This window comes from Megalops cyprinoides, chromosome 25 (assembly GCF_013368585.1).
Source record: "Megalops cyprinoides isolate fMegCyp1 chromosome 25, fMegCyp1.pri, whole genome shotgun sequence".
Taxonomy (NCBI): domain Eukaryota; kingdom Metazoa; phylum Chordata; class Actinopteri; order Elopiformes; family Megalopidae; genus Megalops; species Megalops cyprinoides.
Genome location: NC_050607.1, coordinates 1,279,028 through 1,347,070, shown reverse-complemented (window position 1 = coordinate 1,347,070; position 68,043 = coordinate 1,279,028). Strand labels below are relative to the sequence as shown.

Genomic DNA, 68,043 nt, shown 5'->3' with positions numbered 1-68,043 from the left:
TGCTGGGAGTATGGAACACTGCTGGGAGTATGGAGCACTGCTGGGGTGCAGGGTGAAACACAGTCAGCTGTCTGGCTGAGTTTCTCACAGAGCAGCTGTGACTACTTTGCCATCATGTACATGCATAGCATGCTTTCACTGTGGGTGAGTTCGTCTGCAGTTCTACAATTAATCATGCTTATCTTGTTAATCATGTTTAATACATTTGAATACATTTCTTTATACAGCTCCATGCAACTGAAAAAAAATGACTGAAGGATAACGAACAAATTTTTATTTTAAATACATTCATTGGTGGAATATAGCATTCTGAGCCTGCTCTAACTGTTTTATTAATCCTTGAGCTGCCCTTGTAACAGACCATTCAGTCATGCCAAAGGTATTGGCAGGTTTTTGGACTTCAGATATAAACAGTATCGCTCATCGGAGCAGTGGCTGAAAATCAGACATTGTCAGAACTTCAGTGTGTCCTTGTATGATTGATCTGTTTTCAGCCTCTGCCTACAACGTCTGTGAGTCTGTCTCAGAATATCGGGTCCAGTCCTGGGCCATAGATCAGATTTTCTTGGTTCTGCTGGTGGGTAGGTCTGCCAGGGTGTGTCCATCTCATTACTCACTTGCAACTCCTGCTGGTCAGTCAGGTCTCCACAGTCTGCCTGTATGAAGCTGTATGAAGTGTCTTGCACTCTCTGCAGTCTCAGCAGGCTTGGCATGGGGACTGGGGGCTGTAAAGAAGCAGGGCTTGGCAGCATGTGTTTCAGAGGAGAGAACATGTTTGCCTGTTAGTGGAGACTGTAGTGATGAGCAGCATCTCTATGAGTCATCCAAACTGGGAGGAAAAGGGGAGATCATGGGGCATTACAATAAAAAAGTCTGGATGAAGTGTCCTCTGGCCACCTCTTCATGAGACTCAGTCTGTGCAGTGCAAGATCAGCTACATGGACTGCAGCAATTGGGAGTATTTCCCATGGATTTGGCCATTTTGACAGATTCACTGGGGCAAAATACATGAATGGGAAATAAATACATGTTGTTGTGTTTGTCAGTTATATATATTTTGTTTCTAAGTTGTTTTTCCTTTTTATCCTTCTTACACACACACACACATATATATATATATATATATATACATATAATACAATTACATTACATGCAGTACATTATAAAAATCAGGTACTTCAAAGTATGTGTTTTGTTTTTGCTGAAGCACAGAAATGAAAGTCATTGTAATGCTTTGCTTCCAGCAGTTGTTTTGGTACACAGCTTTAGAGATGCGCATTGTATGGAAATGCAACCAAAGCTAAAGCAAAGCTAGAGCTAAAGAAGACAGACATGTTGCTTGCCAGGGGGTTTCATGGGGTTTAAAGTACCATTCCCCCAGGCCCGTGAAAAATTGGTTCTTAAAATAATTTCTTATTATCTCCACACTTATGTACATTTATTCTTCCTTAAGTGATGGAATCACTTTCAATCACAGTCACTTCAATTGGATTTGTTCATTCAAAATCTTTAAACCTTAAGCCTAAGGATTGCTAGCTTTTTATGTTCTTTTGATAAATTTTAGTGACAAGGGAGAGTCTTACAAAAACCTCTGAATAGTGTGATATTAGTCCATAATGCTTCCTTAGTTTTTACAGGCAGAAATTTAAATTGCATTGTTATGAGCTGCAGTTAGAAATTTAGTCTTTCCAAAGGTAATTGCACCTTTGTAGGAAAGCTCTAATTTTGCTTTGTGAACCACTGTGAGGGTTTATTATTTGTCTGTGCCTTTGTGTGCTGCTGCAAAATTAAAGCTGGTGTTAAAATTGGTGTTGAACAGAGTGAGCGGATCTGTTGGTTCCTGTATTACCCCAGTCTTTTCTAAATGTGCAAGCACAGTGATCTCCTCCTCTCTGAATTCGCTTCAGCCCTGCTTTAGCGTCTGGATGAAAGAGATGTTTGAATGTGTCTGTGCCGGGGAGGCTGGGTCCCCACCGATCACACCTATCCATTGAGCAGAGGAGTGACAGTGAACTCGGGGTTATTGTCATTATCAGTGCTAGTAGCAGAATTTGTTAGGGGACGGTCTGCAGCATAAGCCTCATTGAGTCAAGCCACAACTGCGCAAGGAGTAGAGGTCATGTTGTCATCAGAAATTTATTTTTACTTGTCTTAGTGTAGCATAGTTTAATAATCTCAGCGAACAAACCCCTCTGGACAATATTCGTAGCTGGGTCTTGCTCCGTGATTGCAGACAGACAACAGGAGTGATACAAGATATAAGGCAACTGGGTGATACAGAGTTTTTTAGCGCAGACAGTGGAATCTCAACAGCATCTTCTTGTGTGAGTGACAGTGGCAGGAAATTGCTCACAGCTGTTTTCCTTTGTGAGGATCTTTCCACACATTAATAAGTCACAGCATCTTAGACTGATCAGTTTGTCAGATCAGAATCTCTTCTGGCTCTCTGGAAAACAATAGCAGAAACAAACACAGGCATATTTTCTTTGAATCTCAGCTCAAAGATGAGCAGGAGCTAAGAGAACCAGATGAAAGAGGGTTCATTGTATCTCTCAGTTCACATCTGCCATAGTCGCAGTTTTACAAGAAAAAGACATACTGGCATATCAAGGAACATGGCCGTGTACAGAGTGCCAGAGCATCTTCAGTCTGATAACACAGGGTTTTAGCATGCATGCTTTCACAGTGAAAATGCATGTGAATGGAAGTGTTGGCTAAAGATCCTCTTACTGACTTTAAGGAAGAGTGCCCCCTGTGGCTGTGGAGGACTGACGATGCCCAGCTTGCGTTCTGCTTTGAGATCTGAGTCAATGGAAGTGTAGTTGTCTTTGGAATTCTTCCCTCAGCCAGTTCAAGGGTAGCATCCCTGATCTGACCTCACATGAAACATGTTAAGTTAGCTGTGGAGTGCAGGGATGGAAGATGGAGAGGGGGAGAAGAGCAGTGAAGGGGCACTTCTCATGACATTCTTCTTCAAACACTCTGGCAGACCAGTCAGCAAAAGAAAAGCTGAAGCCTCTCTCAGGAAGAGAGGTTTAGCCGAGTAGGTTGGAGACTGACAAGGCGAATTTAGGGCCTTCGTGAAATGCTTTTATACAGTAGTGAATGTCAGACTACATGTCAGAGAAGCATCTGAGGTGAACTATAGGCTGCTTTGATTTTCAAAATAACCCATAATTTTGCCATACATACCATAGCATCTCTTGAAATATACATCATTGTATTTTTTGAAGTATTTGTACTCTGAATAGAATCACCCCCTGCCAGTGTTTAGGCCAAAATATTATTTAAATGTAATATTATGTTTTGTTGTGCATTCTTCATAGCAATGAATAGCATGAATAGTAAGAAGCCATGGGCAAAGGTGGCTGCTGAATAGCAAAATAATAATGATAATATGTATTTCTGGCATCAGAAATCTTCCACTTATGTTTTACAACAGATGCCATGTTTTGCCTCTCAGCTGCTTACAATAAGTCTTTACACAGCTTCTGCATTCATGCACACCCTTCCTACAATTTTGCTCATTAAAATAATGACAATTATTTTCTGACAGAGAAAGTTTTTGTGCGTTTTGCACAATACAGGAAATAATTTCCATCCATTTGCACATTCAGACCTACAATTGTAATGATTATAATGACAGCAATCTTTCCTCCCGATAGTTATTGTACAACTCTTGCGTTACAAGAAATCTTTAAACACATCTTGCGTTTCTTACAATCACCATGATTGTAATAACAGTAATTATCATTTCTGTGGAGGTAGTGTCTCTGCCCCTGTGTCAGTGCAGGAATTCAGGACCATCTGTAAAAGGCAGCTAGGATTGTTCTTTGAGCAAATGAAACCTAGGAATGTGTCATTCCAGTGACTGACTCCTTAGCCTTGGTGTGTGCTCAGTATGTTCAACAGAACCTATTTCCTGGTACGTGTGTGAAATGTAAACTCTAGGCTTGTCAGAGATGAGTTTTGCCCTTTTCTTACTGTTGACCACATTGTGTGTCATGTTTCCCATTGCAGGCGATGTGTGCTTCTAAGCATGTCTCAGGTTTAACATCAGATCTCCTGCAGAATATCCATTGAATTGCATCCAATATGAAATTGTTTAAACATTTGTCATTTATGTGTTCTCAGTGATATAGTTATGTATCACTGAACTGTACTTTCAGTGAGCAGTAGTGAAGCTCAGTTCAGTGTTCAGTAGGTCGAATATGCGTTTTATAATGAGATGGCCTCGGGCTAAAGTAAAGGGGAAAGTGTGTAACCATGGCCTCCACCAGGCTTTTTTTCTGTCATAAATATTCATGATTTAATAGCTGCGTGAGCAGTGTCCATTGAATCCAAGGACAGGCAGCCAGTATAAATGTGACCTTATTCATTGTCCTTTTTATTATTGTACTAAATGTGGTCAGGATTGAAATAAATAATTTAAACTGTAGGCCTTAACAGATGTTTGTAGAAAATATTGTGGATGATTTACTGAGTTAGAGGTGTTATTGCAAATGCCTGAGAAAAATGTCTGACAGCAGTCATATTTGTGCTTGCTTTTATGTGCTTCGAAGATAGTAGGCATGTCAGTCTGGCCAACTCAAAATGTTACTTCCTGGTCTTTCTGAAATTATAATTGGTGGTCATACTTTGTGTCAGACTCATTCCTGAAGCCTAAACCAAGCTGTGTCACAGAATACCTGTTACTCTGAGCCAAGCCCTATAATGAATTTTGTGCTTGAGGAATAGGTTTGATTTCTTCTTAAAAAAAGATTTAAACGTTTAAAGCTTCAGTCTTCAAAAAAGAAAACTTTGGTCGCACCAAAAACTTTTTGCATTAGGAGGAAATGCTGTTTAACCTAGCAAGCAATGAAAATGGTAAAGTAGTCAAACTGAACTGTATCTAATCTGGAGCTGTTTCAGTACAGCTATGACATGCTGTTTCATTCAGGGAGGTTCTTCCATTTCATATGATACCTTACTTAATCAGCTCCCATATGTACTGTGCCTGCCTTTAGAACTGAAGGCTTTGCCCCTGCCACTAGGCTGTATGGACTGTGCATGGACTCCTTCTAGCTCTGTCCTCTGCATGTTTCAAGAGATAACATCAGTAAGCACTGCAGTCATCAGGTACACACACAATATACATCAATCACATCCTCCATCCTTTCACAGGCTGGGAAGTACGGGAGGAAGTGCTCTGTGTAGAGGATGTGCACTCCTGCTTAACTGTTGCAAAGGCTAAGCTGCGTCATGAAATGATTGTTATTGTTTCAATCAAGTGCCTCGTGAATGTGCTTTGGTTAATGAAGCTGAGTATGTCACACTTTTAATTTCTCATACAACACTATGAATTTGATAATGAAAATAAGGAGTGTATGCTCTAATTGTTTACTCAGAATAAAGGACAAAATTTGGGATTAGAGTGTAGAAGCTTCAGGCTTACTGTAATAACATTAGCTCTTTGAGCTCCATTCATCGTGTGACCCCGATTGGAAGTGCATGTTGAGATACAGTGGGAATGAGCCACCAACACTGAATTTCTCTTTTGATAATGCTTTCTCTCTTGATGATGCTTTAATGATGAGTAAACATATAGTTTAATCAGATTGCAAATGCAATGGCCATTGCCTTTTATGTTAGTGCCATTTAAACTGCATGTAAATTTATTCAGTTTTTCACTTACAAGTTGTATTCCCAAAACCAACTTTTTGGCGGCTTTTTAATCAGTGGAACTTTGTTGAATGTGTAATTCTTGCTTGCTGGGCTGTGATCGTATCAACACGTACTCATCAGCACTGTGTGGTCTGACTGATTACTGATTAATTAATGCACCATTCAGTTTTTTTAATTGAAAGACTTAGATTTCTTTTTTTTTATTTTTTCTGGAGGGTCGGTCATCATTTCACTTAATTTGCAATTAAATTTCGTGCCCTGCATGATCCATATTATGTATGCTGCATTTCTCAGTTCATCTTATTGATGTTTAAAAAAAGCAACTTTCCATTATGATACAACTCCTAATTAAGAATGAGAAGCAATCAATGGGGAGTGAGATGTAATAAGGATAGCGCAGTGAAGAACAATAGCTCATGGGCCAAAGCATGGGAGCAGTGCCCTTGCAGCAACCTGGCTTTGCGCATTGTGTCCCAGGCTGTCATTATCCAGGCAGCATTAGTGGAGATGAGGACCTCGCAGGCTTCACATCCACAGTGTGGCAGCCTGGAGGAAGGTGGCAGGCAGGCAGATAAAGCGCTAATAACACACTGCACATAATTGTGGTTTGCGCTTTGTAATCAAGCCAGAGCTCATTGTTATTTGTAATTGGTTAAAATGCCAGGCCTTCTGACTGGCCTGGTCATAATAAAAAACTAATTTCAAAGCACATAGGCTGTTTGAAATGACAAACCCTTATCTAATGCTTTTATTTATGAGCAGGAGAAAGGCCTGGAAAACATGGCCATTCGCTGTCGACAGTATGCTTTTCATTATGAGCACAAAGCATGGAAATTGGTCATTTTCCATGAGGAAGTAATTAGTGACCATTGGGTGTCACCTAGTAGTTACACCACAAATTTAGAAGCGCCTTTCCAGGGATTTTGACCACAATCAGTTGATAGATTTCACCATTATCAGTGGTGTGTTTTCAGTTTTGTGCACTTGTGGTGTGTGATGTGATACAGTGGACACACCCCCTTATACTTTACAATTTAGGAACTGGCTGGGCAGCACACGATTGTGGTATCTTTGTGATAAACACTCTGGTGGCGGTTTCCTTGGCAATAGTGTAAGATGATGTGAAAGCTACTGGAAGACAAGCAAACAATGAAATCCCAGCATGCTTTGCTGTATGTGAAAACTCTGCCAGCACTTCCTGGCTTTGCTCTAATGCAGCCAATGATCTGCAGATTATTGTTCAATATATAGATTTCTGTGGCTACAAAATGATTTGTAATCTCCTGTCAAAAATCAAATTGTACATGAACTGTTGGGGAAAATGGTTAGCTGGGTATATGAAGGTGTATGGCTCTTTAAGGTCAGATTCATAGCACACACACCATACACATGGCATACACTCACCACAGTGAATGGAGACTAATGGTTACACCGTGTACACTTTAACTACATCAGTATTGCACTGCACTGTTGTGTGCACTTTATCTTACTTATTCCATTTTTTATCTTATTTTACTCATTTTATTTTATTTTATTTATTATGTGAAGTTGAGTTGGCTCTGAGGCTAAGAATTTCATTACTGGTAATGATCTTGCATTGTTATCAAGTATATGACAATAAACTTGAAACTTGAAACTCATAGGTGCTTAGTATTTCCAAACCTTTTTTTCTTGTAGAACAGTGTTAAGTGCCTTTGGAATTGAAAGTCTCAGTTGAAGTGATGTGATGAAAGTGCTGCAGCAGCTGATATAACATGTGCATAAGGGAAAAACCCAAATGCTCTGCAGCTGGCATCTCCTCGACACCTGAGACATGCAGCCTCGATGGCTCCACATTGACCTTTTTCACAGCGGAGCAGTAATCGTGTCAGATGGCAGTAATATCCAGTAAACAGGTGCCAGGAGGTCTGTCTACCTGTAGCATGATGGTGAAATATTAGCGCATTAGGTAGGGGCTGTGTGCTGCCATTTAAGCCGATAAGGTCATGGTGATGAATACCCCCTTCCCATACGTTCCTCTCCCAAGATGCACACGCTCCCCCTCCCCTTTTCTACAACAATCCCTCACACATCTGAGTCTAGCAGCTGGAGCAGTAATTAAAACGGATTCTGTGCTTACTGTAATTAGCCTGAGATGAGCCTGAAGAGGCCACAAAGGAAGATGCAGTGATGTGCAAGCTGTGTAACATTACGTATTGCAGCTACGTTACATGTACCAGTGCTACTCCTGTAGAGGCAGTGTGGGGGACACGGAGAGTTTGATCGACAGCTTGAATGATCATATTTAGCCCCAAACTCCATCCCTTTGGGGTGGGTTGTGTGCATTATTTATCCTATACATTAATCACACAATGAGAAATCACTGGAGAAGTAATCAGCACAGCTTTGCTCAATTATTCTTCAGGGTTTCAGAAAGTTAGAATTTTATGTCGAGTAGCTTGCTCAAGGTTATACTTCGTCCCTTTTATGAAATGGGGAATGAAAGACATTCAGAATGATTACACAAAAAGTTGTCCAGTTCAAGTTCACAAGCAAGGGCAAATAAGAACAAAGCAATCAGACACAGGCTCTGTGCAGAAGCACTGCAATTATAGCAGGTGTGATGGTTCCTCCCCCAAACAAGAGAAATGTTGAAATCAGCACTCAGAGGATTTATTTTGTTTCACTGTCTTAATATCTTACTTGTTTCCTTCCCTCACACATTAGAGAGAATGAGCTGGGTTTGGACTGTGTGTTTGTCATGCTCACAGCTCATTGAGGAATTCTGTCTCACTCTGCCATCATTATGCATATTCAGTGATTAAGTACATATTCCTTTTCATTATATTTCTGTATAACTATCTTCACTATCTCCACCATGCCTACAAGTGGTATGTTGATGAAAACTGACACAAGATATGGTTAAAAGACTTCCAGGGACTGGAAGAACAGTAGGCAGAGGTTCAGGAATGGAGGCATGTTGGACTAGGCAGCTGCGAAGGAGGTAGCAGGATTAGTATTTAACATGGAGTCTTGTGGGACTGTCTGCTGACTTGCAGAAAGGTTAATCTGTCATTCTTTAGGACCCCAAGGTGCAAGGTGTCTCCAAACCAGTGTGCACAAATGAAGTTAGCGTTTTGGCTGCCAGAAAGGACTGAGGACTTGAATTAGAATATAGAATTGAAGGTCATCCACTTGTTCTCCGTAGGCAGTAAAGCCAGGGGAGTCCGAGTTGCTCAGTTATAGATGTGTTGTGACTGACTGTGGTCTTTAAGGTTGCGCTGTCTAGTCTTAATGTTGTACAGTCATACTTTAAGGTTGTATGTCCTTTGACAGCACTTTTCAGAGTGGCAGTGTTTGCCACAATGGCGCTACATTTCAAGGATGGCACTAATGTTCTGGTATCTGTGAAGCTAAATGCCTAAACAGTTGAATGCTCTGTTGTAAGTCTGTCTGGATAAGAACATCTGCCAAACAACTAAATGGAAATGTAAGGTGTTTCTTTAAGTAAAAATGTGTCTACAAGGATGAGACCTTCAGTTTTTGAAATGGCTCCTGTTTTTTTTTTTACCAATACATCAGTCGACTTGAAAATGTTTATTTTGACTATGTTTCTTCAGTGCTTTTTGTGGTGGTCATGGACTCTCATCACTAGTCTATATTGTAATTGTTCTTAACTGTGAAATGACATGACACTCAGTAAGAGATGGAGAGCCATTAGGATTGTGTGAGTGATCACAGCTGTACTGCTTTCCTCTTCCTTGTGGCTGACACCCAGCACAACACCTTGTGTGATCTAGCTGGCAGAGCTATATCAGTCATATCCGCAGAGCATGAGGTCTGCGTATTGATTTGACTCAGGTAGACTCCTAGATGCTGCGGAACAGGAGGTGGAAGCTCCATAGGCCACATGGGTGGGTTTTGGAGAGCGTCATGTAACTGCAGAGTGACAGGAGGCTCATGCTGAGAGACAGCTGGCAGATGAGTGTGGGAGGGTGGGACTACTGCAACTGTCTGCCGTCAGAAGAAAGAATGGGCTGTGAGAATGTGTTCTACAGAAATATTGATTTTTTTAACGAAGCCAAGGATATGGGAACATTGGATCAATGTGGATCAGTGCTTCGTGGTGCTCACAGAAGTGGCTACACACATGTACACACGCTTTTTCTTTCAACCTAACTGAAAGGTTTTGAGTGTAAAAGCTGCATATTTCTTAAGCTTTCAATTTTAAAGATTTACAGATGTTAAATGTGGATGGAATGTGTTGCATGTGATGTGCATCTGGCATTGGAATAAGTTCCACAGGAGAGCTGGTGAGGCACCACTGGACAGGAGAAGTGGTTGGCCTCCATGGGTCTTGCTGGTTTGACATCAGGCTGTAACACTTAAGTTTCCTGGCCAGAATTACATTACACTTCATGACTTGGGCAGCAATGATTGAGGCATCACATAATAAAAATAAGCCTTAGTAAAAAAAAGTACTTCACATAGAAGATGTAATGGTACTAATGGGATCAAAGTAATTAAAGAAGTCAGGGAAGTCAAATGAAGAGCTACTGTACGTTCAAAAATGAAGCATATAATTAACCATGTGTACCTTAAAATAAGCAGGAATTAGAGGCTGATATGTATGTTCTCCTTTGAAAAAGGAGGTAAAAATGGATGGCTGAATGACCTGACATGAAGCATTTTGTCTTCACCCTGTCTGCTTAAACTATTTACCATTTTGCATGCAACATTTAAGGTCTTTCCATCGTTGTGTTACAGATTTTTTACGATTCAGTTCAGGAACGTGAACAGCAATTAAGTCCATAATATAAAGCACTTCAGACAGCACAATGTCTGAATGGAACAGCCCTCCAGCAAGAGCCGCAGTGATTTCACAGTAACAGCCATTTGATTTTATTTCAGTAGCACAGTTGGAGTCAGTCCTTCATCATGTGGCGTTTAATTACAGTCACAGCTGCCTTCATGGTGGACACTTCACTCCAAACTGAGTGCGGGTCCTGTAGCCCTGTCAGTTCAGGTATGAGTAGAATATCCCTTCAAAAATATTCAGACCCCAGATGTCAAATGTGCTGTTAATGTTCCAAATGAAGAGTCAGGATCAGAATTTTTAGCCCATCCCTGCGCAGTTAACAAAGCCATCCCAGACTCAAATATAAAAACCCGCTCAGCACTTCCTTTGTGTGTCAGAAGTGCACAGCACTCCTCCGCCCCATCTCTCCTCTTATTTCTCTGTTCCTGTATATGATGCCCAAACAGCCCGCGGCAAGATGCGACCCCAGTACCCCATACCCTCAACAACAGCACTGCTTCTCATTGTATTAAAATTCATATCTAATGAAGATAAAGAAATGAAAATACAAAAAGCACCAGATTCTGACAGCCTGTAAAGCAAGAGTGTTGTCAGGTTTTATTAAAGTAGAAGCTTCATTTCGTTTCTTCTTCAGGGATTTAAAAATGTTAATTAGTGAAATATGAACAATGTGTGAAATATGAAAATGTGTGAAATTTCAGGGCATTGAGGGGTTAATTCTTTAGTTATTAACATATATTCTGCCCTTCATTAAAACTTATTTCACTTTTCAAGCAGTATTGATTTGTAGATTCTGCTGAAGTTCTCTGCCAGTTTGCCATACTCCGCTCTAAATTATTTTCAGGATAGGTTAATTTCCTGAATAAATTAATGAATAATAAATAGATGAATCTTAATAACCTTCTGAAAAGCATCTTGGGAGTTGTCCTCCTGTTCACATTAGGGTCATCTTCTCTCGGGTTAGTGGGTAACTTACACTTGTAGTCAGTTACACAAAATAATCAACATCCTTTGGAAAAGAGGTGCTTAAAATAGATTACAGAACCTCTGAATTCAGACCATTTGAAAATCTGAGCAGGGGAGCCCTGTGTGAGGAAGTAACAACTGCAGTATATGGGCTGTGTATGGGAAGCAAATGATACTCAGTTTTGAGTTTTGTTCTCTTGCCGTTCTTCACCAGTGTTACAGGCTTGGGTGGCACTATAAATAATCACAAGGCATATTTAGCCACAATGTCACCCTCAATTATTAACATACAGCTCAGTGGTCTACATTAAGACCATGACAGATGTCATGCAGTATAAATCTCATGTGATTGTTTATTGTTGGTTAGTTTTGTTAGGCCCTTTGATTCGCTAGACGACATTGTACAAAGACAAGGGAGTCTATCTGCGGGAGTCCATTGAGAGAGGCCCTGTCATATGACTGTTCCATATTGCAATTTTTAATTAAATACATGAACGGTGTGTATCTAGTCCCATCCATTATGTGTGGAGGTTTTACAGTGGTGAATGTGTTGGTGTTGCATTGAAAGGTACAGTCCCCCCCTCATGTGTTTGGAAGAAGCAAACTCAATGGCAATGCCATGATGTTTGATTTAATTGCAGTCACTTTAGACTAACTGATATCACAACCAGAGAAAAAAATCTGAACAAACCACATCAACCTGACAACAACAATAAGCACTTTGCATTAGAACATCTGCACCACTGGCCATTAATTGAATGTAAGTGATGCAAATTAGTAATGTTGAGGGGTTAGGTGGGAACAGAACAACTAGATCCTTTATGCTGGAGTACTGATTCTATACCTCCTCATTATCCCTGGTTACCTTGGTTACCTTCACGTCTCTGCATGCATCATTTGAGCATCTATTTTTGTATAACAAAGCCTGGGCACCTTTTGCAGCAAACCAAACTCTGGAAGGAGAGTTTCAACAGCTCCTGCTGTGATCCCTTGTCAAGTTTAAGATGTGCTGCTGTTAAAGGCTTCATCTGTGGGGCTGAAATTGTCCTGCGTGATTTATGTGCAGGTTAACCCCATAATGCAGCTGTAACTCCTCTGGGTGCCATAGGACTGGGGGAGCTGCAGCAGGGGCTCTTTGTCTGCTTGACTGATTTCAGTGTTTTCACTGTGTTCCTACACTGAGCCTCTGTGGCTTCAACACAGTACAGACTACAGTCACAGACACAGTACAGACAGCCCTCATGCACTATAGTCGACTGACGTCCTGTGAGATTGTCATCTCATTATGCTCAGTGTGGTATATTCAGAGCTACAGTAAATACCCGGTGTTTTGAATGAGTAGAATGTTATTCATGCCTTGTTGCCACCCAGGAAAAGTGAGCCGCTGTGCAAATAAATAGATAGAGTAAGACGATGATTCTACCGCCAGCTTGTTTTAGTGATTGATCAGTGCTGTGGACTGACCCTGTACAGGTCTGCATTGGAGATGAAGTAGCCTTTTGCCTTCCTGATGCAGGCATCTACTTTATTTATTTAGGTTTTTAGACTGTAAAAGGTATTAATAAAGTGGATTTGAGAAGCTATTTCACGTTGAGTTTTGACAGCTGAAGTAGAAGTGGATAGCAGTCAAAGGTTAAAATATTTGCTCTGACACTGGGAAGTATGTTTTCACACAAAGTTATTCATGAATGGCATATCTTAGCAGGATTCTTAATGGAAGCAGAGTCCCGTGGAATAGCTAAATCCAGGATTGGCACTAGCTGCGCTCTAGACCATTGGTAAAACTAGGCTGAATGGTCTTCTCTTGGCATTATACCTGCTTGATGTTTGTAAGTCTTCACTGCTCTGGGTTGTTATCTGTATTGCTGTCCTCTCTCAGGCCTGGCCGAACAAAGCTGTAGAACTGCTGGGTGCCAGTGGAACGTCTTCCATTTTATTGTTTTCCACCGTTGACAAAGATCACTGTTTACATGTCGCTCCATTGCACTGGTAACTCCTTTACAGAGATTCTGCAGCACTTCAACACAGCTTATTTAATGGAAGGAATTGAAACGTTACTCATATTCACACAATGTACACGACTCCTGAAACATGTTTGATCAGGCTGTGTTTCTTGCTCCTTATCAAAGTGTCTGTTGCCTCCTCAGACAGTTAGGATTATTCCTGCTGTGGGAAGCCATGTCCATTGATACTGTAAAACACAGCTCTTGTAATTATCTCTGAGCTGGCAGACACAGACATATCAAGGGAAGTCCTCAGCACTTCATCTTCTCCTGACTCCTCTGTCCTTTCGCCCTGGAGCTGAATCCATCGGTAGGCAGCACATGTTCTCCAGATCATAAGGAAGAACATGAGAAATTCCCATGTGTACGATTAACAGTCTGTTCCAGGGTAAGGAAAAATCTGGAGGGGATACATTTAGTTTTTAAACAAAACCTGCACAATGTCAACACAAACATACATATATTTGAATGTGCACATGTCCACAAGTTTTTATGCTTCTGGGCTAAGATCTCAGCATGATTTATAATCTACTGTATTCGAGCAGTATTTTACACAAGTGAACACGGTACAGTTGGAACAATGCCATAACGTAATCACCAGCAGCATTTGCCACTTTTTACTTCACAACCATGTCAACTAAGGCATTGAGGGTACTCTACCATGTGTACCAGAGTAAGTGTTTAAAAAATCATTTTAACACTTTAAACTATTCAACACTGGAACCGAACAAAATCTTTTAGGCCGTGCGGGTAGTAGATCATGTTTGACAGCACAGTAGTTTGTGAAAGACATTCCTGAATTCGGTGTTGAAGGCAGTGTAGATGATGGGATTGACCGCGCTGTTGACGTAACCCAGCCACGTCACCACGGAGATGAGCGTCGGCCCGATGTTGCACGACACACAGAGGACCTTGGTGACGTGGACCACGAAGAAGGGGGTCCAGCAGGCCAGGAACACACCTGTGGGCCAAAGCGTAGGGAGAGTTCAGGAAGGAGTCAGGCTGTTTGTGCAGCATTTTACTCATGAGCCTGTTCATTCGGTAGCAGAACAGCAGGATTTTTCATGTATCCTGTGCTTTACGTCCGCTTTTTATAACGTGCCTGCAAACATTTCTTACAGTCCTACAGAACTACAGAACATCTACACAGATAACCAGCTTGAGCAGTGGAAGCTAAATTGAATGACATTAATATAAACACATTGAATGACATGTACTGTAAAATGTTCTGGAATTTAATATGTGAGAGTGTTTGTACGTGTTATCATCATTGATCATGGACCTTGAGGTTAATAGGATGATCTTAATCACCACACTAATGTTAGCAATATAAAATGAGAAACTCATATCAGTTGTCAAAAATGAGCTAATCATTATCAACACTATGCATGATGTGTTGTCTGTGGATATCGTGATGGATCAGTGCTGTGGACTGTGGCAGCATAGTAATGGGGAGTCTGGGAGCAGACAGACATGGATGCCCTGGGGAGAGTAAGAAAGAAATAAGAAAATGTACGACATCATGAATTCATGCATTTTGCAATTGGCATGTTCTTGTTAAATGGCTCATGGCCATTGCTGTGACCCTAATTTAATGAGCATTAATATGTCCATAAAAGGGTTGAATGGTAGTTGAATGGAATTCTTAAGTGCTTACAAGAGTTGTAACTCTGACCTGTGGTCAGCATGGTTATAGGATGCTTAGGTGTCCATATGCATGGTGGTAAATGACAGTACTTCAGCTTGTTACATCCAGTGAGAAGCAGTTATTTATTATTCCAGCATGTGTATTGTGTATGCATGCACTTGTAGGTGCATGTGTGTACATGCATGGGTATTTGTGTGTGTGTGTGTATACTGCACGTGTTTTAATGCTTACCAGATGCAGTTGTTGGCCAGATGTTGCATCTCATGTATTTGGAAGAGCAAACTCAATGGCAATGCCATGATGTCTGACTGAATTGCTGGAAGTTGTGTGCGACATCATTTTCCCCCTGGTATTCAGCACAGACTGAAAGAGCCTCAGACACTGGGGCTAATATGCATGTACATGCACACTGACAGCTAAAGCGGCAGCATTGTGGCAGACACATGCTCGTCTGTGATCTTCATTGGGATAAATTGAGCACAGCTCTTTAAAATTCTATGCCAAGGATCAAAGGCAGCCCAAGGATAATGAGGGACAATGAACTGGCCAGGAGATGGGAACTATTCACCTTGGTAACCAGGAGAGAGCTAGAGAGCCAGGGAGCACACACACAGGTGTACAGAGCCTCTCGTGAGAATTTGTCGTGTGACTACATCTTAATGTTTACAATGTACTACTAAAATATTCATGTTTCTAATATAGTGTTTTGCAGTGAAGCCCACAAAATGATTAATTGTGTAATTGTGTTATAGTGTCAGTTCAAAGTAATGCATTACTGGTGAAGGTGGGGGTTTTATCACCCAGGGGTCCCTAGGAATCCTTCTGTGGAGACCTGGAGATAAGAGCACTTTCGGTTTGCAAAACCGGTTACAATAACGGTAGAGTAAGACACTGTGACTGCAGCCATTTGATACGTTATACAGACATATCAATACAATATCGACAAGTGTTCAGAACTGTATACTTAACTGACAGATGAAGGTTGATATTATGTATAACTGTCACAAATTGCTATCACATTGTTTAGTTGCATTCTTGATTCATAGTCATACTTTTGTACACATCTCGACTACTCTCACAAAACCCTCAAAAAAGGTTGTGACCCCTTGTGTGGTGCTCTGTGTCCAGGCGTAGCCTGAGGCTGTAGCAGTGTTTTATAGAGCGGCTGCTCTCCATGTGTGTCAGGGCAGGGCAGAGGAGAGGGGCAGGTCCTTTGCATTTCTCATTAGGTGTTAGCTGACACCTCCCTCCCTCAGTGCTGCAGATCTCTCATCACCTCCGCAGGGCTGAGTGCCCTCACACCTGTGTCAGGTACACGCCAGTGCTGCTGAGAATGCATTGTGAATGCAGCGCATTGTTTGTGTAGGAGGACTAAAGGCCGTTAATGCTGCTCGCAACAGTGCTGCCTTGTTGCCTCATTAAATTAAATTGGTGTAAGGGCTATAAAACCACATTTGATCTCATTTTATCAGTTCATCCAGATCTTTTCCAGCACATTAAAAATGAGCTGTGGCTTCTTTCTCCTGGCTGTTTTAAATGACACATTCGTTTTGAGCTGTGAATGCTTTTGCACTAACAGTGTGTGCTGTGAACAGGAGCATATCTCGCTGCGTATCCCCCAGAGCACACCCACCTACGACGACGGGGAGAACCCTCATTGCCTTCCTCTCGCGGCCGCTCACTCGGCTGCTCTTGCTGTGGGATCCCCTCCCGGACCCGTAGCCCCGCAGCCCGTTCTCCTTGGGGCTGCCCTCCCGGGCCCTCTCGGGTCCCTCCGCGTCCGAAACGCTGTCCATCTGGGTGGTGACGAGGTCCATGTCGTTGTCGGGCACGGGCAGGCCCGGCACCCGGTCGGCCGGCTCGGCGGCGGTGGGGCTCAGGCTGGGCATCAGGTACTTGACCTTTGACCTGCGGTGGCGGCGTAGGCCTTTGAGGCTGAGGGAGAAGCGGCGCTCTCCGCGCAGCAGGTTGGACCTGCGGCTGGCGCTCCAGCGCCGCAGACCCCGGAACATCCAGTAATACAGCAGCAGCATGACGGGGCACGGCACGAAGAAGGAGCAGACGGACGAGTACACCACGAAGCTGTCGTCCTCCAGCTTGCACACGCTGGCGTCGCGCCCCGGCACCTGGTTCAGGCCGAAGATGACAGGGCTGGCCACGCCCAGCGACAGCACCCAGGTGGCTGCGATCAGGGCCAGCTGCCTCATGCTGAACTGGTTTCGGTTATACTTCAGAGGCACCACCACCGCTATGTACCTGCAGACATCAGGTGTGTCCTGTCTTAAACACATCTTTCTTACACACACACATTAAAAGCACCTTTATTAAATGCAGAAGTGCTTTCTTTTCCTTATATCTCTCATACAGACAAATTAGAGCAGCCTAAAATCACTGTGAAGGCTCTGGCCTGTGGGCCACGAAGGAAAGGCTAAGTTATTCTGTTATCTGGCATCCCGTTGGAACTGTTTCCTGGCAGTGACCTTTTACGTGTTTCCACTTTGAACATCTGAAACACCGTGTTGCAGTTTCATCTTTCTTATTCACCTAAAAAGGGAGACGTGCCTTAACTGAAGGTCACAAGCTATGCGCTTTTTCACCGAGAATGGCCTGACAGTGCGGAGATGCTGAGGAGCCCCACTCACAGAGGAACTGTCAGCATCACTGAATGCAGTCTGTCTGTCACATATTACTTAGTTTTTAGTTGATTAATATAAAAGTTAACTGGTCTTTCAATTTCAAGGCAACAGTTTCATACAGTAGTTAGTATGTTTTGCAATCAGTACCCGTAAGTCTGATGCAATGATACTATCCCATAAATATTTATGTGTCCTAAATACGTTACTTTACCCTCATTTTGAAATGGCATTCTTGCACATTACCATTTGGACAGACATGTATGTGCTGCCTTTTGGTATTATAATTTTTATGCAGATGTAGAACTTTTAATTTGGTTGCCCTTGAAATTTTTGGTACTTGAAAAGCTTGATTTTATGCCAGGGTAAGAAGCATCATTTTAAAGGACATACTATTCAGCACGTTATCTTGCGACTGCTGTAAAAGGGTACTCCAGCACTCTACTGCCCATGGCTGCAGCAGGCCTGTGAAAAGTTGCTGGAGTCGTTAAATTTTATTTTGATTACTAAGCCTGAGGAGTGAGGGGAATGCACTCAAGGTTCTATTGCTGCAATAAATGTTTACTTGAGAGGATGGAATTTGAATGCCGTAAAATGTTGTTTTGAAGTGATTATGTCCTCCCTTTTATGGATTTAATTAAATTTCACAGCATCCACTTTGTATGTTAGCAAACATTTTGCTTACTGCCACAAGGTCGCTGTATGAGACTTGTCAGAAAAGTGAGTGCCATGTAATTTTCACAGTCTGAATATGAAAGTTTTTCTGCACTTTCTGACAGTCCGTATAGTTTGTGTAAAGTCCTAGAGCGCTCAGATGTCTTCTGCAGCTGTTTTAATTTATTGCTGGTGATTTGTACGATTGGACAACCCTTAAATGCCACAACCAAATATAAATTGACCTGCTTAAGTGAATCCAGCAGAGTGAGATGGTCTCACATGAACCCTTCAGTGATTGTGCAGTGTCATATAATTCAGGGGCTCGCTCCCGTAAAATCAGAGGAATGTTCCTGTTGGTGTTTGCACAACATGGCCTTTTAAGGGCATACATGCACAATTGGTGTGCCCTTTCGCAAAAGCAAAGGAGCGGTTCATCATGAGAGCTTCACAATCTAATTACAGAAACATCGAGTCGATTATATGGTGGATTAGTGTTGATTAGACAATCAAAGCTAGAGTATTGATTGGGGAATGAAATGCTCTAAACCAAAGGTTCTGTGCCTCTGGCCGAGTGCGGTGGACCTGGCTTTCCTGCTCTGTTGTTGCAGGGCTGGTCTGTTATCTCCAGTCAATTGCTGTGAGCACAAGTGAACATTGATGTTTCATTTTATTTCAAAATACACCAAACTTAGAAAATATTAATACCAGTTAATCTAAAGCTAAGGTTGGAGCTAGAATCAGAGTAGATTCCACCTTTCCAGGACAAGGGTTTGATATCCTTGCTGCTGGGGCAAGCTGTCTTTGAATGCATCATGGAATACCCTCACAGGGGTCTGTAATGATTCCCTCAGAAAGCTTTACCCTTAGCAGGTGCCAGACACAAGAAGGTTAGAAATGTGGAATAAAAACAAGAGGGCATTTATGTATAAAAGTATTACTAACACTGACCTCGAGTTATCCATGAGAAAATGTAGCCCAGCAATGTGTGTAGTTCCACATATTAACTGTTTATAAGTGTACAGTTACATGTAGATAAATACTGGAAAAAGACTCTGAGTAGATGCTTATGTTAAATAATAACTTGGGGTATATGATCAGTCCTTTTCAGAGAATTGCACCAAGTGCCCACAGTCTGTTAGACTTTGCAAATTATGAACGCTGGAACAGCAAACGATTGTGCTCTGGAACAAAAAGGAACGGTATGTTCTTTCTGTTAGCCTTTGTTCAAATAAAGCAATTACTTAACTAAATGCTATCTGCTATCCTCGGAAGGCAGTGTAATAAAATTTACAACAGGAGGAAAATGGGTTCAATTGATCCATTGTCTATGCCATTGAACTGAGTGACGCGCAGTAGAAGGGCAGGGGAAAGAGCAGAAATGGGGAGTTGTGTGATCCAGCTGGAGCCAGCAGGGCTTTAAACGTCCTGCCCACAGTGCACAGTGCATAATCTGGCACAAGCTCCCCATAAAGCACTCTCGCTGTTTCACTCTCAGTGTCTCTCTTAAGAGGAATATGAGAAGCCAAATCTGACTGATTGATAGAATTAATTTTTTAAAAACCCTGTGCATCTTTTGCCTACCTGTCCTTATTTGGGTATTTTCAGAAATGTTGCTGTTTTTAGATTTTTGACCAAAATGCGGGTCCATGAGTGACCCTCACAGTTACACTCTAACGTGGTCCTCTCAGGACTGATGCCTGAGTTTCAGTGCCTCACCTGTCCACACTGATGGCACAGAGGTTAAGAATGGAGGCAGTGCACAGCATCACGTCCATAGTCATCAGCGCATCACAGATGTAGGTGTTCAGCGTCCATATGCCTCCAAGAAACTGAACACAAGGACAAAGCGGTCAGCAAACGCAAAGTCAGCATGTGCAGGTCAAAATCAACACAAATGTAACAAACACTAATAAAGTCGAAGATGAAGTATCTGTAAAGCAATCAATTTGCGCGGCAGTAAATGAATATGTTAACAAGACTGGTCACACTTTATATTTTAGGTTGGCAGTAAATGCTCTTTAAACGTAGCTGATATGTAACAGCACATGTATGAAATGAAATAAATGTTTAGGGTAGGGTTTTGAATGGAATTTAATAGCGTAGCTGGAGGATTACTGTTATGGATTAGGGTTAGCCAGATCACCTGTATAATTATGTGAAGCTGTGGACATGCGCTTTAGGTTAGTTACTTTATGGTATGACATGCATTCTTACTGTAGCGTTTGCCTAAAAAGCTGCTTCCCAGTGTTTGTGAGAGACAGACTTACTTCTGAGTAGACATAGAGGGGCAAGACTAGCACAGCCAGCAGGAGGTCTGCCACAGCCAGGCTCACTATGAAGTAGTTGGTGGCGGTTTTCAGGGACCTCTCAGTGAGCACGCTCAGACACACCAGGACGTTTCCCAGGATGATGGCCAGGATGAGAGGGACCCCAAACACCAGAGCCAGATAGTTGTAGTGAACATGGTTCTTCTGCAGGGCCCCTGCGGGTGTCACATTGAGCATGATGGTGACCCCTGTCTGCTGCACTGCTGCTGGTCTGCAATCAGCATCTGAAAGGGAAAGGAGCTGCACCTGTGAGCACACGCTTCTGTAAATATCCAGCTGTAAACACAACTGCCAAATTCACAGCTGCGAGTCAGTCACCCAGGGAAGGAGAAACAGCAGCGTTATATAATGAAGGCTTCCGCGCATCCGCGCAGGTGTTTATTTGTTTTGAGGACTGACCTGAGACCTTAAGTAGAGACCCGAATCGTGTTTCACTTTATCCTTATGCAGTATCTACAAATTTACTGAAGGAAAGGTGGTCTGTTGAGCTTAAGTGAAGACAGCTTTGCTTAGTATTCCTCATTTCCCATTGGTAGAAGGCAGACAGGCAGTTTCTTAAAGATTCTAGATTGTTCTGTGAGAAAATAAAGCAAAGATAAAGTGTCAGAGTAGAGGCACCAACTATTTGGTAATTGCAGTAGTCATTTACGCAGTGCACTTGGCGTGCGGTAGAGCTGACTGAAATCCTTCTTGTGGGTTTGATCTCAAGTAATGCTTAATTGATTTTAAGATATAAATTGATGAGTTAGACAGTAATGGTAAGGTGAAATTTTACGAGTGGTTTAGCCACATCCCTGCAGCCTGTGCTTGGCTGTGCAGCAGACGGGACAGAGGCTGACAGGGCGTGTACCTTGGGAAGGCGTGGCTGGGCGCTGAGCAGAGAGGGGGAGCTGTGCCCGCTGCCTGTGCCCTTGCTGTGCAGGGTGGTACAGTCATGTCTGCCAGTGAGATGCTGCTGCCATGGCCTCTCAGGGCCCTGTGTGCAGACCACAGCGCTGCCAGGGAGGGAGAGAGGGCCAGTGAGCGCTCGCCACTGCAGCAACAATCAAACACCGCGCAATGAGCTTTCATCTCGCTCCTCTTACTGTGAAGCAGCTCAGCCTCAGAGATGCCCGCTGCAGCCACAGGTTTCTCAAATAAAGCTGCTGTAAAACGGGTGGAGTCCCCTGCATGCAGCATGGCTTAGAGGAGCTCTGTAGGAGCAGGCTGTTAGAAAGGGCCTCCTTTACAGCGATAGGTAGGAGTTGCCATGATACTGCTAAGCCTTCACACACACAGGAACACGCTGAGCATTCGCATGAAGCTGGTGGATACATTAACCATTGATTTAAATGAAAATGTTTATACTGTACATCTCTCTAATTGTAAAATGCTTTGTAGTCTCTAACCTGCAGTTCAGCTACCTATAGTAGTTTTGCTTGGAGATTTGCTTTCATTTAAGCTGTAAATTGTTTTTTTCCTTGTCCATTCAGTGTGTTGGCCAAGATCATTTTACATTATGCTGCGAAAGTTGTAGACAAAAAAGATTTCCCTTGATTACACCGAGAAGCATAAATCTCAAGAGCATCTTATCCAGTTTTGGGAAGCATCACACCTTATACCACAGTTTCATATAAAGCACAGCCTAACCACTCAGTTGCATCGCTGTTATACCAGATCTGAGGGAGAAAATGAGAAGTAATAAATCAGTGTCTTTCATTACAGAAAATCAAGCACAGAGGTGCAGACAAGCTTGCTGTCAATCCTCAAACACTTGCACACACTCCAGCTCGCAGCTGCGACGTAATGGGCAGTACTGATTCAGGCAGGCAGTGGGAAGGCGTGGAGTGTGATGCGGTGGTGCTGGCTGCTGCTGGTGTGTTTATTGAGGGCTTCTGATGGAAGTGGGCGTGGCCTTTCCCCACCCCGGGTGTGCGGGAGGCGTGCACGCCGAGCATCCACTCTTTTTTCACATCAGTCAAACCCAGTGGGAGATCTCAGCTTTGCAAGGACGAGAAGGAACTAAAAGCCACCAGTTAATCATTTGGAACTGTTGTGGTTTTCAGATGAAAACGTCTGATTGAGGAAAATAAGACGAGGAGCTGCAGAATCGATTTACTCCATGTGATTTCCTAAGCAAACCAAAGCACCGTGGGAAACAAGGCCAGATAAGGCTCTGTGAGACAGAACTGGCTGTAGCGGTTCAAAGCCTTATCAGTCCAAATACCGAACGCAATATGTACCTCTACACCAGCAAACACGTCTGAGCACTGACCTTTGGCTGACACACATTAGCAACGGGCTAATTACATTTTAGCATAACGTGTCCCTGAGTTTAACCCAGGGCTTGCGCTGGTGCGCAGCAGAGCTGATTCATGCCCAGTCAAACTGGCCTCACAGCAGGGTCATGGTCCAAGCGTCTGTGTGTGACCTGTCACTGCAAAATAAAGAGCCGGTAACTATCTGTAACTGTGTCCCTGTTCCGTTAAAGTACAAATTCTGCGATATAGATTTCTTAGAAAAAAAGCTTTAGTTTAACATCAGTCTCATCAGTGTGTGGATTCATTTGGTATGGAAGGGTCATTAATTACACAGCGTCTGTTGTCTTAAAAAAGGATGCATGAGCCGAAGAGTCAGGCAGAGCTGTATGTCTATTCAACTCGAGCCCTTAGTTTAATGCAAAGACTGTTTACTAGACAGGTATTAAGTGTGTATAAGTATTAAGAGGTGTTAGTTACTGGTAATGAAATGTCTCCCTACATTTTGAAATTAATTGTTTCCTCAACGAACTACCTGTAGATTTTTGCAAATTTATAATTCCAGATAAAGATATTGTACACATACCCAATGTACCATGTCATCTGAGAAGGTTCTTCACTAAACGCCCAGCTGGGGAAGAGGACAGCAGCAAGGCCATCTAAACTGCACTGATGAGAGGAAGAATGACTCTGACTCTGTCCCTCACCCAGAGGAAAACACGCTCCTTTTCATTTGACCTGTTCAACCAGTTACACCACTGAGACCTAATTATTTTATACCTTAATTAAAGAATGCAGTAGAAGAATGTGAAATGGAGATTGAGCTAATTTTTGAAGATGGCTTTGACGTAATTTCAGCTAATTGGAGGAGCCACTTTTTGTAATTATTTCTGAGATGTAGATCACTGTGGACCAAATGTGACAAATCCCATCTTAGAGCTGAAGTGTGCAGTATCTATTAGATGGTAGCACTCAGTCCATGAGATGTCTGAAGGAGCATTTCTAAATTCAGAGGAAGTGCATCTTGAAGACAGCATGTACAGCATTGTTTAGTGGAGAGAAGAAGACTTACAAAGACTTACAAAGATGGAGGGAAAGTGAACAGAAATCAATAGAGTGTCCTGGAATGTAGCATGAGCAGGCACCGAATGCATCTCAAAGCTTTCTCAGTACTTTTTGTCCATGAAGTTTTGGTGGATGGAAATGTCTACTTTTTATTTAGATAAATGCCCTTCCATGTTTCTTTTTCTGTAAGATATGAGTCACACAGAAAGTAAAGCCCCATGTTTTTAGAGAAACAAAACAGACTCGAGGATTGTCTTACCCGGGCTTTGTGTGTTGAAGATGGTATCCACTTTCCTATTTTCCAAATGTCTGAAAATAGTGAGTGTATAATATTGTTACTCTTTTATCACAGAGAAATAGCTGTATCATGTATATTTATAAGGGAACTGTGGGATGTTGCTGAAGGCTTAGTTTTTCCCTTGGAGTAAAATGCAATTGTTTGCAGTGCATTTCTAAATGATGCTCTCTCAAAGGAATACTGTCCATCTGTCAGTAACGTACTGTACATACAGTACATATGGTCCAAAAATGGAGCTGATACATGCAGCTTATAATAAACCTCACCTGAAATGATGGCCAATATTAGCACCACATTAGAACAGGCAGGACAGTGCCTGCAGGATCATGACACATTCATACTGTCCTGGTTACTACGACCCAGAGCACTGCTCCCTGTGGGACAGGCCACCACTGGGGTTATTAATGAGAGAAAGTCACATGCACTTGATTACTCACTCATGTAAAATTAATCCCATTTAAAGCACAGATAAAATGGATTTGAGGCACTTTATACTGCTGCCAGTGAATTTAAATTAATTTATGTCATTACACTGTGAATGTAGACGTGAGTTTCCTGATGTGAGAGTGGAAGATGAATTGCAACATGGAAGCTAATTAGGATTTGAATGTCAAATAGCATTTGAAGGAATTAACCACGGTAGCCTTAGTAGGTAGCCAAAGTAAGTGTCCTGCCATTTCAAAAGATAGACAGTACAGTGAGAATGTACTGCTGTGTGCTGTCATTTACAGAAGCAACATAACTGTCACAAAATAACCTTGTACCTTGTATTGTGTGTTTCTGATATTATGATAAAAACTGATCAGCCTGATGATTTTCATCAATAATTGTTTATTCACATAGGCATAAATTAACAGAAATTATACCACATGGTGCCACCAAGGTACCACATGATCAGTACACTTCTGTGTCTATATAGGATAAAGATTTTGCAGATGTTAAAACAGTATTGGGTAGAAGGGTTTTTTACAGGCTCTGATGATCCAATGGATTTTGGTCCCTTTATGTTAATGGAAACAGTATGCATTAACTGCAGCATAACCAAAGCTGAAGCATTTCTCACAGCTCCTCAGAGCTCATAGCCACTGTATGATACTATGGAAATGTAAGTGCAACAGTTTAATTCTGTTCCTGTAGGCTGTATGTTGCTGCCCACAGAACAGAATGTGTTAAAAATAGAAAGGGACACATTTGATATGTAACTTGCAGTGAAGAATAATGTAGAAATGGAGACATGGAAGACTAAGATGTTGTCAGTTGGGGGAGAGTATTCCCAGTCATCAGTAACAATGTGAGCATGACTCCATCAGTGGAGCTGCATGGTAGAATATGACTGGATTATTATACTGCAAAGAGGGCCTCAGTTCTTCCATGTTCTTCCACCTCAAGCGTAAACACCAGAGCAGTGGGCATTCAGTGAGCCGTCAGACCCGCCACCCCTGGCCCTCTGCCTCTCCCCTGACCTTTCACTTAATTACAGTTTGCTTCTTAGTGTTCTGCTGACAGTCCATTCATCATGCTGAACAAGAGCGGCAGGGAATTAAAAACTCAGACCCAGATGATACAATTCAGTGGTAGCAACACTGCGCTTTTAGTAAAAACCGAAGAGTAACGTGCATATAGCAGTGGCTTACAAGAAGCAGCGTCAGGTTCATCACTGAAAAGGCTGTAATAACATTGTGCCAGTCAGACTGGAGGCGTATCGTACAAATAGCCAGACGGGTGAAATTTGCTGAAACATTTATGTGGTGCTCAAGCCGATTAGTTTCACTGATAATACAATTTACTGTGTAACTTAAAGTACTTAACTTTTTCACCACTTTTTAGGAGTAAATGTGTTTTCTGTGGCGGGATGTGAGCTCTTTGTCCCTGCTGTGGCTGTGAGGCTGTAGAGATGGCTCAGGGCTGCTGGGTCTGCAGCAGGCTGAGGATGCACTGTCAGCGTGGAGCTCCCTAACCCAGCTGTGTGAGCTCCGGCCGAGTGGGAGGGCTGAGCGCCGCTTCATTCACCATCTGACCGGCTTCACTGCATGCACTCAGCCACAGTGAGCTGGAAACACATTTCTCTGAGTACTGCACGGCGTTTAAACTGGGGTGACCGTGTTCTCCCAGATAGACTAATTCATTAGACATTGGCGAACCAAATGTTTTTCTTAGTACGCACAGTAATTTGTGTACCAAAAACGTTTTCAATCTTGGTTGAAACTACAGTTGCCTATTCCAGGTAAAGTGTGTAGTAAATCTTAGATTTGAGATGTGAAATAATTGTGCATGTATGGAGATCAGTGTTAAATGGGGAGAAAAAATCTGACTATCTCTGCCTCTGCCATGGCAACAGTTCTGTAAATTACTTAAAGAGTTTAGAACTCAAGCGCTGAACAGGCTGATGTGATGTTACATTGACATGGAGAGGAACATGATGCATTTCAAACCATAGACAGTCATGTTACGAATGAAGTCACACTCACAGTACTAGTGTAATCCACTGTGCTTTCAGGAATCTCACCTGTCTAGGAGGATTCTGAAAAGTGAATTACAAATGAATGGATAAAATCAATGTTTTAAGCAAGTTTTTTTTTTCCTTTTCTTTCTTTTTTAATTAAGAAATCAAATCCTTAGCTAAATTCTTCAATCATGGAACAAAATGAGTTTGAGTGTATGGCACATTCATACAGTCCTTAAAGAAAATACTGATGTTGTGATTTGACTTGCAGTAATTATTTTGGAATGTCATTGGGCTGTGGGAGAGACGAAGCACAGCCCGTCACAGCTGCTGTGCTGATCTGCTTTCACTCAGGCCCCTTTGTTCTTCATGAAGCTCTCTGTCTGACAATTTCGGTCTGTAGCCTGTGGAGTGCCCTGTTTTTCAGCCGCGTCTCTGTGCTTGCTCTGATGGACGTAAGACTCTCATATTTCATCTGTAGAAAAGAAGTTCCTCGTCAGCTGCCACCCAGATAATCTGCTTTTCCCTCCATGTGCTGCTGCTTGGACAATGACATACACAGTTCAGTCTGTTTAGATTCTCTACTTCTGATTCAGTATTTGAGATTCAGTATTGCATGTTGTGCTTGATTTCCTAATGAATCTATTTTAACAGCATTAGCACCGATGGCTCTGTCGCAGGGCCATGTGTAAAAACTGGAGTCTGCCCAACATGTTAGGGTCTGATCTGTGAAGGCAGCAGAGGAAAGAGTTGTCGTGGTTGTGTTCCACGGTATACAGTCTGGCATATGGCTGCTTAACAGGCAGATCATTTTGAGATAAAAACAGAAAACACACAAATGGGCATACCAGTAAACCAGCAAGGCCTGAAGAAGTAATCCACCCAATACCCAAAATAAATACTGTTTTACAGCAAATGTTTCAGTGCCTGTCATCACTCAAATTCGACTGGTGGAGTTTAGAAAAGTCTCTTAGGAATTTACATCAGCCCAAGAATTGCAGAAATCTAACACATCACCTGAAGCAATATTAGCAAACACAATACAAACTACATTAGTCAGCAGGTGTTGCCCATAGTGTAAGCCAGAACTTCCTGAGAGGTTCTGTGCAGTATGCCCAAGTATGAATGACACATACATCTGTTGACCAGGTCAAGTTGTAGTAAAACTGCAGTTTATGAAATATGAATTTCAACCAGTCCATTAAATGGTACAGTACATTATGAGCAGATAGAAATAAGACATGAAGAAAAGTGAGAAAAACAGCAGTTAATGGCAGCGTCTGAGTGGAAGCACAGATAGAGGGCATTTACTGGATGCAGGGTGAGAGAGATGCTCACACAGCACAGTGCACTTGGCATCTGCCATTGGGGTGCAAGAGGTTCCAGTGGGCTGAGGTGCTGTTTGTCCAACCCTGTCGAACTGGGGCTTTTTTCTGTACGGCAGTCTTGCATGATCAGACAGAGCCTCTTGTCCAAGAGCAGGCTTATTTCCAACAAAATATCATCTCTGAGTGAATCTGATTGATTCAAGTGAAGATAACCAACCAGAGAAGGAAATGGGTTTAGACTGTTCTGACTGGACAGATATCTGCCCTTGCAAATGGTTATTTCTTATTGAATACCTTATGATATAAAGTTAAACGGTCCAAGGAGAAAAGTCTAGATTCCCTCGTTCAATTAGAGAGTAAACTCTTTTAAATGTATTTTTAACGAATATGAACTGCACTTCCGCAAATGAACTCAGATGAACTAAGAACTATAGCTAAATAAGGATATAGAAGCTGTCAATTTCATGAGACAGACATTTCAAGTGTCCTTCTTAATCTAACTGACACACATAAACACCGCTGATCAAACAGGTGAGGATCCTGTCAGGCTGCATGTAATGCATGTATTACATGCTACACTTCATCAACAACAGCAGCCTTCCTTCACACCAAGCATGACACTCCACACGATCTGTTAGAATTTGGCATTATATATCATCAGTGTGTGTTTAAAAACAGGGCTTCTCTCCACTCATGTTGTGTATGAAGGTTTACATCATCACTGCTTTCCGTAAGTTGTGGAAAAACATGGTGTTAATGTAAGATGAATGTCAGCGTGGCAGAACAGTTCACCGCAATCTGACCTGAGTTCAGTAGTTACGCAAACCTGTCGTGCATAATTTAAAGGACACTTACAGTTCGCCCTTCTAATTTTCCATTTATAGACATTTTGCTAATTTAATTGATCTTTTTGCAGCTCAGAAGAATGTAAGATATTACTTAAATCCAGATAAAGGAATTACCTCCAACTGAATCAACATACCTGCTTCTGTCTTCAGACTGAAATTTTTCATTTTAATTAAGTATTTATTATTCGGGGTCTAATCCAGGTATTTTAAATACAGACCACATATCCGTGACTTTAAAGCAGCAAGTATGTATGTACGATTGCTTTGAGAGGAAAATCCCTCTGTTTTACAAAAACAGGTGCTACGAACATAAATGGAGAAAAAACACCTTTGGTGTACTTACGGAATCCATCCAGACTTTAATTTGTGAAGATTACAGTCTGTCAAAACTCAGTTCAAAAAAGTTTTGAACTGAGGTCCTTGGAAAATGATTCCTGTTTCAAATATGTCACTTCTTGAGCCTGAGTCTCGTCATATTTCCCAGATATCTCCTTGTGTACTACTCGTCCGTCTGCTCCGTCAGCGCTTCCTCAGTCTGCAGCTCTCTCTTCCCTTCCTCTCCTTGAAAAAGTTTTTTAGTTATTTTGTTCAGGCTGCTTGAAGTAAATTTCCTTGAGCCAAAATAGCAGCAACAGCAACTTTTGCTGGTGCTCATGCATGTGATGTCCTACTCTTAAAGTGTGCCTGCATCATCTCTGTTCGAAGACAGCCAGGAGGAGAGACGCTCCTACCCATGTGCTCCCACTCTCTCTCTCTCTCTCTCTCTCTCTCTCTCTGTGGTGGAGGAGAGACGCTCCTACCCATGTGCTCCCACTCTCTCTCTCTCTCTCTCTCTCTCTCTCTCTCTGTGGTGGAGGAGAGATGCTCCTACCCATGTGCTCCCACTCTCTCTCTCTCTCTCTCTCTCTCTCTCTGTGGTGGAGGAGAGATGCTCCTTCCCATGTGCTCCCACCCTCTCTGTGTGGTGAGCACCATCAGCCTGCAGCTGCACTGATTGGCTGCCCCTGGCTGGCCCTGGAACTCCTCGGCTCCCGGCTCTCCTGCCGCTGCACACAGTGCGGGCAGAGTGTGAGGCGCTGCGTGTGGGGAAGCAGGGCACTTTGTGTGTGTCCTGCGTGTTCAGCTGGGAGGCCCTGCTGGGCATGGCTGAGGGGGAAATGTCTGCAGAGACAGTGTGGCTCAGGACTCTGAAGAGTCCCCACTTCCTGTGTTGCAGGCTATTTTTATATCCAGAGCACAACCCTCAGTGAAATGTTAGTGGACGGCAGACCCGCGGCCAGATCTCAGGCTCATGTATTTTTATTACAGCCCTGTATGACTCTCCTGACCTTATCTCTGACACAACCTGAAATGTTTGGAATAGCCTGGAAATTACATTTAATGGAACAGTAGTCGCCCCATGCATTCTGCTGAAGGAGTGGAGATGCTGTCTGGGTCCCTGCACAGACAGGAGCCACTGCAGGGTGTTCTCCCTGTGGGCAAAGCGCAGATAAGGCTGTGTGATGAACAGAGACCCAGCAGCTGGGTGATAAACGGGGGCAATATGCTCTCTCTGCCGGGTGAAAGATGGTGTATTACTGTCTATGGTGCACTTGACTTTGATTGATAGCGGCGTTACCCAAATCAAGCATCGGACATTTTGCTCTGGAACAGTAGTGGGTTCACCAGTGCAGGACTGAATCCCAGATGGAGCAAAACCATCATACACCGAAGCAAAGTACTTGAACCTCAGTGCTTCAGTTAATAGTTGGCTATATAAGTGACTGGCCTGTGAAATTTAGGATGTGTAAGTTGATGATGTAATGTAAAGTAACACACTAAACAATCTGCAGCAGCATCCAGTCAGTTACCCTTGAGAAACGATAGAAAGTGTGTTTATTTCCTTGTGTTTTGTATGGAGTGCATTGTGTCATCAGTTAAGGGTACAGAATAATGTATTAAAGTGTTCAGCTGGAGTACACAGATCCTGCCATGTGAATTTGAGTGGAATTGTTACTCACAAGAGTGTTTGAATCAGATCAGTGCATACAAATCAGTGCAAACAAGGCTGTGCTGTCAGATAGGAAGCACAGGGGTGTAATGTGCAGTCTGGACCCTCAGTGCTCCTGATCGGTCTGTCTCTGGGGTGTCACAAATACATGCAGTGTTTTTAGGGAGGCTTATTCGTTTTATATCTGATAGATTTTGTTTTCAGTTGAAGTTTAATGTTGCCTCTGTCCTTTCTGTCTGTAGCACTAGGCAGAAATGAGCTGTGATGTGTGTCTGTGGGAGAGATACGAGGCAGAGAGCGAGTCAGAGCTGAGGCCCTGCTTCCTCCAGCCTCCAGCCCGGCCTGCACTCTGTCCCTCCCCTTTAATCAGGCCCTTGTGCCGTTTCCTTGCTAATTGGATATATTTGGGATGTGGCACTGCTATTAAGCAATTGAAACGATAAACTGTATCTCGTCTGTGGAAACTAGATTTATGGTATTTTATACTGAGAGCATGTGGTTGTATCAACTGTTTATATATTTTCACATTAATAGGAATTCATTGCGGATGGATTCTGGCATCAGATGGTTAGAAAATAGTAATACAAAATAAAGTTGGGAAATAACCTAAGGTTTGATTTGTGTATAGAACACATTTAATTACATTAATAAAGTTCATTAATTAGAGCCAGGATGGAACAAGGTATTTCCAAGACACTGAGTGAGATATTGGCTGTGGATTAGATCAGTGTTTCCCAAACCTCTCCTGGAGGACCCCTTGTCCTGCATGTTTTAGGTCTCTCCCTGCTCCAACACTGATGATTTAAATGATCAGTTTGTTATTAAACAGCTTCAGGAGTTCATAAGGAGTTGATCATTTGAATCAGCTGTGTTGGAGCAGGGAGAGATCTAAAATATGCAGGAAAAGGGGTCCTCCAGGAGAGGTTTTGGAAACGCTGGATTAAATAATGTGTGCTTGAATTTGGTTTTTGTTTTGGAATGCACGGTGTTTGGAACGCTCTGACTGCACCATAGAGATGCTGCTCATCACTACAGTCTCCACTAACAGGCAAACATCTAGCAGGAGTTGCCGGTATGAGACAGTCAAACCCCTTGCTGACCCACTCACCCCTGTATCCCCCCACAGAATGAAACCATTTCGTACCGTCACTGTGGGCTCCCGGTCATTGTCAGCTGATGACACAGCCAGGCTCGAACCCGGGCTGTAGGTCTCAGCTTGCTCAAGTTTTGGAGATTAGATTTTTAGTATTCAGGTTCTTCTACGTGTCTAACAAACCAAAATCAAAGATGAAAAGTACATTCATAGAATTTATTTTTATTTATGTAGGAATATTTAACGTGCAGAATGTGCACATTTCATCTTTTTGATTGTGACTACAATTCTGCCCTGATTCTCATTCTTCATTAAAGTTTCATTTGAGGCCAGACCATTCAGACAGTGTGAGTGTATTTAATTTTGACATTTACCAGGTGTAATGAAACGTAATAACTATTTATTAACCTTTGTTATGTATATTCTTGATTTTTTTGTCAGAGAACCAGAGATTGTCTACTACCACGCTGCCAAACTGCTGTTTTGTAGCGTAATTCAGCGGTGTTGTCATGCCTGTTTCAGGAAAATTGCAGTAGTGACAGAATGCAAATGAGTACAGAACAGATGAATAAATTACCTTTGCTGTTGCCATTTTTTGTCATTTGCATTTGTGAGGGATGAAAGACAAGACATTTATTCCAATTGAAGAGCTCTGAAAAGGGGGATATCTCCATTTGCTCTTGTCAAAACTCAAGGTTCCTGATTCAAAAGAAAAAAATGTATTGTGCTTTTCGCACATGGTTTTTTCCTGGTGAAGGATACATTACTTAAAATTTTAATTAGGTTCAGTATGTGTCATCTTTATGTATGATTGTGACTGTGTCCGTCATCCTGAATAGCAGAGTGTGTGTCTCACTCACTGCTGGCTGCAAGCACAGATTGGGCCAACACATGATTGGATTGTGTGTCTGTGCTGTGTGTTTGTTGTTGATTTCCAGGGTAAAGCAGCTAATGCAATGTTCAGTATGGGCGGAAGAAAACTTTGTGGAGTTTCTGATTAAGCTGGAAAGGTCAGAAGTCTGTGTCATTGCCCTGTGTAACGCTGCAGTGAGTGGTATTTAGAGTCTGACTGTTTAGAGGGAGAATAACCTCAAGAGTTAAGACCTCACAGCTGCAGCTTGCACATCTTCAAAGCCCAGTGGTGGTTGACAGGTTTTGGCCACGTTTCTACCGAGCAGCTTTGAATTAGCTGCCCCCTAGGTTTTCTGGCAGCTCTCAATAAGGTCAGTGTTTTCCCATTGCTTAAATCACACCTGTCTCTCCAGACATGAGGCTGACACATGTCACTGCCAGCGCCAGTTTCAGATGTAAAATAGGCCTCTTACATTACCTGTGCTGATCTCTTCATGTATAATTTTGATGGTGCTGCTTCCCTGTAAATATCTAATCTGAGGCATGTGTGAGTCATCCTGTCCCAGAGCACAAAGTATCAGTCATGTACACTATAGTGCTGCTTTGTACATCATTTTATTTGTATGAATCCAGAGTTTGCAGGATTAACTGACAGTTCATACCTGTTATTATTGCAGAGTGTTGCCAGCCTTGAAAGTCAGACTCCGCTTGTCCCTGAGCTTGTGAATGTTCTGTAGATTTTAGATCAGAACTGCTGAAAGCACCTTCATTAATGATCTGGTGTCTAAATTTCAAAAAGGGCACAGAGGATCCACTTTTGAAATAACATGGCACATAAATCACTGCAGCGAGGGTGAGGAGATGGAGCAGAATGTCATTACTTTCAGTCCTGCTTGATTTACTGTGGAGAATCTGATACAGAATCCTTTAAGATCAACATAAACCGCAAGGCTGCATTACTGAGATAAAGTGCTACACAGTCAGACTGGTCCATAAAACCTACTGTCAGTTCCTCCCTCACAATAGGCGCTGTCAGCGTCCCGTAATGGCGTCTCGTAATGGCACTGTCTGTGGCCATGCTATCCCCACAGGCATTACTGCTGGAACAGCCCCATTTTATCATCTGCATATCATTAAGGTGATTCATAAACTACAAAAACAGCAGCACAAATGCCACCTGCTCCGCTGTGGCTTAAGGCAGGTGGGGATATTACCGTTATTTCATGAATCAGTGTCAAAGTGTATGTTTTGGTGCAGCTTGACTGAAAATGCAGTTAATAGATTGCAGGGTGCTTTCTAATTGCGAATCAGATTGCTTATGAACACCTGCTCAGAGATTTGTTTTTTCACTGAGCTGTTACAGCGTGGTGCAGTGAAATTGCAATTTGCACTTACATTACTGTGGAGTGCTTGATTAGGAAGAGTTTCGATCAGCATCCATTTTGTGCATTGTACTCTTATAAATAACGGTCAACATGGCAACGGTAGGCCGGACAGCGTGTCTGGAGGAGCATCCTGTTAGGAGGACTTACGGCCTCAGTTTCTGTGCCTATTTTGGTGAATCTCATAGCCCAAGCATGAGAGTCAGTCATCATTATCCACACACATTGCATTGCTTATGGCAAGGCAAGCACATGGAGGGGATGCTTTTGCAAGAAAACCCATAATGCGCAGTGAATAATGAGCTACCGAATAGGATACCCTCTTTCACATCCCAAATGATTACCACAAGTGATTACAAAGACGCAGTAATACTAACGCTTTTTAAGAACAGCCTTTGAAAACACAACAAAAACGCCGGTGGGAGTGGGAGTTCAGTCAATTCACACGCACAGGATCAAAGGTTACACTACAACCTAGTTATTTTCCTGAACATTTACGTTACTGCAATAAAACCAATTACGCAATTCAGCTAATCAGAATAATTAAATTTGCTTTTAATGATAGCGTTAATGAAGACATGTTAGGGCGGAAACATAATACCATCAAATGGAGGAGACTGCGTGTTAGTCTGAAGACTTATTTTGCTGCTTAAAATGTGCCAAGCATGTAAAAATAACACCCAATGTTTGGTTGGATGTGTGAAGCTTTTATAATTCAGTCTTGTAAGAGCTGTTGTCTTTTGCTCAGTTATTCTTTGCACGGTATATCCAAGCTGACATTTTTAAGTAACGGCATGAAAAACTGTAAAGAGCACTTGTTTTGTGTACCTGACCAGAGACACATACGTGTTATTCAGGGACCAGAAATGAACGGTTGTGATTGGGTTTAAAAAATAAAATACATGTGTCTTGTGAGTTGACCTTCTCAGATTCTGCCTGGCACAGAGACCAAGGACTTTGTGCTGCAGTAATTCTGGCTATGGAGCAAGAGATATAGTAGCAGCACCTTGAAAAAGATTTCATAGATCTGTGCTTTTTTCCTTCGGTTCCAGTCTGTTGTTTTATCAGGCCTTCATATCTGATGCTTTTATATGAACATGGCCACTGGGATAATCCTTGCATTGTGATGTGCTGGCAGAATTATGCCTTTAAGATCAAAGAACAGTAAGATGCCTCTAGCATGTTGGCAGTGTTTTCCACAGAATGTTTGTCCTCACATTAGCAATTACCCATCTGCTAACAAATGTGTTTATATTTATATCAAGAGATAAATTCTGATGGAAAAATAACACATGCCAATATATGGCCAAATACAACGTCCAGATCTGAGGAATGTTTTATATATATATATATATATATATATATATATATATATATATATAAGAAGCTTATTACGAGGAGGTCTGTTCTATTTGAGGGTAGATATGTGTGTCTCTTTATCAGAGGGTAGAATCGGCCACAAGAGCCCAGTGCCTTTGTTTCTTGGCTGTTGTTGAAGAAAGGGCCTCTATGGAGACTCTGTTAGAGGTACTGAAGCCGTGACTCTCGTACCTCTCGGGTTTTATCCAGGATGATGTTTACTCTCTGCTCTTCTGGTTCAAATGAGTTTTTATCCATCATTGAAAGAAATAATAAATCATTTTTACTCTTGAACAGAAGACATTTCACCATATGGAATTAGATCCAAGGTAAATCTTTCATTGCTGATCTTCTCTTACCTGCAAGGTCACGCACACATTGTTTCCCTTGAAAAGTGGCTGATATTTTTCCTGCTGTTGATTCTATTTTTGAAGAACAGCGTTGGCTTATTTTCACAAGGCCTTGGAAGGAAGGACAAAGACTGTATCTGGAAACTAAACAACTGCTTCCAAGAGAAGATGAAGTGTGAAAAACAAGGGTCCAAATCTGTTGCAAAAACTGCTGGGGATATTGCTACTTTTTATTTAAAGCAAAACGGCAAGTTGTTTATGAACACAAGTTTGTGTATTTCAGTGAAGAACAGAAACTACACACAATATTATACAGAGGAAGATCCAGACAGCTGTTTATTGGAAAGGAAAATGTAAGTGTGCTTCTGGATGAAGCACAAGGTTAGGAGAAATCACCATTACAGCAAGTGCTTTCCAGCCCTGCACCAGCAAAAGCCTGCATCCTGGCACCCACTTTCAGATGACAAGCCGCACCCATTAAAGCATCAGCAACAAAAATGATCCCTAAAAGACACTGCACACAGGACACCAAAGAGTGTGCCATAAATAATATGAGACATATCTCAGAAATATGGCACAAGCCCTTGTAAAATCTCAGATAATTTTATTAAATAGCTCATAAGATTTATTGACAGTATTGACAAACATGTTTAGAGAAGACAAATGGGCCTCTGCCTCGACCTTACTTTAGCCTGGGTACTTTTGCTAATTAAATCTGAAGCTGTTGCTGTTCAGTAGAGGAGACTGAGAACTTAAGTTCAGGAGATTATGACTCCCAGAATGAGGGTCAGACGAAAGGCTGACATTGCAGATACCCAAAATTTAGAACAAGAGCCACAGTAGAGTAGTACGGTGTGTGTGTGTGTGTGTGTGTGTGTGTGAATCCCTTTTTCCTATATATGCAATTCTGTAAGCAGGGGTTACATTCCCCAGCACCAATTTTTCATGAAAAGGGCTATATACATACAGAATAAAGTCAAATATCAAAAGGTTGTAATGCAGTATAAAATTGCACAGATAAATATACTTACACATGAAGTCCGGTGTAAATATTCAGGACTGTGACAAATGCAAGATGTAAATCACTGTCTTCAGAGAGGTGATTATTACAGGACATGCAAGAAAGCACACACTCGGAGGATAGAATACAGCTGCCTTCTTCAGCTCCCCATAGTGAGTTCACTGAATGAAATCAATGAATTCAAATAAGAAAGACAGCACAGCAAACTGAAGCAAAGCCACCACCCAGTGGGGTAAAATCTTCTCTGATTTTTAGTGTTATTATTTTGTCCCGCAGTCTGACTCCCCAGCCTCTCACTGTAAATCAGGTTTCGTGTCATAAAACGATTAATGGTGGCATTTTAATAAATGTTGTAGACGGAGATCATCGTAAACTGGATTGTGGTAAACTGAGGGCTGTCGGTGTGTCTGAAGCAGGATCAATTTTAAAAACATTAAAAGGTACTGAACACTTTATCAGCAAAAGTCTGCCAACTGGCTCAGCCACATCTATCTCAGGAGGTTCTACAGAGGCTCACTGTTCCAGCACCACACCAAAATGACTGGGACAGAGACCGCTGACCTCACTCACCTATCCCATAAGGCAGTGCATATCCCATAAGTCAGTGCATATCCCATAAGTCACTGCATTCATTAGAGGAGACTGTTCTCTGCAGCTAGGCCTAATCCCAGAGCAGCTGCAGTGCTGTGTTATTTTCCAAGGTTGTCATTTTAGTATCATTTTTGCTAATTCTCATCAGGGATTCTTTGTTGGGATTCTGATCAACATGGATTACAAATCCATATCCATGAGCAGGCTTTTAGTTCCCATGTTTGTAGATTCTCAAAAGCAGTTAGGTCTGGTTTCAGTTAAATCACAGCACATTCCAGTGTTATTCCTTCCTAATTTTGTTCAGCACATGTACATGTGTATTATCACCCAGAATGTTTAATCAGGGCATACAGGATGTGAGCCTCGTCCTGAGAATTAAGACATCCACGCTCACGCTGTCAAAAGGTGCTGACTTCTCACATTGATTATTTATATTGATAATTTATGTATGGTCAAAGTGCAGATCTTGCTGTGTCTTATGTGCTCATGTGCACCAGTGGCATTCATTTTTCAGGGTAAATACATTTAATGTGAGTGGACAAAAGTATCTGCTTTAGAAGACGTGCTGATTACAGAAAAGTTACAGTGTGTTTTATGAGGGTTGTAATAGTGGCTGCATCTTTAACAGCAAATTCAGGAAGCTGCTGCTTTTTAGGCTCTTTAAAGGTGCACTTTCCTTCAGTAGTTGTGTGATTTGAGCTTCCTGCCTTTGCACTCGTGTTTGATCAGACAGTTGTCCACAGGTCCCTGAGTTGCCCTCCCCAGAGACAGCATTCTGTTCATAGAGGCTAAATTGACAGCCACAGGCACAAAACAGGCTCCACTTTGCAAAGAACAAACCTCATCCTGCATGCTGTGGCGGTACTGGCGTAGATTCCCGCCTGTGTCTGCAGGCACACGCGTGTCTTAGTGTTTCGGGGAGGTTCTTTGCAGTTGCATGTGATTGAAATCGAGAGCTGTGAAAAAGTGGTCCATTTCTTCACTTCCTGTCATCTGGGATGGAAGCCATTTGTCTCTGGCTGGCACCAAAAAGGGTCACCTGATATCGCCACCTGCTTCCTGCGGAGGTTGAAATGGACGTCTTTGCTAAGATAATTGCTGGGTTGCTTCCCCTCCCCCCTAATTTGTGAGTTTAAGGGCTGTCAGATCTATTTCTGTTGATATTTCCAGGTTTACTGCTCTCTTGAAGGACAGGGCACTTTTCATGAGACCATGTATAATTACGCTTGTTACTGTTGCACAAACAACCACAGCATAGTAATTGTATTATGTCTTATGAAATAGCCATGCAGTACACAATTTGTGATCAATGTCACAGAACATATATAAATATGGATAAAGCATCAAAAGAATACTTTTTCATCCCATGTGTTACATAAGGAGACAGTACCCACTGGACACATTGCTGTTTTGAAAAGTACAAATTGGCTTGTTGTAACTTCATGGGAAGCCCTACATTTGGGATCAAAGGAATTAAATGACCAGGATGAGTGCAGTTGCTCTGTGATGCTGTGTGAGACAGACTGGCTTTTATTCACAGTGTGAAATGGCTCCTTGTATGTTTGAAAGCATCATCAGACATTCACATTTGAAAAATTTGTAATATTTGAAAATGAACAATTGCAGTGTTTAGCTTAAAAGCCAGTTTCTCGTACTGGGCAGCGATATGAATGTCCTGCGTGACAGAACATGGTGTTTATTTTGTTGTAAAGTCATGGCAGAGAAAGTGGGGAGAGCTGTGCGTGTTCAGCAGGTTACTGCCAGCAGCACTGTGCCAGCCCTGGCGCTCTGATTCTCTGCAGCCTTGCAGTTTCCATCACAGCGAAAATGCATTCCTTCCTATGCACCTTTGCCTTCATGTCTGTGTGAATCTCTGCCTGCATTAGTTATGTTGTGGAATGATTGGCAGCAACGGGGGGTTTGTGTGACAGGTTAAAAGCAGACCCTTCACTCTGTGATTTATTTCTCCTGTTTGATGAGAGATGTATAAAAGACAGGTTAAAACCACAGTCCTAACCCTCACACTTCACAGGAATTTCGTGACACAGGAAGCTGCATTCCAACTTGAGGATTGAATTACAGGGTTGTTTATAATATTTAAAAAACAGTTATGCAGTACACATTGACAGATTTTCGGGCATACATTTTTGTGTAACTAATAAAACTTGTAACACATCAGTACTATATTTGTCTTTGTTATTTATCCTATAAGCGCAGGTGTGAGTTGCAATTCAGTTTCAGTGTAGTTCGAATAGACGATTGTGTTATGTTTCTTGGAGGTGTAAATCTATGTTGAGTATCCTAGATAATACAGTTTCTCGCTGCATGTCTTAGAAGAGTTTAATATTCCTCTTCCTCGCCAGTTGCTCTGAATGTGTACATGCTAGGAGCATCAGCTGAATTTGATCGCCCAACATTATTATTGTTTTTAGAAGCAGGGATCAAGTGAACTTCTCGGAGCAAGCATTGATTGTTGTTGCTTTGGCTTTGATTGCTTCAGTGGAAGTGACAGGCCTCCTTCAAGGTCCCTCTGAAATGAATACGTAATTATAGAAACAGACTGAGAGGCAGGTTGAGAATGTTAGACACCACAGAGCCAGGTTGGCTTTGGTGTCGGTGAATGTGAGCCTATACAGAGCAGTGCTGGCGGTCAGAAGCACACATCAGATCTCAGATGTGCTGTTGAATCCTCAAGCGCTGACATTACCTAGCAGCAGGTTCTCCCAGCCCGTGAAAAGAGCACATTTAAACACAAAGCGTTTCTGCAATCCCAGTCTGTCAAGCTATAAAGCAAGGTTATAAACATGTTCAACTTATTACGAAAACTCCATCTGAAAACTAACCTACTGCATGACATCAGGATTTCTGATATAACAAAAGGTTATGGGACATCACCCAATATCAGACGCAATACTTGAGATAAAGGCAAGGCAGCACCTGATGAAAGCCTCGGGAGAGTAGAAGGCAAGGCAGCACCTGATGAAAGCCTCGGGAGAGTAGCCATGAGCAGTGTTGAGCCTACGGAGGAACAGCAGGGGCGCAGTGTCTATAGATGGCAAAGCGCAGAGATTTAATGGCAGTGCCTGCAGGGGTGGTGTTAATCAGCACACTGCTGCCGGAGCTGCTGCCGCTAATATTGCTGATTATGTGTGTGGGGAGCGAAGGCTCTGCCCGCTGGAGGCGTTTGTGTGGCGATGGCCATACCATCATTTCATTCCAGCATGACACTTAAATGAGTGCTTACCGGCTTGCGTAACCGTGGATGGCGAGAGGACAAGAAGGACTTTGGTGACTGAATTTACCCGAGCGCAGGAGCTTCAGCACTACATAGATGGAAACACTCACTTCCCTTGTCCTCTTTAAATGACAGAGCCACTCCTCCACTTCCATTAGCCCTCCTCTCAGGCCTGCGTTACTGGCAGTGCTGTAAAGAGCTGCTTTGTCTGTCCATCAGTCCCTCAGTCAGTGCATTTACACATGATTGATGAGGGCATTTCATGTTTCTCATTTAACTGCTACTGCTAAGACAGATGTGTGTCTGCTGCTAATGTATGAAATTGCTCTGCTACAGCTTACAGTTTTTTTGGAGATTAGAGATTGGCAAAGCATTATGGTTCAAATATCATTTAGAGTTTATGGTCACTGTCGTGAATAACCATGTCCAACACAACATAATAAGGAAGTCTGTTGCAGTCCTACTCATCCAGAGACAAAGACAATAAAGATAGAAACAAATTGCAAGAGAAAAATAGTTCCAGATCTCCTCTCCTTTTTTCAAGCACTATTTGTAGCCTTGTCTTTTTTTGGGTTAATGTACATTGGGCATCTTTTCAGAAGCACACGTTTTTGTCGCCAAGGAACGAGTCGTGATTTTATCAGAACATTGGCAATTCTCATCAGATCATCAGCCAAAATGAAAAAGTCATTCCGACAGTAGTTTGACTAATGTATACGGAAAAAAACAAAGCGTTTTATTTCTTTTTTGTTCCAGTGGAGAATTACACCCTGCACTAAATGGTTTCAAGACCCATTTTGGAGATCTCACTTTATCCATCTGTCCTGGTATAGTGGGTGTGTGTGATGGAGGATGCAGCTTTTAAGAGGGCAGGAAAAAGGCAGAGTGCAGCAGAGGAAGCATCTTCAGCAATCACGTACCGGTCGGTAACTTTCAGTGCCACTGACACGACAGACCTTTGCTTGCCGTTACACAGTAAGGCCTGGAGGGAGGAGCGTGCCAGAGAGGGTGGCTGATCAAAGGGCCCCTCTGTCCTGCAGTTACAGAGTGGGAGAATAAAGAATATACAGAAAAGAATCACCATTAGCAGGCATGCACCACGGGTGCTGAGGGACAAGGCCACACCTGGCTGACCTTACCATGGCGCTCAGGTACAGAGGGTAACCCGGACGCAGTGACTGTGAGTATTAACAGAAATGAGATTTGTCAGCCGAACTGCTAAATGATTGATTTGGACAGTGAAGCACGGATCTCAGATCAGACGGGGACTCTATGGAATGCAGAGCGCGGCTGAGCTCGGCAGGGTCTGCGTTCCTGCGGAGCCGCCGAGGGGATGGTGCTCTGGCCCGCTCCTGCTGCTCTGGCAGCATTCCCCTGTCAGACCGAACAGCATCATCTAACCCTGCACAGCGCACAGTCAACATAGCTGTGCTCACAGGGCTAATCTGACCTGTGACATGTGCAAACGACACCTCATTACTTTAAATTAAGGGGGGGGGGGGGGGGTACATATGGCAGCGGGGTGGTCGAGGGGGCACTTGCTAGTCTCAGACTCAGAAAGGATGTCAGATGTCAGAAATGTGCTCATTATAAGTTGTAATGAGGGCACCGTGGGGATGCACATCCCTCTGGAGCAGTGATATGTGGGGTGGAGGGAGGAATTATGGGTAATGGCACAGTGGGAGAGCTACTCTTACAGCCTGATTTTACCATTTATGTGATTGCAAAGTACCACAGCAATCGTCCGCTCACTACCTGTGATTATTGACAGACGAGAGTGAAAAACATTGTACATACTGGTAGTTCAGCCTTAAAGAATAAGTGTTTTGATTTTCAAGAGAATAATTTTGCAGGCAAAGGGGGGCGTAGTTAAGTCATAACGACACTTTGCACTTAACTTTGCGAAAGGAATTTCTTCATTTCTTCTACTTACATAGTCTTGTGTTCTCATTCCTGTTAGTGAAGGTTGATGTGATATGCAAGAATTTAAAAAGCTGGGCTGAGTTAGTTTTTCCTTCATTGGCCACAGGAACATTAAACTTTGTTACTTCTCGTCGCTGAAATGTGAGCTACATTAAAGCGCAATAGAGTTAGAGGTTCTAATTATTCAATTGTTAACAGAAGTTAAGCGGTGTGATGCTTTTTTTCTAAGTGTAAAGACAGAAAATCTTCACTGTAACCTGATTCCAACTTTATCATATCACTGATTACATGACAAATGACTGTTACAAGAACTTCCATTTTATCAGGCATTACAGTACATTACATTACATCATTTAGCAGACGCTCTTGTCCAGAGCGGCTTCCAGCACAATAGAACAAAAGTGCATCCATTCAAGTTAAATGAGCGACAGTGTCAGACCGGGCTAACAACACTCCCAGACCAGTGAGTCTGAGCATAACACTATTAAAACCCTACCACAAGGTAACTTGTGCAACCTGACTAGACAAGGGAAGCCAATAATACTGGCATACATCAGTCACTAGATGACATAATCCAAAATACATTGCAGTACTACACATAAAATAAACAGCAAGTACTACAAGTAGCAGGTGCTCTGGAGAAGATAAGTGGGACAGGCTTACGTAATTGGCTAGATTGCTGTGAAATTGTGGAACAGTGCTGTGCCTTTGTGGTCTTCATTCTTAAAAATGTGTGGGTAATCATTCAAAAGTACCACCCACACGTACCTGCCATTTCCCAGGCTATGATGTATTCCTGTAATATCCTTGTAAGATGATGCTGTAATGCCCTCTTGTGGTACAGAGCTCTACAATTCTAATACCCATCAGACAGGTAAACTGAAAAAGAAGAAAGTGACTAGACTTGAACTGGGTCCATAATTCTGCTTGCTGGAAAAAATGCTTTGTGGAAGTGCATGTATTGCATATCAACATGGATGGATAATGAAGTGACAGAGATTTAAAGTCACACCTGCCCTGGTAGATCATTACTTGGCTGAAGGTTCTATATCATAACGCCTCAAAAGCCCTGCTACTCACAGCAACTGACAATATCAGCCTGAGCATGTGTATCAATCACTCAGAACTCAGTTGAGATGGGAGTGATGATGAATTGAATTAAGCAGAAGTACTGCAAAATGGGTTACAGTCACCAAAAAAGTCAAACGTCAGTTGATGATACCACTGGCCATCGGGTGTTAGCCTTGCAATTATAGCAACACCATGCCCATATACAGAGGAGCAGGCCCTGGGACTGAGTAGAGTTGAATGAATAAGGTCCTGCCCTCCTGTAACAGCATCTCTCCATACTGAAAAGGCCTTTAACAGAGTTACCCTTTTCTGGACCATTTTGGAATAGAAAACATAATTAATTAGATCAAGGCCTTAAATGGCAAAGAAGCAGCCTTTGTCACTACATATTGATGTGTCACAATGCTTCACATTATTCAGAGGATTATTACTAATGCTGTTTTCTGTATTTATTGAACTGTTGGTAAGAGCCATTCACTAGAATCACAATAGTCAGAAGAAATTATGGGAGTCAGAAGGAGAATCTCAACATAAAACCCGTTCTGCTGGATCCTCAGCCGCCTTCAACATCATTACCTACAGTCATCAATAATATAAATAGTGTCAGTGGAGTTTCTGCCCTCTCCAAATCAGCATTTCTTCCTCTTAAAAAATTCAACCAGCGTGCTGTGCCCAGGGCTTTCCCCTCCAAAAGCTGCTGAGTGAAATATTAAAGACTCAAGCTAACCTCAAACCTGGATGACCTGACGCTGCCCGTGTTCCTGATGGGTCTCATAGCAGCTGCTGTGACGTGCAGGTGCAGCGCAGGCTTTCGCATGGAACACGCACTGAGCTCTGCCGTATGCCTGCAGTGGCCGAACACTGGCGGTGCAAACTGGCTACGTCCCGCTGGGGGGGTGGTCTCACTGCACTCCCCCAGGCCTGCGAGGGGAGCAGGCCCTGTCCTCCACTGAGCACCCTCTCCACTGTACTCCAGTGTAGCGCACTGTGGGGGGGTGCTGTACACTTTGAGTGTAAATTAAGTGTAAAGACATGGATGGTATGTTTACTTAGACTGGTATTACCTTGGGAAAATGAACTCGTATTCAGCATCATTCTGGTGCATTGTGAACAAAGTGCCCCACCCCAGTCATGTAGGCTGCAACTTCACAGTACGCAGATTCATACATGAGTAACAGCAGATTGATAATATCTTCCATGGGATCAGTGAGGCTCAGGTGGTCTGTAGAGATAAAGTGTATCGGTGTTGGAGGGTTGTAAGCAGTACATCATAGGTTCAAATCCTGTCTGAAGTCTTTGCTAGTACCCTTGAGCAAGGCACTGAGCCAGGTGTGATTCAGTAAATACTGTATTCACTCAATAAACACATCATGCCAAATGCAAGCCTTTTAATGCACCCTGGAAAAGGTGGGAATAAACAAGCCAAGCAGATGAACAACAACATTAATCATTCATGAGTTCAAACCATTTGTCTAAATCATTTTACGCAGCAAGCTGGGCTGTTTTTATAATGCATTGTGCATTTCGGCAGTACCCATTTCAAATGGTGCTGAAAGACTCCCCATGATGTTTTGTCACTATGGCACATTTATTTATTTAGAGGCAGGGCTTCATTCACTGGGAACGATACTGCCCACCACTTCCCAGCTTATATTTGAAAAGGCATGGCTTCCGTTGCATTCGACTGCCATTCGGAGAGGAGGGCTGGACATCACTTTCACACACAACAGTGAACCACAGCTTGTTATATATGTGTTGAAGTGCAGTATACCATAGGGTGTAGCTTGCAGATGTGGGATGCATTAACAGGATAGCTCTCTTTATGATGAAAATTTTTAAACGTGATGAATTTGTCAGATGTTTGGTAGGTGAAGCAGTACTGTGTGTTCATCTGTTATGTTGTGTGTGCATGCAGGCTCTGTGGTATAATGCAGGCTCTGTGGTATAATGCAGGCTGTTTGTTATAATGCAGGCTCTGTGGTATAATGCAGGCTGTTTGTTATAATGCAGGCTGTGGTATCATCACTTCTTTCCATTGCCAGCCGGATCGTTGGTTCGTGCTCCAGCTGTTTCATCCCCAGGCTGGAGCGATGAATCCAGGTTATGCATGATACAAGTTGGCAAGAAGCACGCACCATACAGACGTCTGGGGAAAGGAATGACCATAATATTTCAGCATGTAGTAACATCTAAGTTGTGCATTAGTTATGGATATCAACATAGCATGTCATACCGTATTTGAATTCCCAATCTTATTCAACAACAAAAGAAATCTAGTATGTACACACCCACATTTTAACTTTAACTTTTATAATCTACTTTAATGTCTGCTTAAATGTGGTCTGTTCTGCTGTTCTTGTGTTAGACTCTGACACCAAATCAGGTGCTCCTGTGTACAGTACATTTGACTTTACTGGCATGACAGCACTGACATCTCACAGACAACACGCTCCTGTCGATTCCTCCTCTTCAACATCAGGAGGATTCGCCCATTTCTGACCACCTATTCCACCCAGCTGCTTGTCCAGGCCACCATGCTCTCCCGCCTGGACTACTGCAATGCCCTCCTTGCAGGCCTCCCAGCCTGCACCATTCAGCCGCTGCAGCTCATCCAAAACGCAGCTGCTAGGCTGATCTACAACCTCCCAAAGTTGTCCCGCGTCACCGCTTTACTAAGATCCCTCCACTGGCTCCCCGTTGCAGCTAGGATCCGCTTGAAAACCCTGACCCTCACCTATTATGCTGCAAAAAAGACCGCCCCAACCTACCTCCAAGACCTCATCCTACCCTACGCACCCGCTCAACAACTTTGCTCTGCTACATCCGGACGCCTCACTCCTCCCACCAACAGAACGAAAGGCCCACACTCCTCTCAATGATGCTTTTCCATCTTCGCCCCCCAGCGGTGGAATGAACCCCCCATCCCACTGACAACAACTCCTTCACTCCAACCTTTCAGACGTGGGCTGAAGACATACCTCTTCAGATGCTACCTGGACCGACGCCCTCTCCATTTGACCTTGTAAATCAGTTGGCCCCCAGCAATTTTGGTCTTGCATTCTACATAATCTTTCTGGAATAACTCAAATGCCCAAATACTTAGCCTTAAATATTGTCTGCATTTACATTTATGTTGCTTGCATAATTCCTTAAGTGTACGTAAATATGATGTGTAACTGATTTTTGTTATTTTTGTTACATGCTTTCTAATAAATGCAAATTCCAAATATGTAGGATCCCAGCCTACAACGTTCCAGTTACCCAAGGATAGAACACACTTCTCAGTCTCAATAAATGCAGACATGGAATGTATAAATCAACGTATCATAACTTGCACTGACCGGTGAATATTTATATTGTTAATTTAATTCACTTAACATAGACACTGGCCCGATACATAAGGAATATTTAACTCAGAATGCATATAAATGCAGGTTTTCTCTACAGAAGTGTGCTTTGGAAAACTCTTCTTCAGTGATTCCGTTCCCTTCTGGAGGCACATGATCATCTGATTGTTTATGAACTACACTTACAGAAAATACCACAACATATTCTGTGGTGCAGCTGACAGAATATGTTGTGGTAGCATTTGTCTCCCATGAAAAATTCTATTAATGCACCCAAACTTTGCTCAAAGTTATAATAGATGTCGACACTCAGGGGTTGAACATAATACCATAATACTGTCCCTAGCTTCTGTTTGCTCACTCACTGTTCAGTACTGTTGTGCAATATTTCTCTTTGATGTCAGACAGAAAACAGTCTACTCACATTCTTGGTAATTTTTTTGTAATGTTATTCATGGAATGGATAGACTGCGGTGACCTGTGTAAATAAAAAGGTGGGTATTTTAAGATGACTGGCTGTTTAACTTCTGATCTGAATTTGGTCACAGATCCATTTTCAAGACACTTTTACTTACTCAACTACTGTGGTCTCGTTGTCTGTAATATTCTTGTGCTCCATTGATCTGTCACTGAAAAAAAAATCTTATTAAAACATTTTTTGAAAAAAGTTGCCGAATTAATGATATTTTTATCATCTTTTGTCATTGAACAGTACTTATTTTTTGAAGGAATGCTGTGATATATTTAATGTAGTATTGTATATTCCCTCCACTCCCTTGGGCTATAGTGAAGCAAGATTACAGTGTACTTACAAAGTCTCGTTGCTTTGCCTGTGGGAGAGGAGAAATCATAGGTAGAGTAAATCCTCTGTAGGCAAAAACATTACACATAAAATCTGGTATTGATCTTTTCTGTCTCTGCATAGCTTTCTGATCATAACAACATAATATTGATATTGTTACTCATCTTTACCACATAGAAACAATGTCTTACCATACCTTTCTTTGTTTTCCTCAGGTGGCGTTTGGGTGGGAAGTCCATAGACAAAGCTGAGCAAAAACAAACCAAAACACAAGACTGGCTTCATTTTGGGGTACACAGCAGTCCAGTGTGTTGAGATTGATCAGAGGAGCTGAAGTTTTGATTATTATTAATGCCAAACTGACCCTCTCACTGTGCAGCTCTGTCCATATATTGGATCAAGTGTCCTTGTGTGTGTTTGTGACTCATCCATCACTGCCATGTTCTATTGGGATTAATTGAAGGACATGTGTCGTGCTGAAGACTGATGATGGTGAAATATTTGTTAATGCCAGTTTGGCCTTGGACAGCTTTTTTTTATACTGCAGGGAACAGAATGTGCTGTGAAAAGTCTCTCCACTATAAAACCTTTACCCCTTAACTTATTTTGACTAAAGAGATGAAATATTAGTTACTAGTTTTCTTCCCATGATTTAGCTTTTAGTCTTGCATCCATATGGCCTATTTGGCATGCAATACCTTCCTGTTTTTTATCATTTGCTTCTTACTCACAGGGGGAAAGTAATATTTCCAAACAGCTATTGTTACAGCCTGGTAACTCTTTCTTTTCTGGGTCAAAAGAAATTAATGTGAGCATCTATTCTCACTTAGGAGGATGTTTAAATGTGTGTGAATTTTTCAGTAGTACCCGATGAGCCACATGAATGCCTCTGGTGGGAAACTGTCCTCACTCACAGCGAGGAGGGAAATATTTTACTATTAAAATGACATCATCAGCTGGAGGTTAAGGCTTGTGTTTAACATTGATACGATACATTCCATTCCTCTGATTCCATTAACATGGTTTCCAGCACCAGCTCATGAGCAGGGCACAGGCCATGCACAGACATATCTGCATTACAGCATCTCTTTCCACTTCACATTAAATATGTTAATCATTTAGGCAGTCTTACATTACAATCTGTTTGATTATGAAGAGACAGAGATCAATTTCCTTACCATCAAACAAGCTGTTGGACAGCTGAACTCATGTCATGTCATACACATTACTTTATTATTACAGAATGGAAAATGCAGAGGAAATTAGAGCAAAGAAAGGAACAGCTATAAGGCATTTATATTTTTACATGGTCATGCATTTTGAAGATATCTGTAATATTGTTTGTGTAATGCTTCACTACCTGTTTTCACCTCACTTAATTTCATCATAATACATGTACATATTTACCATATTTATAAAGCAACTGAAATCCTCATGTTTATGACATGTTTCATTATTGATATTCCCTTGACATCTTTCAAAAGGAATAAGTTAATACATTTACAGTTACTATATAACACATACACATAGCCGTTGTTCAGTATAGTAACTAACAGTGTCAGCGGCTGCTTGTCTGAGCAGGGAGCACTTGAATATTCTTTTATATCAACACCATTCCTTCCTATAGCATTGGATGTGATCCATACATGACCTTGCATTAAAATGTATTTAAAAAGTTATTGTATTGTAGTTTTAAAAACAAATTCAAAATTCAGATTCTTCCTGCTAATGCTGAATCCTCATCAATTCATTTAGCACCTGAACGTCAGTGTGAGCTTTTCCCGTGTGTGCGATCAGTGACACTTTTCCATGTTTCCCTTAGTGATGGCCACATGAGTGCCTTCAGGATTAGGCCTCCACCTCACCTGAGGAAAAAAAGAGGCTGCCTGTCTTGCTCCAAAGAGAGGGAAAATTATGACTTGACCTCCACAGAAAGAGACAAGGTAAAGTTTCTGCAATCTTGTTTGAGAGAAGAACCCTCTGAACGCTACGTTATCACAAAACTGAAGAACTGAAATCTGCTGAAAATCAAAACATCATGATTTGTATGATATTCGGTGTTAAAGTGATTCAGGAAGAATATATTTGGGAGGTTTGCCAGGAACAACCTTGGTCTCCATAGACAACCATTCAACTGGTGTGTGGAAGAATACAAACTCAGGATGTTGGGTATCTTTCCTGAAAAGCAATTATTACAAATCCCTCCAGAGTGAATTTACAGTTTTCAGTGGAGCATCATTTAAACTCGTGGAAACCAAGGCAGCGTTTCAGAATGTGTATCTACACTACACCTGCACAAGTGTGCCTACCTATTAACTACTGTACAAATACTGATTGCGGATGTTACAATGGGTAATTACATTAGCCACAAAACGGTTCAACATTTACAAGCACACAGAAATGTATGTGTACACAGTAGGTACAGTGTACCTTTGTTGGTATGGTGTAAATGCATGGTTCCAATAATTGGCCCTTACATACAGAATAATACTGTGTTCTAGAGCTTTAAGAATTAATAGTGTTACTGTGCATAACATTAAACAGCTGAAATTTATTGGAGAAAATTTGTACAAAATATGTAAAACCATGAGGTGTCTTTGATCCAGTGGAATCTGTAAACTCCAGCCATTTGCTGTTTTCCCCAAAACCAGACTGTGATCATGCAAAAGATGTAAATGAAGCAGAATCTGAAATCATTGTGTAAACTGTACACTGACAAGTTACCAGTTACATTTAACATAAATCGTCAACACTTAATAACCCACTCTGTTAAATATGAATACCCTCCCATTGTTAAGTTTTGATAACTGAACCACACATTTAGTAAACATAACAGCAGGATATTATACAGAGCTCTTAGACAATAACACAAGGTTAATGAGACTCAACAAAAAACCGCCACCGGAAGCAAAATTTTTCCTCCTCAGTTTCGTCAGGAATGGAAATAAGTTCTGGGACAAAAAGCACTGATGTGTGGGGATACCTCCTGAATGTGCATCGTGCTCCATGGTACGCCCTGCCCACACCTCGGGCACTGCCCTCCCACTGAGAGGCGGGGATTATCGGAAGTCCTCTGCGGAGAACATGCCCTTGGCCCTGCGCAGTATGGAGTCCTTGGAGGCGTCATACGGGTGCTCCTTGGAGGGGATCTCTAGCACCGCGGGGATGGACAGCATGTGGGCATCTATGGCGTGCCGGATCATCTCCGCGATGAACTGATTGATCAGGATGATCCCAATGTCATCGCGAGCCAGAAAGCTCCTGACACGAGACATTAATGTTTACTGACAGCGGAAACGAAACGTCATCTCAACAGCACTACTGATGCACAAACACGTGATGGTGTGTACACACAGCATGAATTAGAACGAGTAAGAAAAGCACAAGTCACAATGAGGAGCCCAGTTAAAATCTGTAAATAAGGGCGAGATACAACCAATATGCGTTCGAGTCCTTTCATTTCCAGAATGACGGTCGCTAACAGTTAGCGAACTAACAGATCCATCTAGGTAGCTTGCTTGCAACTATTCCATGGGACAAATACAGTGACAGCTTTATTTTCTGAAATGAAATGAAACTTACTTGAATGTCTCCTCTATCTCAGTGATGCTTGTGTCCTTTTCGACCACAAGAAAATTGGGCTTGCGGTTCTTATTCAGCTCGCCGACGCCTCCCAGCAGGAATCCTGTGCACGTGTCCTCATCGCCGATTACAGCAATTAATTTGCCTCGTCCTGCCATTAGAGAAATGTACAATGTTTTAGTAAGAAATTGTATGGCTCTACTGGCAGATCGTTCTCAGTCTCCTGCAGCAATCAGCTGATTGCAGAACTTCCGCTTCCCGACTTGCTACGTCAAAAATGGCACGTGACATTTTTCGTCCTCATTTGAAAAAAAAAAACAGTGCCGCCTAGTGTCCAGAAAGCAAAAAAACAGCACAGTATCCTGGACTAAATTTTGAATGTGAAAGATAATTTCACTGAATATTTAAATACCAGCTATACTGCAAAATTTGGCGTGAACCAGGTGAGTGATGAACAACTTCCTCTGGTTCCAGGTCAAATGGCCATTTCATCACTGCATTCTGATGACAGTCTACACAAAGAACTCCCCTGGTTCCAGGGCAAGCAGCACTGACCAGCATTTCAGGGAGCAGTACAGATGTTTGATTCGCTCCAAGTGAATCAGAAGCATGTGTACCAGGCTGGGCCAAGATATGAAGAAAAAGGTTGTCCTGGAATTAGCATTGTTGATACAATGTCACTGTAGTTTCCTTTTTGCATTTTACATATATTTAAGATTTCATTTAGGAAAGCTCAAGAGAGATTTTTAATCAAAAAAGTTAAAGCTTTGGAGTGCTTCCTGCAGAAAAGTCCTAGCAGTGTCCTAGGTGAGGATAATTTTCTCTGAAAAAGAAGCCAGACTGCTACTCCAGTAAATTGGTTTTACTTTTTTAATGTACAGAATTCCTTCAAATGTACAAAAGTTGTCCACAGTACACAACAAAACGGATCACATAAATAGCAACATTATACATTGAATTTCACTTAAAAGGTATGGTTTAAGAGCTCTTTAGAAGTTCCACCTCAGAGGTATTTCAGAGACATTAGTTATCCTTGACTCTGTATTTAATTACATTCAGTTTATTGTGTTTTTATATGTGTGATTAACTCCTCTGTCACTCCTTGCTTCTTTCAGGAGCACTGAGGCCTGAAGAATGGTGGCTCCTCCTGGAATGGCAGGTATGTCTGTTACATTTTTATTTCAGCTTGAATTAAAACAAAATGTTGTCTTTTGACATGTATCTGTGTATGCTGTTAAATTCCACACACCTCTCCCCCTCTCTCACAGAGGAACGGCCCTTTCCTGATGGCTGCAGACTGTCCACTGCCAGTCTGGGAGGTGAGTCTGTGACATAACAGGGAACTTCCAAGACTGTCTGTACCCATGCTAAAGCAGACACCGCCCCATGCTAAAGCAGACACCGCCTATCCTTTATGAATGCGCACTGATCATCTCAGCAAGTCTGTGATGCATTCATTAACTTATCCTGCTGTGCCTTCCTTAAACTCGTCATTTTAAAAGTGATAACACTTTTGGGCTGGCACTGGAGTAGATTCATGAATGGAAGCTCAAAGTGTTGCCCTGAAAATCCTTCAAAGCAGAATACTGTGTACAAGCTTCCCTAAAACTGAACAAGTCCGAGACTCGTACAGCTCCACAGTGCGGTGCTCTCAGTGAACTACGGAGTTAAGCGGTTCAGCGCGAATGTTTCCCAGGTCCAGGGCAGAATCGGTCTCCTCGTCGATTTCTCCAATCACCGCTCTAAGACATTCACAAAAAAGAAACAGATTCAGAGTTCAAAGCAATACAGCTGTACATCTTGTACACCACTAGTTCGCTTAATTTCACCCTGTGTCGTCAATTCGAGCATGGTGTGTGACTGTAAGAAATCCGTTAGGCAGCGGCTGCACCGTGTAGCATGCAAGAGTGCTAAATGGTTGATGAATGAGGTCCCCGTACACGTTGTCTCCCCTGACGATGTACAAGCCCAGCACCACTTGCTCAACTCCTTGCGTGGAACTGAAAACCCTTTCGTGACTCTCGTCAAGGATCAAGTTGATGGTTTGATCAAATCCTTTAAGTGTTCCCTGTTTATAAAAAAGTAAAATGTCAAATGGGACTTCCAGTAAACACAAATTGGTGATTGTTTCAATTTAAAAATGCTAAACAAAATACGAGGGAAAATTACCACAATCATCCTTCCGTCCGAAGTTATAATTGCCACGGTACCTAAGGTTCAACAGTTAAGACTGACACGGCAAATCAACAGACAGTTTGAAATATATTACTTAGCAGCTAGCAATGTCGACGTTAGCTTGCCTGTACATTGACACCTAGCTAGTTTACCACAATCTGCCAAGGACCTCCAAGGACCAAGGACATCAAGCAGGGTTTAACAGCCCGTTTGCTGATCCCAACCACGCTGAATTCACGTCGTGATGTTCGCTAATCTCGTTCTTAAAATAATATTCTCGCCGCATTTCCCAGAAAAGAATGAGTGGCGTAAAGGATACGGTTGATGTAACTTTCAAGTGCAGTTGACATTACTGATGTCAACAGGGTAAAACTCACACAAACCTCGCAGCGAACCCAATAACACTAAGAGATGCGCGTCAAATGACAAAGCGGAAAGCGAACCGCCTTCCCCATTGATATGTTACTTCGACGGTATATGTAATGGTGCTTTAAAACCATCTGAAAGTTGCATTACCGCCACCTACTGGATGGATGGTAAAGGTTATGTCCTGCTAAAATGTGCTATCCTCGTGGGTTTCAAAAATTCACTTCTGGAGTGTATATTTCATACTTCTTTAATGATTAAATCTTTTCTAATGTTTTAGAATTAACTTTGTAGGTGAACCAGTTTTTTTCTTTAATGCATAACCTCAACCCTGCAATCAGTACAATTCTGTAAAATATGGTCATGTAAGCAAAGAGATTTTGAAGTATATTTACAAAATTATTTTCTTTATTTTTGTCAAAACAATGACGCTTAAAAATGGCCCACAATGACTCCTACTTTCATGTAATAGCATGAACATCACATTTAGCAGCCTCTTCAAGACAGAGCACTGGCACAAATGCCAGTCCATTAAATAACAACACAACAACAAGTATGCATTGCAATGGTTTTCATTCACAGTATGTGCAAGAATGTTGCTGGGCTTATGGGAGAAAATGTCCCATTAGATTTTGAGCTTTCATATGGGTCCTTCCAAAGTTTCTAAAGTTCTCCTTAGCAAAGCCTGTGTCATATCACATTCATTATTTGTAAAGTCTGGTATACAAATGTTAACATACAAGAGGCTGTAGTCACATTCCACTTAAAAGTTTCTTTTTCCAACATAGACTGTATAGATGTACAAACCAACATTGGTTTAACCATGACATTATACATGATGCACCACAGACATCATAAACAACAGTGTACTAACACATAATTACACCGGTTGAATTACATGGTAACTTTCTAGTTTGTACCCATATATTTATTAAGCATATTTATGTGTTATGTAGCTGTGGACTGTGACACCTGGTTCTACAAATATTTGGCCTTGGTATCATGTCTTCTTACAAAACAAGCAGAAGCACTTTTATGGTGAATCTGCCAAATGGTTCATGTAGAGTCTCTCTTTTCACTTCATGGTGCTGGTCTGTTAATCCCTATGATGCTCGTATTTTTCAGGGCGAAGGTGAAACAGAGTGTAACGCACATCTTGCTTTGCTCATCCGCTGATGTGACGAACAAAACCATTACAGAAAGAGTCTGCATCCCTCTCACACACACCCAGAGAACAAGTGTGACAAAATGGTGATTCAGTACGGACCCACTGGAAAGAAAATGGATTTTTTCCATTTCTGTGGTTATGACAGTTGTTCAAGGTTGCATGGTTCTCATGTCACCTTGGCCTTCTCCTCTTTGATGACATCTTCCTCTCTGTCTGAAGAGTCCTGGTTTTGTTCCAGTTCAAAGTTCTGCAGTTGGCATACAATTATCAACCAGTTATCAGAGAATTACTGAGTGTCACATCTGAAGTATTCAGTTGTATGAAGACAGTATTTGAAAAGAGAAATGTAATAGTATTGCCATTTATAATCTGTAATATTTACAGCAATAATTACACAAAACCTTGGTGCATGTGTTAATGCAAGGCTGTAAACCCATTATAGTATGCAGTCTGTCCTGGTTTCTGACAGCAGCATTCCCTTTTAAAGCCCACAACTTTAATAATAAGTAATAAGTGGTGGGACTGACCTCCATACAAGTGAACTGCTGCTAGAAAGCACTACATTACTTAGGAGTAACAGCTATGCTTTCTAAACAGACTATTTTACAATGAAGAAAAATACATACCTCAAGTTCTCGCATCACCTCATCCATGAAATCACTTGAATTTTGCTTGTAAGACAATGCCAGCTTTATAGCATCTTTAAACAGCTGTTGGGAAGAATGTTGGTTTAGATGTGCGTCTATGTGGTACACGTTCCTCTCTACTGAAATACTGCATTTTGGTGTATTAAATTAGTTCATTATTTAGAGGACGTGTCAGACATTTCTGCCCAGGTGACACTGCTGGTGTCTGCTGGGCAGCACCGGAGCGGCGGGGTTGCTACAGGCTCACCTTGACCACATTGGTCCCGTCAGCAGCAGACACGTAGTACAGAGGTAAGCCCTGCTTCTTTGCAAAATTAAAGTTTCTCTGGGTAACCTTCATGTCAGCTAGAGTAAACAAAGAAATAAAAGCAGTCATAAAACATACTTTTATCAGCAACATAAACCATCACAAGACAGTCGTGCTTTCTGAATACTGCTGCACTTGCTATTGGGATTAAAACAGATACTGAGGGTCTGTACATGCTGGTCCCACAATTAGGGATTTTAACATCCATTTATGTAACTCAAATGAATTTACTCTTATGATACCAATTGCTCAACTGAGACGTCCTCAGCTCTGAACACTTTCCAAATTTCCTCCTCTTTTGTATCTCAGGAAAACAAATTTAAGCAAGTTCTCCTGGTTTGTAACTGCATGCAGGGTTTTTGCACATTTAATAGTAACATACAAATGTGAAATATCTCTCCTCTGCCCCATAAGTAAATGTGTGGCTTTTATATAAATGCATACAACGATAATATAGACAGGTACAATATTGATGAGAATGAAACTTGTGAACCTCTAATGGACTTAGTCAAACCCACCATCTATTTTGTTTGCAACTACTACGCATGGGATCTCTGGGCGATATTCTCTCAGTTCTTTGTACCAGTTTGTTAGATTTTTATACGTAATCTTCCTCTGGACATCAAAGACCTACAAAAAAGCAAGGCAAAATAAATTATGTCATTCTGACATTCCGTCATGTGACTTTAGACTGTGAACATAATTACTTTGATGTTTTTAAAGTTTAATTCATGTTGACAAAGCAAATGAGTATTTTTCTGCCTTAAAAACAGATATACATGTAATGAGTCAGCAGAGGCATTTGGCGTGGGGTCACCTGCCACTCACCATCACGCAGGCATGGGCCTTGTGGTAGTAGGAGGGGTGCATGCTCTGAAAGCGCTCCTGTCCGGCCGTGTCCCAGAAGTCTGAAACACAGGTGCAGCGTGGTAGACTGACGCGCTGCAGTTTGAGTGCAGTGTGTGCACTTTCCCTCACTACAGTATTGTGAACAAGACTAAACGTTTTAAACTTTCAATTACAGTGATTATGTTACCAGCACCTTTTCACTAGGCCTCCGTGGCATGCTGAAAGAACATGTAGTTAAACACCAGCAGAACCGCAAAAGCTTGAGCACAAAACATGTATATGTGCAGCACACATACCTACTAGTACTGCTTTCCCATCGATTGTGGTTGTGTACTTGTAAAGTGTCAGTGCGTAGGTGGACAGCTGTTGGGGACGACTGGAGGGTGGGTTATGGATTCAACATCAGATCACCAGTCTCAGCCATTACTGACTACATGCTTTTTTAGACAGAGAAGACCTTTCACAGCACAAAAATACACAGCAATGCCTTCATCTGACACTATCCTTTTAATGAAGCACACCAGGTTAAGCACTTTGCCCAAAGCACAACAGGGGTGGTCCCCCAGCCACTACCCCACGCTTCTGCCTTACAAGGATTACTGCTTTCATATTCTGAAAGGATACTATCCATCCATTAGGAATCTTTCCATTAACCTGAAAGACAGATTGGGACAAATCAGTTAAAACCTAGACAAGTAAAGCTTGACGTGGACAATCTGAAACTGTATTTAGCCAAAGTACTGTTCCTGGAGTGGTGAAATTCTTCAACTGCACCTTTGCGGTGATGTCTGCTCTGTGCCCTAAATTATAAACTCTAAAGGTGGGTAGCCAGTACAAGTAGTAGACTATAACCTTCTAAAAGTTATACTACTAAAGCTATGCATTGTGGTAGACAGTAGAAATGTCTTTCAGTGTGATTTTAATATCTTTTATAAACGTGGACTGTATGTAATAATTGATAAATATTAGGCGGATGCATATACACTGCAGCTGCTTATGCGCTTACTCGCTGAAAACCCGTGAAATAATGTCCACGCCTAGAAAGCTAGCTAACTCCTGCTAGACGTAGCAGGGCTGTCAACAAGCTGTGCTTACTTGGATTTGCCAACTGCGCTGTCTCCGAGGCAGATGATCTTTACTCGCTCGTCTGCGTCGTATTTCTCCTGGTCCAGTTCGGAAATTCCGCCCGCGTCCGCAGCCATATCTGCCTCTCCGATCAGTATGTGTGGGCTTCGCTGCCGCTAGCCAGCCTTAGCGAACTGTTAGGCGAATGCATGTTCGAAAAATATGGCTGTAATCACGTAGCTTGTAACTTATCAATAACTGTGGCTAAGTACCTACCTAGTAATTAGCTACATATGATTAGTTAGCCAGCTAGTTACATGTTGTAACATTAGCTCAAGCTTTAGATAGCTAGCCATCCAGTTTAGCGTCAGCCGGTCGGTAACTAGCTACTCTCGCAGTGTTCGAGCAAGCAACAACAGCAAATTCATGAATGCATCACTTTTAAAAGGTCCTGTTGGATTCTGTAATCAAAGCAATTGAAATAAATCACTGATGATGTGTGTGGGATATCTATCGTAATGTTCTTCCCCTCAGTTTGACTGCCTTAGTTTCTATGCAACGCATGGACGCTACGAGGACCTTGCGCTGCAATGAGCTGTTCGTACTGCTGCCTAATGCGGTGGTCACTGATTTTTACATTCACATTTTACTAGTACGGGCACATAATAGGCAATATGTATCTGTGAGTGAATATATAAATATTTTCTATGTTGTTGACGATTAAGTTTTAGGTTTAGCACGGGTAGGATGGATGTGGTTGTGGGAAATGTAGTTCTGGTAATTATCGCCTTGACTAGTACACTATTTTTCACAGCAGGTCTTCAGCCACTTTCAGTTGCCAATTGTTTTGAATAAACACAATTAAACAGGACAGATATAATTCCACTGACTCAGTTTTGGAGATCATGTAGTATCCTTATAGCAGGATAAGTGAATCGTATGTCTCTTTGTTCACTGCCGCTGATTTACCTTTTCCAATTTTCTAGTTTTGATTTTCGTGAAAGATCAGTTATTGTGCTGTAAGCACAGTTATTTCCATTTATTTTATGAGACGCGCTGCAAGAAAAAACAACTGGCGTTGTGCCTGTGGGGTGAGTTTTTGCTGCAAGGGGAGCGACCTCACTGGGAGACCCTGCAGGACACTGGAGGAAGCAAACTGCACAGAGCGTTCAGCTGCAGGCAGAATCTGAGCTCACTGAGGCTGACAAAACTTTGCTGACATTTAACACTATTATATCAGCTGACAAAACTGAATGAAACTGTTGTGAATTCAGTCTTTGCACAACGGCTTGAAAAGAGGTGAGGTTTCACAGGACTGGCTAACATCATCAGTGAATTGACTAGAGATACCTTTATAGGTATATCTATAACACACACACACACACATTATAATGTATAGACACATGAAGTTATTTTAACTTCAAACATGAGCTGAACACAGGTTACAGCTTGGCATGAAGTAAACTTTTTATTCATTGTCAGACACACCCATTTAGATTCAGGTTTCAGGATCAGCCTTGGCCTTTCAGTTCTGGAGAGGGACAGATGAATTCAGATGCTCTCACAGCTGCTGCTGGACTGAAAGTCTCATGGAGCAATGAAAACAAAACAGTATATTTCCAGAAATGGACACATGGCTCAAATTTGAGCCCTTGTCCACGAGAGGCTAATTTTGTTTATTCAGCTCTCAAACTCTTTCAAAGGTTGTTGGTCACACTTGGCTTTATTTTTCTGCCTTTTTCTATTTGTAATTGTAATTGTTATTTTTAAAAAGTACAATATGGAGGGACATACATTGAGTTCTACAAGACTCTATATAAAAATGAAGAAAAAGGTATAGAATGTCACAGGAAAGTGGGGAAGGCTACAAGCTCAGCATGTGGCAGGCCTCTGCTGTAGTTGATCATATGCACCAATGTGTCGCATTCAGTACGGAAACCTTTGTGCCAACCCTGGCTATAAACAGACCATTTCAAAGCGTTGACTTCCTTGATAATAGAGGCAGTAATGAGGGGCTGGTGCCTGTGTGAATGTATCAGCACGCTGTCTCATTCAGGTTTCTTCCCAACCCATTGCACTGTAGGTAATGCTCTTTACTTGCTCTTCTTGACAGTCTTGAGCTTTAAGGTTTTACCCATTGCTCTGGTACAGGTACTGTGGCAGCGGAACCCTTTAACTGTGGCCTTGAAGAGCTTTACCAGCACAGCGTATTGCTTCAGGTCATCCTGTGGACACTGTGGAGGGAGAGACAGACAGTTGCAGGTGCGTTTCTCATCACGGTCCAGACCCACTCTGACAGTGCCACACTAGCACAGAGATATCTACACAGGGCATGGGTTTGAATGGGACACCATGGCCGCCAAGTGTGAGGGCTTGGGGTGGGGATATTAAACTAGGCTTGTCCCCACAGCCACCTGGCATAACCACAGTTAAGCGTGTATTGTTTCAACCCCAATATATTTGTTCATGTATCCTTTGTGTTTTTTATTTATGGAACTTGTTTTATTAATTGGAGTGAAATTTGATTATGTTACAAAGAGTGACAGCAGAGTTTGAGTGTGTAAAGAAGCACCCAGCTGGGCTGGAGTTCTCACCCTGGTCAGAGCGCGGACCACCCGATACAGCACGGCTGACTCCAGCTGGGGGCACAGGCTGGTCACATGACTAACACAGCTCAGAATGCAGGAGATGGTGTGGTCCTGAGACTGCATGTGAGTGACACAGGTACAAGCACAGTTACAGACAGGGTAACCAATCAAAAACAGCCACCTTCAATTCACCCTCCAACGTCTGCATTAGAATCATGCAATCTTAGCACTATGGCTTGGAAAGAGCTTAGCTCTCCATGGCTTCACACATCACTCAGTTAACATACACAGTTTATAGACAGCAAAAATGCAGCGGTAATACTGATGCACTGAGGCAGCTTAGTATTAACTTCATTCTAGCTCAGGGTTTTATAGAGAAATTGTAGCCAGTAACTGTACGCTCACAGTATATATTCAAGAATATATGCAAATTATTAGATGTTTTCAGTCACATTTGACTTAAATAAAGATCCTGGTGGTTTCTGTCACATGTGAAATAAAATGTGAAGGGCCCAGAGCAGTTAAATCTGTGACACAGCCTTAGAATTTATGCTGTCTGCTGCTGTTAACTACTCACTTAACTACTACAAGACAATTTAGTTTCTTTGCAGATGGGAATTTTTGTGCATTGCATCCAGCAACAGCTGAAAGTGTGACATTGGGGAAATGCAGCGACACGCTCATGCAGTGAGCCCCATCGGACTGCCCCGCTGAGTTACCTTACCTTATGCAGAGTCTCAAGATCTTTAACCTCCTGCACACCTGAGCTCAACGCCTCTACATCCTCAGCTTTAAGAACAGGTTCCTTAAGACAGGAGGGGAAGATGATGATCTAATGATCATAACTAATAATGATTGTTGCTATTGCATGTCAGTAAAAAGGCTTCATTCACATCCAAGGCAAACCTTTAGTTTCTCCAGCCACGTCCACAGCAGACAGCTGAGCACTGCGGGATCCAGCTCTGTGGCCAGTATAGCCCAGACACACTCATTCCCATTCAGCTCGTCCTGGAAAGCACAGGGACAGCAAGCAGTGATGGTGTCAGAGCTGAAGTGATGGTGGGACACAGGGGCAAACTGAGACCGTTCACACTCACCTGCAGAAGGAAAACCCTCTGTAGAATGTCGTCCCCGGGGGGATCCTGCTCGGCCATGGCCTTGGCAACGGCCTGGGATTTTACAGCTGGTCCACTTGAACTCTGGTTTCTGCGTAGCTTTCAACAGGAGGTCATACAAGGTCATTTCCTGTATTTATGTGGTACCCAGCACCATTTTGGAAAAGGTAGTAAGGATGCTGTTTGTAAGTGTGTTTGTTTCTGATACAGAATGTTATTTACCTCAGCGTTGGATCTGAATGTGGGAAAGCCCGGTGTCCTCTTGGTCCTGCACTTGGCCTCGGCACAGTTCCTAGTGCTCATGCCCTGGAAGGCTGGGGAGGAATCCCCCCTTGCCTTTGCATTAATCTTGCAGCGCACCTTTTTGACAGCGTCCACGCCAGTGCCTGCAGGCCGCTGATCACTTCCTTTGCACTCTGGACCAGCACCATGTTTGGAAATATTCTCAGATGGAGCCGGGTACAGCTCAAACTCCAGATCCTAAATTAATTAGTATATTTGTCAGTCATGATTTTAGAAAAAGGGCAATTCATAACTGCACATAAACATTCAATTAAAAAAGTTAACACTAAGAAGGCGTTAAGTTGGATGCACCAAGCAAACACCCAAAATGAACTGTTAAAGGCTGAAGGATAAAAACCTGTTCATGCAGTCAGCCACACTCTTTTGCAGGGTTTTGTGTTTCCTAATTGTAGAACATCATCAATCAATTCCCTACTCTATCTCATTTATAAAGAAAATAAAGTACTTGGCAGTAATATTGCTGTGAGTGTTGCCTTCTTGTGCACTCTCTCGTACCTCAAAAAGCTCGATCTTGCTGAGGTCAGAGTCACTGTAGCTCCTCTTGTTCAGGAGAACCTCCTTCTTCCGTTCCAGGAAGCCTTGGGGGTCATCCCAGGTCGCGATGGAGCCAACAGAAGCATTTCGGGAATGTCCCGTGTCCCGATGGATGGGCAGGAACTTCTTGACGACCAGAGTCTTTCTAACAGTCGCTGCCAGGTCCAGCACAGCCGCCCTCCTCTGCAGTTCTGCCCACACGGCAGGGCCCGGGGCCTGGCCCAAAGCCAGCGTCACCAGCCGGCCGCACAGGAAGTACACGATCTTGGGCACGTTTCTCAGGCCCCGGGCCTCCTCCCCGTGGAGCAGGAGGTCCTGGCGCTGCAGGTACTGCTGCAGACTGAAGGGGGCGCCGTGTCTGCGGCTCACAGAGGGGTACTGGATCAGCTGGGGGGCCAGGAGGCGGGCGAAGTCGAACACCATGTTGATCTGAGCCCGCGTCTGAATGGAGCGAGGCCGCTTGATCCGCACATAGTGAACGGCCTCGCTGGGACTCACCCGCAGCGTGTAGACCAGGTAGCAGGCGATCAGCACTCCTGCAGGCGGAGGGGCAAAAGGCAAACTCCTCACTTTCCCTCTCATTCCCATAACATTGGTTGACTGTTTAACAGCTTTCAGGCATTACATATACATACTACCCTTTGTTTGTTTTTTTTTTTTGAGACGACCCCAGCGAGACTTGCCTGTCCTCCCCAGCCCGGCGTGACAGTGCACTGCCACCTTCCCCTCTTTCACAGCAAACGCCAGCACCTTCACCCCATCCAGCATCCCCGCCAGGGAGGACACCCCAAAATCCGTCATGCCAAAGTTGTAGAAGAAGACTGGCGAGACACAGATGGAACAGAGGTATGACTGCATAAGTGATGAAGTCCCACAGTGTATCAGAGCTGCCCTGCCCTGCCTCACTCACTCTCGTTCTCCATGAAGGTCTGGGGGGAGTAGGTGAAGCCGCTCTCTGGCTCCAGAGGGGGTCCGCAGTGAGCGTGCTCCCCAGGCAGCTGCATATTGATCAGAGACTTGATGTTCAGTCTGAAGAGGACAGCAAACAGACGCCTTCAGAGTGATGACAAACCCATGGAGAATTTCATGATTGTGATAAAGGGCTACAAAAGTAGGTGTTATTCAATTCATATGTGAAAAATAGATATTTAAAGCAACCTGAAAAGTTTGTTACTCAGATAGAGAACAACAGACTATGAAAAGACTCCCTTTCAATGTTTTCAAACCTTGAAATGTTTGCATAAGTTGTGTGGTGACAGTAGGAGGCCACATCTGGTTTGCTTTATTTTCTAATAACTACCAACGGATCTCAGGTGGCAGCTTATCCATACTGTGAGGTTATCACTGATGGTGTCATCTTGAGATGATCTGATTGTGCATTTATGTGGGGCGATAGACTTCACAGAGACTTTGAATTTTGTGTAAAACGCACCAATATTGGATAGTCTTCAGTAAATTGCCGGGGAGTCACCTCCATGTTACTGGCATATGGTGAGCACTGTGAGTGTAAATGGCTGCTGTGTTACTGTGGGTGTGAGTTTCACCGCTCTGCTGCCTTTGACAGGGATGAAATGGATGCATTGAGGAGTGCTGAGGTCACTGGCCTCCCAGCTTACGCAGTCAGAGCACTCTAAGCGCACTCTGAACACTGCATGCATTTCCTTAGTAACATGTTAGAACTACACCAATACTTACAATCACATTACAAAAGGGTTACAGATATAGTAACGGATCAAATACACTCTTCTGTTCCAGTAGGTTTTGCCACCAAGCAGGTGTTCCTGTTCAGACTCGTGTACATTTAACATTATGTTTACATTTCTGACATCAAGCCGATGCTCCTATCCAGAGTGATCAGTGCTGCCATAGTGCTTTACATTGCGCTCAGTTTTTGTACTGTCCTGAACACGAATAATAACCTGTAATACACAGAAAAGATTCATCATGAATACTCACTGTTGGAACTGTTCAATGATGCTGTACCTCTTGATAAGGCGTGTGGAAGGTCTTGCCATGGCAACAATATCATCAGTCACCCTAATGACAGAAAAAGCACGATGCCGTCATGAAATGGCTGTTCATCTCTGTCAGTGTTTGTGCATGTCTGGCAACACGGAGCTCAAATCCAATTCCAGCTGTTGAAATGGCACTCAGACTGACTGCAGTAACGGCACAGTGCTGAAGGATGTGCTTTATCACGCCAAAGGAGAACACACGTGCCACACCTCTGAGGATTTGAGAATGAAAGAGATGAAAAAAGGGCAGTTCACTCTAATCATGATCTCCTATAGCCTGTCCTGGAGATGGGCCCTGCTGTCAGGGGCACTGGGGTGTGTTTGCTCACCATGTGGAGAAGAGGCCTCGTATGGCCTGCTGGCTGGGCCTCCAGCAGGCCGGGCCCTCGTAGCGGCAGTCTATCCCTCCGCAGCCCAGCAGGCAGATGATCTGTGGGGGGATGGCCCTCACCAGGTTCTCCCGGGCCTGCGAGTACGAGGGCCGCGGCACTGGCACTTGCAGAGTCATAGCGGGGGTGCTGGAGGCAGGGGGGGCGGGGGGAGGGGGGGGGGTGTGTGCTGGAGGCGGGGGGGGCAGGAAGATCAGGGGTGGGGATGGGGGTGAGGTGCTTGGGCTATTCTTTCAGTCACTACTGGGAGTCCAGCTGGTGCATTACCAATTTCACCTTAATATAACTAACATCATCATCTCTGCTCAGGGATGCTACTGCAGCTGTACCGGAGGGGCTGGTAGACAGGACAAAGCATGACTGACAGCACTGAGGGAGGGCACAGGGTGAGGAGTCAGCAGAACATTTCTGCATTACGTTGATACCGCAGAGTTAATATGCACAGCGGCTCTTAAATCTGACACTAATACTTAACACCTAGCAATATATGACAGTTAAACCAATGACACTTATGAGTAATAATTATCCATAAGGAAATAATATCTATAAGTATTTAGCAGAAGCCAAACACAAAAATATTTTAATGCATGTGATGTATGTATTCAGTAATTAGCCCTTTCAAAATGGCAGTCATCAGAAATGATCATTTGCAACATGTTTTGATATACTGGCTCATTATTCAGAAGAATGACATAAAAAAAACACTCACCTGTTATGTGTCACATATCTGTTGACCTGATATGTGTGAGGACAGTGAGAAAGTAGCATCAAACACGGAAAAAGAAACCCACGGAAAACCACGTTGCTACCGGCTGTGCATGCAGTCCTCCATTTTGCCCTACATCCGCTAATCCTTACTATCCCTGCCAAATACATTAGAGCATGAACATTCACACATCATAATAGGCTTAAGCTTTATTATTGCACCCTGCATAACTGTACTGTACTTCTCATCTCTGTTCACCTTGTAAAATGTCCACTTATTAAATACACACAGGTAAAAAAGGGTCACCTTTTGGACAAGCTGAAAGTAATCAAACCAGAATTCGAAACATTTTGTTCTTTCATCTGATTGGTTTTACCGATGGATTTTACACCAGGATGAGGCCAATGAAGGAGGCATTTATGTGCGTTACTGTGTATTACGTCAGTGATCGAAAGTGACCACTAGAGGTCAGTAGATATTAAGTTACACGAAATGTCATAATCGGATCTTCATATTACAATTTGCAGAAAATACTTCCGATAAGGCAGACGCACTACATTCGAGATTTCATCTTTTTGCATCCCAATGACTTCAAGTTTTCTCTTTCTACTTTATGATTCGTGTTGCCTTATCATTCAACTCCACTCTTAAGAACAGTTTGTAGACAGTTGTAAAAAGATTGCTGTGGATCAAGGACCATCACTTTCCCATCCCCTGGACTTCTGGCTGTTTGAATGGAGCTCCAGGTTATCCATTTTATGAATTATTATTTTTGGGAATGGGAAGACTGCTAACTGCTGACAAAACAAAAAGGAAATTCTGTTTATCTTAATTCACACCTGTTGTATTCCATTCCATTCCATTAAATCCTTTGCATTCATAGCTGATCATGCATCAATAAGGGTTATATTTTCAGATGCATTTTGAGATGTAGCTGAAAGCTGAGTCTAAGCCACGACGGCAGTTTCCTCATTTCTGTGGTGTGTTGGCCTTGACTCCATTCTGTGGGTGTAGCTGGGAGCAGCAGTGTATACAGTTTGGGAGGAAGCTCTCTGTGGATGCTCAGCCTCAGGCCTGCCCCACTGTGTGGGGATGGGTCTGCTTTGCGCCATTCAACATTGAGGGTGAGCGTCTGTCGTGTTTTTGTCGTTGCGCCTTTTTGTCTGTAGTGCGTTGACTCGGTGTATTCACCATTAGTTTGTTCTGTCTGGATAGCCCATTTCATCAAACCCAGCCTATAGTTACATCTGTTCATTGTAGCCTGTTGCAAAGCATTGTGGGCAATAGCAGTTAGTTAAGGCCACAGTATTCGACACACACACTCCCAATTACAAGTAAATCATTCATTCAAAATCGGGATTATTTTACCTGTTGGTTCCCAAAAACCAACAGAACCAAGCACAAGAAAACTGTAACACATGAAATACATCATTAGTTACACATAACAAGCATAAGTATGCAAAAAACATACGTATGCAGGTGTTATGCACACGTTAAATACAGTTAGTTACATATAACAAACTATATAACTATGCAGCTATGCACACACAAGTATACGACTATGCATACACAAGTTTACATATGGTTTTTTTGTTTTTGTTTTATGTTTTTAACCCTTGACAGGGGTATACCATTCTTACTGCTCAACTTGAGCTGCTCGTGTATTTATGCATGTGTATTTACTGAATACCTCTAAGAGGTTTTGTACAGTGTAGATTTCTATTGCTTAGCAAAGCAAACAGTATACACCATACTGAGGCCTGTCTATTTTCAACATGTAGTTTTGAGTTATTACTGAAACATGCAGAGTCATGTAAAAATGTTTTTATAGAACATAGATGCAGTCACAATATTTTGGATATGTGGGAATGTGTTCGTAAAAGGGAAAAAAAGTATTTTAATTTTATGTTTGGTTTCCTACACAATTAAGTTTTTTTAAATAGTGAGTTCTTAATGCAAACAAATATCTCAGCTGAAGTTTCAGTGCTTCATGTTATATGAACGTGTAATCTCTGTGACTGTTGTCAACAGCCAAGCTCAGTCAATCATCAGAAATCCTTAATTTGCTATATTCTGAAATGCACAGGTGTTAAAGTTAATCATACATGAATAATTGGAATTACACAGTCGAGGAGCATGAAGGCTCTGTTCCAGTGGGGGAGGGCGGGGGAGGGCGGTCAGGCTCCTCTGGAGCTGCTCAGGTGGTGTCAGCGGAGATACATCAGTCCTCTCCCGTGGTGCACTCTGGGACTTGAAGTGCTAAATTGCCATTGGCTGTCAGTCATTGTTTCCAGGGATTGCAT

At 42.5% G+C, this 68,043-nt stretch overlaps 5 protein-coding genes across 5 annotated transcripts; all 5 read right to left on the bottom strand.

Moving 5' to 3' along the window:
* Positions 1–14,189: 14,189 nt before the first annotated feature.
* Positions 14,190–20,873, bottom strand: LOC118772107 (D(4) dopamine receptor-like). Its single transcript, XM_036520370.1, has 4 exons — positions 20,637–20,873; positions 20,086–20,198; positions 16,713–17,335; positions 14,190–14,392 (listed from the first exon to the last, which is right to left on the bottom strand). The coding sequence occupies exons 1-4, from the start codon at positions 20,871–20,873 to the stop codon at positions 14,190–14,192; spliced, it is 1,176 nt and encodes a 391-aa protein (XP_036376263.1).
* A 29,959-nt stretch (positions 20,874–50,832) lies between these two features.
* Positions 50,833–51,762, bottom strand: LOC118772182 (V-type proton ATPase subunit F). Its single transcript, XM_036520477.1, has 2 exons — positions 51,514–51,762; positions 50,833–51,192 (listed from the first exon to the last, which is right to left on the bottom strand). The coding sequence occupies exons 1-2, from the start codon at positions 51,669–51,671 to the stop codon at positions 50,991–50,993; spliced, it is 360 nt and encodes a 119-aa protein (XP_036376370.1). The 5' UTR covers positions 51,672–51,762; the 3' UTR covers positions 50,833–50,990.
* Positions 51,763–52,902: 1,140 nt separating this feature from the next.
* LOC118772048 (U6 snRNA-associated Sm-like protein LSm8) lies at positions 52,903–54,093 on the bottom strand. Its single transcript, XM_036520288.1, has 4 exons — positions 54,008–54,093; positions 53,683–53,723; positions 53,454–53,581; positions 52,903–53,255 (listed from the first exon to the last, which is right to left on the bottom strand). The coding sequence occupies exons 1-4, from the start codon at positions 54,036–54,038 to the stop codon at positions 53,165–53,167; spliced, it is 291 nt and encodes a 96-aa protein (XP_036376181.1). The 5' UTR covers positions 54,039–54,093; the 3' UTR covers positions 52,903–53,164.
* A 407-nt stretch (positions 54,094–54,500) lies between these two features.
* Positions 54,501–58,647, bottom strand: LOC118772068 (rab-like protein 2A). The gene is made up of 8 exons (XM_036520316.1): positions 58,121–58,647; positions 57,650–57,679; positions 57,322–57,401; positions 57,005–57,084; positions 56,695–56,806; positions 56,117–56,214; positions 55,849–55,932; positions 54,501–55,469 (listed from the first exon to the last, which is right to left on the bottom strand). Exons 1-8 carry the CDS (start codon positions 58,225–58,227, stop codon positions 55,389–55,391), a joined length of 672 nt encoding a protein of 223 aa, XP_036376209.1. The 5' UTR covers positions 58,228–58,647; the 3' UTR covers positions 54,501–55,388.
* Positions 58,648–59,550: 903 nt separating this feature from the next.
* zgc:77752 (uncharacterized protein LOC393862 homolog) lies at positions 59,551–65,153 on the bottom strand. The gene is made up of 11 exons (XM_036519641.1): positions 64,975–65,153; positions 64,587–64,667; positions 63,541–63,659; positions 63,314–63,451; positions 62,592–63,166; positions 62,016–62,153; positions 61,776–61,892; positions 61,585–61,686; positions 61,403–61,483; positions 60,685–60,795; positions 59,551–60,324 (listed from the first exon to the last, which is right to left on the bottom strand). The coding sequence occupies exons 1-11, from the start codon at positions 65,151–65,153 to the stop codon at positions 60,184–60,186; spliced, it is 1,782 nt and encodes a 593-aa protein (XP_036375534.1). The 3' UTR covers positions 59,551–60,183.
* Positions 65,154–68,043: the final 2,890 nt, after the last annotated feature.

Bases quoted from the DNA above. Each gene is read 5' to 3' on its own strand.
- LOC118772107 (XM_036520370.1), bottom strand. From the start codon at position 20,873: ATGCTCAATGTGACACCCGCAGGGGCCCTGCAGAAGAACCATGTTCAC. The intron at 20,199-20,636 runs GTAAGTCTGTCT...CCTTGTGTTCAG, and splicing joins CCCTCTATGTCTACTCAGAA to TTTCTTGGAGGCATATGGAC. The intron at 14,393-16,712 runs GTGGGTGTGCTC...TTTGGCCCACAG, and splicing joins GGTTCTCCCCGTCGTCGTAG to GTGTGTTCCTGGCCTGCTGG.
- LOC118772182 (XM_036520477.1), bottom strand. From the start codon at position 51,671: ATGGCAGGACGAGGCAAATTAATTGCTGTAATCGGCGATGAGGACACG. The intron at 51,193-51,513 runs GTAAGTTTCATT...GTCTCGTGTCAG, and splicing joins GAGATAGAGGAGACATTCAA to GAGCTTTCTGGCTCGCGATG.
- LOC118772048 (XM_036520288.1), bottom strand. From the start codon at position 54,038: ATGTCAACTGCACTTGAAAGTTACATCAACC. The intron at 53,724-54,007 runs GTATCCTTTACG...GTTGAACCTTAG, and splicing joins ACTTGAAAGTTACATCAACC to GTACCGTGGCAATTATAACT. The intron at 53,256-53,453 runs GTACGGGGACCT...TGAATGTCTTAG, and splicing joins ATCGTCAGGGGAGACAACGT to AGCGGTGATTGGAGAAATCG.
- LOC118772068 (XM_036520316.1), bottom strand. From the start codon at position 58,227: ATGGCTGCGGACGCGGGCGGAATTTCCGAACTGGACCAGGAGAAATAC. The intron at 57,085-57,321 runs GTATGTGTGCTG...CCTGTGTTTCAG, and splicing joins TGGGAAAGCAGTACTAGTAG to ACTTCTGGGACACGGCCGGA. The intron at 56,807-57,004 runs GTGAGTGGCAGG...GCTTTTTTGTAG, and splicing joins AGGCCCATGCCTGCGTGATG to GTCTTTGATGTCCAGAGGAA.
- zgc:77752 (XM_036519641.1), bottom strand. From the start codon at position 65,153: ATGACTCTGCAAGTGCCAGTGCCGCGGCCCTCGTACTCGCAGGCCCGG. The intron at 64,668-64,974 runs GTGAGCAAACAC...TTCTGTCATTAG, and splicing joins CGAGGCCTCTTCTCCACATG to GGTGACTGATGATATTGTTG. The intron at 61,893-62,015 runs GTAAATAACATT...TCCTGTTGAAAG, and splicing joins CATTCAGATCCAACGCTGAG to CTACGCAGAAACCAGAGTTC.